General features: G+C 35.9%; 5 protein-coding genes across 10 annotated transcripts; 3 read left to right on the top strand and 2 right to left on the bottom strand.

The window, feature by feature from the left end:
- Positions 1-510: 510 nt before the first annotated feature.
- LOC103937756 (glucan endo-1,3-beta-glucosidase-like) lies at positions 511-2,564 on the bottom strand. The gene is made up of 3 exons (XM_009347707.3): positions 1,492-2,564; positions 923-1,283; positions 511-811 (listed from the first exon to the last, which is right to left on the bottom strand). Exons 1-3 carry the CDS (start codon positions 2,536-2,538, stop codon positions 678-680), a joined length of 1,542 nt encoding a protein of 513 aa, XP_009345982.2. The 5' UTR covers positions 2,539-2,564; the 3' UTR covers positions 511-677.
- A 4,686-nt stretch (positions 2,565-7,250) lies between these two features.
- Positions 7,251-10,753, bottom strand: LOC103937757 (methyl-CpG-binding domain-containing protein 5). Its single transcript, XM_048564339.1, has 3 exons — positions 10,109-10,753; positions 7,992-8,108; positions 7,251-7,895 (listed from the first exon to the last, which is right to left on the bottom strand). Exons 1-3 carry the CDS (start codon positions 10,475-10,477, stop codon positions 7,677-7,679), a joined length of 705 nt encoding a protein of 234 aa, XP_048420296.1. The 5' UTR covers positions 10,478-10,753; the 3' UTR covers positions 7,251-7,676.
- A 42,400-nt stretch (positions 10,754-53,153) lies between these two features.
- LOC103944912 (triosephosphate isomerase, cytosolic) lies at positions 53,154-56,492 on the top strand. The gene is made up of 9 exons (XM_009355386.3): positions 53,154-53,366; positions 53,700-53,775; positions 53,928-54,051; positions 54,138-54,222; positions 54,329-54,461; positions 54,671-54,765; positions 55,512-55,590; positions 56,075-56,157; positions 56,252-56,492. The coding sequence occupies exons 1-9, from the start codon at positions 53,328-53,330 to the stop codon at positions 56,300-56,302; spliced, it is 765 nt and encodes a 254-aa protein (XP_009353661.1). The 5' UTR covers positions 53,154-53,327; the 3' UTR covers positions 56,303-56,492.
- An 8,650-nt stretch (positions 56,493-65,142) lies between these two features.
- Positions 65,143-68,022, top strand: LOC103944911 (probable serine/threonine-protein kinase PBL9). 6 transcript variants are annotated; one of them, XM_048564634.1, is made up of 7 exons: positions 65,143-65,605; positions 65,872-65,949; positions 66,182-66,498; positions 66,587-66,722; positions 66,817-66,959; positions 67,044-67,167; positions 67,368-68,022. In XM_048564634.1, exons 2-7 carry the CDS (start codon positions 65,919-65,921, stop codon positions 67,850-67,852), a joined length of 1,236 nt encoding a protein of 411 aa, XP_048420591.1. In that variant the 5' UTR covers positions 65,143-65,605; positions 65,872-65,918; the 3' UTR covers positions 67,853-68,022. The 6 variants fall into 6 exon arrangements, with proteins under 6 accessions (XP_048420591.1, XP_048420594.1, XP_048420592.1 ...); XM_048564637.1 differs by having other exon boundaries at positions 65,143-65,672; XM_009355384.3 differs by having other exon boundaries at positions 65,144-65,605; positions 65,872-65,970.
- Positions 68,023-68,645: 623 nt separating this feature from the next.
- On the top strand, positions 68,646-70,958 carry LOC125468613 (triosephosphate isomerase, cytosolic-like). The gene is made up of 5 exons (XM_048564643.1): positions 68,646-69,117; positions 69,328-69,422; positions 70,158-70,236; positions 70,722-70,804; positions 70,899-70,958. Exons 1-5 carry the CDS (start codon positions 69,003-69,005, stop codon positions 70,947-70,949), a joined length of 423 nt encoding a protein of 140 aa, XP_048420600.1. The 5' UTR covers positions 68,646-69,002; the 3' UTR covers positions 70,950-70,958.
- The last annotated feature ends 615 nt before the right edge of the window (positions 70,959-71,573 follow it).

Genomic DNA, 71,573 nt, shown 5'->3' with positions numbered 1-71,573 from the left:
GTCGGTGGGATCGGAGAGGAAGGTTAGGGGAAGGGGACGGGTGGGAAGGATTTCTGGGTTTTGGGATTTTAGGGATGCAGGTTGCAGGGAGATAGAAGAGAAAGGCGAGAGAGAGAGAGGAGAGGGAGAGTTGGGTGTGAGAGAACTCAGATAAGGGGATCTGGGTTTTTGGAGAGGGGGACATAGGTTGATGGGTTTTTTTTTTGTTTTTTTGTTTTTTTTTTTTAAATATTTAATTAATTTTTTAATAAAAATGGGTCCTGTTTCTGGCCATGTCAGCATTTAACAGAAAAATTGACAGATGTCTAATATTGGCACAAATTCATAAGATGAGGTATGACATTATCAATTTTAAAAGATGAGGTATGAAAGTGTTGTGACATCAATAGTTAAGGTCGTTTTTTGTACTTTACCCTAAATTCTATAATAACTTAATATACTATATTTGTACATGGGACATTACTCAAACAACAACAAAATTCAGAAAATTACTGAAATGCCCAAGCATCATAATCCATAATCTTTTCAATATATTAACTTCAAGTTTCATACATCTGAGCAGCTTAAAAAACTAGCCGTTGGAATTTGGAACCCAAAAAATGGCTACCCAATAATAATTAATAGCTTAATTAGCTAGATTTCCTAAATTAACAATCAAACATCATTAATTTTTTCTTTTAAACTAGCATTATACAAGAGGCTAATATCATAAATACCCCTGCCATTCTGTCACATTTCATTTTAATTGAAGCCCCCGCCACCGTCTTTTCCGACTTCTCCGCCTTGTACGGGTACGTGCACGCATCGTAACCTGCCAACCAATTTGCCCCTCAATTTTCTTTTTCTTACAAAAACACCCACAATATTTGCATAATTAAAAAAATTAAAAATTATTGGGGATAAAATTAAATGAAAAGCTTACTGGGATCGGTGGTGGTGACGACTCCGGTGTGCTTGAAGTCACAGTTGGAATCCTGCGGACCATTCGCCTGGTAATATGCGTTCATGATGTAAGCAGCGTGTGACTTCACCGTATTGGGCTGAAAACAGGGCCCACCTTCCTGTATGGGCTTGCAATCCACTCCACTGCTGCACACGAAATCTATGTTCTTTTGCAGCGCCGCATCCGAAGCGTCCGATCTCGGCACGCACCACGTCTTCCCCGCCGACGGCGACGGTGCTTGTGCTCCACCGGACGCGGGCCCCTCCGCCACTCCAGACTTTGGTCCGGCGGCCACCCCCGAGTTGGGACCAGCCGCCACGCTCGACTTGGGAGCCGCTGCCTAAATAACATAATTAATTTAACACAGTTATTATACGAAAACGACAACGACAGGCGGGCTTCTGTCGTAGGAGTTGTCGGAGCTCAGAAGCATAAACGCGGGAAATGGGCTGTGAGCTCGGACACGTGTCAAAACAACAAATAGCACATGAAGGAAGAGACAACTCTAGATTATTTACCCCCCAAAGTCACTGAAATTACGAAGTTACCCGTTGGTTGCGCAAAATGCCCACATCGTAAACCGGGTTGAAGTCGGGTTTGAACAACCCGTAATTCTGCTCCGACTTCGACGGCTTCAGATTCTCGTTGAACAACGCGAAGACGTAGGTCTCGAACGTCCGGTTCGGCATCAGCGGCGTGCCTTTGTCTGAGCTCACGTGCTTGATGAGGTTTCCGTTATACGATGCCGCATTGTCGACGGTCGCATCAGACTGGGTCGGGTCACCTACGGAGGGCCAACCCGTTTCGGCCACCACGATGTCCACGTCCTCGTAACCGACCTTCTTCATCGCCGTATAAACCGCGTCTATCTGGGCGTCGAACATGTTCGTGTAGTTCATCCCCGTGGCGTTGTCGAAAACGCCGCCGTTTGGCTTGAACAGCGCGTAGTTTAGAGTCTCGGGAACGGATCCGAAAAACGGGTACGGGTTGATTAGAAACGGGGACTTGGTCTGGCGATGGAAATCGAGCATCGGAGCGAAAACCACTCGGTCGTAACCCGTTCGGAATCGGCCTTCACTCGGTGGACCCGTGTTGGGGGCGAGAATTCCCAGAGAGTTAGGTGTCCCCACCTGAATGGAGGAGATGTTCGCGAGCTCGAGCGCCGAGTGAAGTGACTTCATAGCCGGCAGTAGGTGCGCGATGAGGTCCTTGTCCGACGTGGCGAGGATTTCGTTGCCCACGGCTATTCGGTTGATGGTCGTGCGCGGGTGGAACGGCAGGATGTTGTCGGCCACCCATGACTGCGCCGCGGAGAGCTTGGCAAGGGCGGGAACGTCGCCGTTTCCAACAGTGACGGTTACAGCGATGTTGGTGCCGGCGAAGACGCGGAGGATGTCGGGGTTGGCGTCGAAGATCTTGACGCGGTCGATGGTGGTCTTGGTCTTGAGAAACGTGGCGACTTTGGAGGGCGGCGGGAGGTTGTCCGCTATGGTGCCGTAGTTGACGCCGATGGAGTAAGCGGTGGTGAGGAGGATGACATGACAGGCGGAGAAGAGGAGGAGGTGGAGGAGGGAGAGCTTGAGTGGTGGCTCCATGTCTGAAAGGAAATGGAGATTTCTCAGCTAGCAGCAGACGTTTGTGGAAACTTGAAAGTTTATGACTAGATGAATGGGGAGGGTGTGGAGCCTGATGAAGGGGACGTTACGTGTTTGTCGAGTTTGCCGTCTTTGACGTGTTTGTTTTGTTCGGAACACGTTTGTTTTCATACAAGTAGTGAAAAGTTAGTATTTTTGAAGTTATTAATTTTTTAAATTTTATATTTCACTATTTTTATAGTGTCACGTAATATATAATTATTTATTTTAATCATATTAAAAAATTTCTTGAATGGACGTTTTGTGTACATTTTTGGTTTATTGGTAAAAAAGGAAACCGGATCCCCTCGAGCCTTCTAAGTAAAACATCCCAATTGTTGAAATTCAATTCAACAACTGTAAATAAAATATCCTTCTAAAAATTATAATAATGATTTGTTCAGAAGGTTCACCCTCCTAAGCTCAGATCCAGTACCGTAAAAAAGGGGGAGTTGATGAGTGGAGACCGGAGAGACGTGGCGTGGTGGGTTAATTGCTTCTGGTGTATTGGGTTATTTTGGCATTTTAGCAGTTAATATATATTAATTCTCAGTGACAGTGATAGTGCGACAGTGCCAAGTGAACTGTGTTACGGTAAGTTCCGTCTGTTTTCCACTTGGAGTTCACAAAAATTCTACTGCATTCTGACGTATCACACGAACGAAAATCATAATAGACAATTAAAAACGCAAATAGAAGTTAAATGATAAAGGATTTTAGTATGTAACGTTAGAAATTTTGTATATCATTTTAGCCTAAAAAAGATAATATTATGTTAAAATCTTAACAAAATAGGCCGAAACGATCATAATTGATTAATTAATTTATTAAGATTTGATTTCTCATCATTTTGGTTGATTCGTTGATGTCTTAAGGTAGAAAAAAAAACATCAATGGTTAAATATTTCTAAATAAATAACGTGTTGTAGTTTTTGCGTCTTTTGAAAATAGATCTATGTAATCGCACATGCTTATTACACTAAACAATGACTAAAATATTATTTTGTATATGCTCTTATCGGTAGCCTGCACATGACAGATAAGTGCTTAATTTCACATGGACATTACAAATTTTTATCAATTTAAAAGTACATCTTAGGAATTTGTCATTGAGTTACTATAAATGAGTTAAAATAGGCTTCATGTTACATAAAACTGCACAAGCATATTGCTAAGAAAAATCCACCATCATTGCACAAGAAGGTAGCTTTCATCTCATTATTTATTACAAATTTTTAACATACCATTAGGCCATCTCCAACCGAGGGTTGGTCAGAGGGCTCATTTTAGCCCTCTGGCCCTCCAAGATATTAATATTTTAATGAATAGTACAAGGGCATATTTGCCTCTGTCTCCAACCGAGCGCCAAAGGGTCCTAGGGTTCGTTTAGCCCTGTCACAAAAAACCGTCTCCAACCGAGCGCCAAAGGGTCATAAGGCCAAACATAATTTATTATTTAAATTTAAAAACTACAACAACTTAAATTCAAATCCAACAACAATTAAATTTAAAAACTACAATGGTAACTGGCCCAAAAAACCAAAAAAATTAGAACTTAAATTTAATGAATGGTTTAGGTATTTATAGGGAAAAAAAAATTAGAATTTTTAAGAATTAAAAGAAAAATTGGCCCAAAAAAAAAATTGAATACAACGGCTAGTCAAAAATTTTTTAAGCAATCCTGTCGAAATTTTTTTAAGCAATCATGTCGGTTATAATCGACAAGATTGCTTTATTTTCTGGCCAACCTCAGGCTAGCTGGCTGGTTGCATGCAACTAGCCCTCCAGCCCTTTGGCCTTTTCAAATTTCGTTGGGCCCTTCAGATTCCACGAGCCCTTTGACCTAACCCTCGGTTCGAGACGATTTTCGGGTTATTTTCGACCCTCTGACCCTCTGGACTATTCGGTTGGAGATGGCCTTACCCTTACTAAATTTTGAAGGTGGTATACAATCCCAATATTTTATTTCCCCACTTACATATAACCTCACCCACAATAAAAAGTTAAAAAAAAAATTGAAATGTTATTTTCCCACATGTTATTATTTCTAAAATAAACTATTAACTATTATACATACATACATATATATATCTAATTTCTTTTTAATTGTTCATAATAATAAATAACCTCCACTCACCGCCAAAGCCTCCCTTCACGATTTTTTTTCCCTGTTTAGAATTCCAAAAATTCGATCACTTCCAACCAATTGCACCTCTCGTTCCCTCTCTCCAAACCCTCAACACAAGCCCTTTCCCTTGCCCTTCCAAATCCTACAACCAAGGCTCATACTGCATTCCGAAAACTTTGTCCTCATGCCCCATTTCCAAATTTGCTACAACCCAAGCGCACGCCTCCAAGGCCAATTCCTTCTTTTGGTCTCCCATTTGATTTTTCAATTTTTTTAAATATCTATTATACACAATTCGACATGGAACGCATATGATAGAGAAGATGCTCCAACATTAGGAAACTTTGTCATGATTAGAAGGTGATGGTGGTGAAGCATGAGTAGGCATAGAAGGAGGACGTGAAGAAGAGGAATTCATGATAGTTAAACAAAGTATTTGAGCTTTCACATAAACTTTCACATGCAGCTGTAGTTCTTTATTCTTCTCAATAAGAAGGTATTTATAGAAACGAGATATAAACGAACTCAAAAACAGGAAATACATAATTGAACAAGCAAACTTATTTTTGACAATAAACCTAGATATTATTTCTCCTAAAGTTAATTAGGAAATAAGACACGATCTCAAGTACTTTCTTTTTTTCTCATTCTCCAAATCTACAAGAGAAAGAGAGGTGGCAAAGAACTGAAGAGCTTTGTTAGCCATAGTTATTTAATAAGAAGAATAAATACAGTGCTTTAATTCCATTCGGAGGGAGGTTAACTTCTATTTTCCTTAGGCAACAAGTTCGACTGCTATCTGCCGTCTAGAGAAAAATCAAAGGAAAAATTCTTTGCCGCTCCTGTCTTTGGCTTTGGGGTCAACAGCAATCTTCTTGAAAATTATTTTTCATTTCATCTCTCTCACTTTCCGTTTACTTTATTTGAAGTTGAATTGTCACCGTGAGCGTTGTAGTCACCGTGATAGTCGTTATCTTTTGACCCACACACATAGTTAACACAAGGTTTTGGATCTAATTATCACCTTCGATATAAGATTGAAGTGGAAGTCATGAAAGATGTCGAATTGCATTGCGATTGAGTTTAGTAAGTACGACACTTTGGGTTTAGCCAGTGCAGTGATATGACATGCAGATGTCCGAATGATGCGGAGTGACAACATGATTTTATCCTTTTATTTTGTTTGTTTAATAATTTCCAGGAATTGTCCTGGATTTTGGTTCGATTTCTCTATGCAGGAGAGTTTACTAGTTTGATTTCTCTCTTTAGGAGAGTGCATGATTTTAATTTTCGTTTTGGTGTGTTGCCTCTTTTGGATCTATGTGGGAAGGGTGGAGCTATTTGATTTGCTAGAACTACTTCATTTGGTGTTCTGGGATCGTGGCTTTGATTAAGTGATGTGATTGATCCATGGGCATCGTACACCCCTATCTCAATTTATGGTTTGAGGTTTTGTTCTCACATGATCTCCTATAACATGATGTTTAACAGTTTTATTGATTTGTGTAATCGTGCAGATTCCAATAAGCTCGGTCGAGTGATTGAAGTCGCCTCATTACTTTGCGATTAGTGATGCTTTATTGGCATATTTTTAGATCTAGTTTGCAAGGACCCTTTTGGGGCCAAATTCATGATATGTATTTGTAATGCCCTTTTATCAATGAATGAAATATCGTAATTTTCTTCATGAAAAAAATAAAAAATAAAAAATTCAACTACTATATTAGTTCTCATTTAGAAATTTTTTTTACAATGTGGCTGAAACACTGAGCAATATGCATCTAGAGATTTACAAGAGGAAATATAGTTTCACTGTGACTGTAAAAGGTAATAAAATATTAGGGAGTTTTAACAAAAAGCCCACGTTACTGTTTACTTTAACGAAAAATCACATTTTTACACTAAAAAGTCAATCCTGGTACTATTCACTTTACGCTTTATTTTGTCCTTATCATTAAAACTCAAAGTTTTCAAACCATTTTCATTAGTTTTCTAAAATATTAACTTCAAATTAGGAAACAGCTCACGCCAACACTCTTCCAAGTTGGTGCATTGTACTGGACTGATGTGAGAGGCAGAGATTCCAAATTGATATACAATTCAAAAAAAACAAAAAAAACAAAAAAACAAAAAAACAAACATAGAGATTCCTTGGGCAACAAGTTTCAAAACTGGCCAGGGTTTTCCTGTCTATAATGTGATATTTAGGAAACAAAAATTTAAAATAGGTAGTGATCTCTTATTTTTCTTTTTAACCATTGAATTGAATAAATTAATAAAAAAAATAGAGACAAAAATAGAATGCTTGAATCACTCGGCTTTAATAAAATAAATGTGTTGAAAAAACAAAATATTCCAAAAATAAATAAATAAAATGCTGTATGAACAATTGACAATCCAAAACTTAACAATAACCATTGGATTAGACCAACAGTTAATGTTATTCAGATTGTTGGAAAATCGTTCTTTTGTTTTTATATTTCCCCTCTTCTAAAACATAAAACTCACATATCCCTACTAAATAAACCGTCTTAACAGAAGGAAACAGATGAAACTAGACATGACTTAGATATACGTTTAGGAGACAACTGTTATATGTACTCCAAAATACGATTACACTAACATACACTCGAACACGAGCACAACAAGCTTACTGTTAGTTTTGGAGTGCCAATAGCATCTCTTCGAAACAAAAAACTACAACAAAGGAAAATATAAGACGGTTTTTGAATATCCCTGTACCCAAAAAATCCAAATGCCAAAAAACAATGTCGATGAGCTCTGCTGTCCTGCGATATGAATTCTTTCGATCCAAAAGATACCAGAAAAAGATCAAAAGGGAAGGAATACGGGGAAAGAGGATCTAATTTTGGTCAGTGTAGGTTTGTTGGCAAAAAGAGTGACCGTTTTCTGCAGTGCAACCTATGTGATACAGCAGGAGGGTTCAAAATGTTTCCGATGAGGGTGGACACTATTTTTTGGATGGAACTAATGCGAATGCAGCAGCCCATTCTTTTGAGGTAGATTCAGGGACCTTTTTGTTATCAATAAAGGGTGTCCAGGACTCTCCGGAAGAGGCTGTAAGAACCCATTCCACCTTCTCGGGCACATTGTCATAATCAAAGTTCAACGCAGAAGTTTTCGGTTTTGTGCTAGACTTCTTTTTTTGGCTTCCAGAACCCTCAACAGACTGCCAAAAATAAGGTAGCCGGAAACTGGAAATTAGGGTTAAGAAAAATAAAACGGAGAAAGGTTACCGCTTTCAGCAAAATCAATTCTGACTCACTGTTTTGTCAAGGCTAGCATTCTCTGTTTTTGCCTTTTTAGTCGTTCCCGTTTCCAGAAAGCGAAGAACTTCTATCTTTGACCGAAACCGGCGACCTGAGACTGGATCAATGTAATACTGCAACAGATGATTTAAATCTTGCTCAGACTTGATTTCTGGAAAGCAATCTCTGATATTTTTATATTTCTCTAACATTTAATTTGTCTAAAATGGAACTACCAAAGGAATAAAAGAACAACAAGCAACAACAAAGCAATGTTTTAAAAGGCGAAGGCGAAGCCAAGGTGTTTGGATAGCCTCGCCTAGGCAATAGCCCCAAGTAAACAAATATTTTATTATTATTATTATTATTATTATTTCTTCTCTAACTGACATCATAAAGTCTAAATAAACTAATAGAAACTAAGTTAGAAACAGAAAATTAGCATGAATTTCATAAAAACCCTGCCCAAAACGACGTCGTTTTGGGTTTGGGCTATTTTTTTTTTAATTCAAACGCCCAGGTCGCCTAGGTGCCCGAGGCTAACGCGCATGAAGCGATAGCCTATGCACATGAGGCGATAGCCTAGGCATTTAGGCTAGTCTATAGCCCATTCCCATTGGCTAGAGGCGTTTTCTTTACAGCCAAACCGCCTAGGCGAGTCTTAAAACTAGTTTTTTAAAACACTGCAACAAAGACAAGCATCTTATGCCATCTGCAAGTAAGTGCAAGTTCTTATGCCATTGCAAAAAAAAAAAAAAAAAAAAAATCCTAAAAGAGTTAATAAGTGGTGTAAAACTTTTTCTGTTACACTAGCGTCATATTATCTTCCTTCCTTTTACTATATATTTGTTTCTGGAAGGAACTGTAAGCCACTTCTTAGATATACAAATCTCAGAAGGGTAAAAAATGATGTGGCTTTTCTGGGTAGTGGTTACTGGATAAACTTATCAATGACTAAATGGCAACAGAACACGTTGGGTAAAAAACACTATTCGATTGATAATGTCAGCCAATTAATGACTAAGACCTGATCCTTATGATACACAAAAAAGATTCATACCAATCTATATAGAAAGAGTAATTAACTAGTAAAACAATGTATTCAATAGAATGTACGAGCCCTTCTATACAGCACTGTATCATTTTTTTTTTCATTCACTACATTACCATACAAAGCCACGGGGACTGATTGAAACAAGGCCTTGTGAACAGACTGGCAATCGCATTGTGAAAGTTGTAAATGTGCCACAAATGCTAAACACAGCTTGAACCAATAGGTCCTCGTGACTATCCAGAACGCACATTCTTGACGGTGCAAAGTGCAAACATCACATAATAACAGAGAACAAAATTTCTTTTGCAATAACCCCTAATGTCATTTATGCAACCCAGAAATCGAGTATCCAGAAAGCACATTCTTGGCAATGTAAAGTGCAAAATGTAACATAATCATACCAAACTTAGGATAATACAACCTCTGACTTTAGAGAATGACACCAATACGAAAATTTTCTTCCCTAACACCAATTAAAGATGCGAAATACACGTGTATACGCTTAAGTGCATTTGACAAACAGACATATTTTCCTCCCCAACGCCAATTAAAGAAGCAAAATACACGTGTGTACGTTGAAGCAGATTTGACAAACAGACACTTTTTAATTATAACTGTATAACATCCGGGGTAGCAAGATAGGATGAAATCAAAGCTAATTAGTTAGCTAATACAAAACTTAAATACCAACTCCTATAAAAACACAATATCTCAACCATAAATACCAAACATTTCACCCAAAACTGAAGCCCTTTTACTTATTTATTTTCTTAGGTTCAATACTCGTCAAAGGCGAATTTGAAACACAGTATTGCTAGCCCATTGTAAGGCTATCGTTTGTTCAAAAAATAAAAATAAAAACACCAAGTATTAAATTCTTGATTTTTAATGGGTTTAAACACAGAATTTAATTTCCATTCAAAATAATAAACAGAGAATCTAATCCAAAATCTTTCTCCATTTTCTTTTCACAGAGTCATCAAACCAACACATAATTAACTTAAAATATTAGAAATCAAAATTTCCAAATTTTGAGCTCATTGAATAGATAACAGACATTTTTTAAACCAAGAAACTTACCCTATCTGTACTTCCGGCTGTTGCACCAGAGCTCCGAACTTTCTCCTGCACGGACCAGCCCTGTGGCAACCAGCTCTCCATAGAATCCGTAAACGCTTTTCGCTTGACCCGCCCAGCCCCTCCCTCCGTGCTATCCGGGCCCGTCCCGGGATCCGAACGGTTCGACTGCTGAGGCGCCTTGTGGGGCTTTTTGGTTTGGTTTGGGGTTCGGCCATTGGAGGTGGTGGTGGTGGTAGCGTCAATGAAGGAGCCCGATCGGAGGAGAGGATCAGGGGGTAAATCGGAGTGTAGGGTTCCGGCGCGGTGGTCAGAAAAGTTCGGGCGTCGATCCCGGTGCAGATTTCGACCCGACGCTTCGGGGAATGACATTTGGGAGGTCTGTCTGTGTGCTGGGCTGAGAACTGAATAGAACCGGTTTCGCTGATTGTATTTGTTTCACGAGACAGGGGTATGTGATGTTGGGCTGGGCCGGGTCAAGTGTGCGTTGAGGCTTTTCGTGAAGACAGCTACCATGGAGCCGAACCATATGGGGTTGATTTGTGTTTCTAGTTCGACACCGAACTTGAGCGTAGCCTGCAACCAGTCTTCACCTGGTCTCCTGGTATGGTCGTACCAATTTTTCTGTTGCTTCAGTTTTTCATCTGTCAGAGAGAGCGGGCAACAAGATGGAATGAACATGGGGTGAAAGGGAAAGATTAACAAATAAAAAATATTTGGCCGCACGACCTATATCAAAGGCCAAAACCAATTGGTCCGTTGGATGCAGACTGAAAGATCCGAAGAAAATTCGAGTCCATAAAAATTGATCAAAAGTGGTAACGTCTAGAGTGGATATTGTCGAACGAAAAACCTACCTAAAATTTACCATAAAGCCTAAAAGAGAGTACAAAATAGTTTTGTGCGACGCCAGTCTTCGTCGCACAAAGTCAACGACATTTATATAGGATATTGCACAGTATGCTGGTAGAGATTTTGCAAAATCAACTCTTGTGACATTTATATTTACCTGTTCATATAATTTTTCTTTATTAAAGTGGTGTTTTACTAGTATTATACAGGATATTACTTCTTTTTTTGGGCGCATTTAGGGGCCAAGCCAAAAAAGGGAGAAGCAATACTATGGGCATTTGGGAAGCCTTTAAAATGCATTTTTCAAAAGCCCTTTCAGTAAGTATGTTTCTATTATAAGCACATAGCATGTCTTTTATAAAGCGCTGGAAGTGTTATTTTCGAATTTATAAGCACTTTTAACTTTTTTTTGTCAAAGATAGTTAGAAGTGTATTAGTTTAAAAGCCCTTTTTCAAACAAACTTCTTAGCTAAGACAAACCGGGCCATGAAACCAAAAGCACGTGATCAGTCGGTTAAGCTTCTATGTTGTCACATATTTCCGTTGTTCAGATTATGATCTACATATTATTATTTATCATACTGATAGTGGTATTGTCCATTATTTCTCTTCCGTGCAGTAGTGTAGTGTAAGTATGCTAAGTTTTAATTGCATTCTTTTGCAATATTCATTAGTATAAATATTTTAAATTGAAGATCGAATTAGTTCATTGTATTCATATAGGGTCAAGAAGTGTAGATGTAAAAAAATCATCAAAATCGGACTTAAAATAACCATTAAATCATGATTTTTCGTTTATAACCGTCGAAAAGGTTTATCCCGTTACTTGATCTCTGAATGTTTGTTTTATACGATTTTTGGCATATACGATCTTGACATATATACAAACAAGTTTGATGGTTGGATTGTTGAAATTAGTTTCGTAGAATGCGTATCTCATCAAAACGATAGATTCACTAACACTTAGAACTTATTTATACTTTCATTAAGTATAACATAAAGATTTGGTGGTTTCCACTAGTGTAAATATTAAATTGAAGATCGAATTAGTTCATTGCATTCATATAGGGTCAAGGAGTGTAGCTGTAAAAAAATCATCAAAATCGGAGTTAAAATAACCATTAAATCGTGCTTTTTCGTTTATAACTGTCGAAAAGGTTTGTCCCGTTACTTGATCTCTGAATGCTTTTTTTTTTTTTTTGCGATTTTTGGCGTCTGCAATTTCGACGTATATACAAATAAGTTTGATGGTTGGATCGTTGAAATTAGCTTCGTGAAATACGTATCCCATCAAAATGATAGATTCACTAACACTTCAAATTTATTTATACTTTCATTAAGTATAACAGAAAGATTTTGTGGTATCCACTAATGTAAATATTTTAAATTGAAGATTGAATTCATTCATTGTATTCATATACGGTCAAGGAGTGTAGCTACAAAAAAAATCATCAAAATCGGAGTTAAAACTATAGTTAAATCGTGATTTTTCATTTATAACCGTCAAAAAAATTTGTCCCAATATTTGATCTTTGAATGTTTATTTTTTGCGATTTTTGGCATATGCGATCTCGACGTATATACAAACAAGTTTGACAATTGAATCATTGAAATTAGCTTCGTAGAATGCGTATCCCATCAAGTTCAATTGTACATATATTTATTTTGTACGTATAACACTTAAGAAATTTAATTACTTTTTCTTGGTTTATTAATTATTGTTTAGAATTTAATTACAATATTGATTAAAATTTTGAAAAGGAGGGAAATTTGTAGGAATTCTATACATTAGAATTTGAAGGAATTTTAGAAATTATTGTGTTTTTTTCTACATATGTCATCGTGATTGATCACCAATAATCGCCATCTTGTCTCGTCAAAGTGACCCGACGCCAGAGATACCATTGGCACCCATAAGGCCACTTTCGAGTAGGTGGGTCAGCCTCCCTACATTTACGTAAATATTCGGTTCAAAATTAATTACCCTTAAAAGTTTTAAATCATGATCAATAATCTTTATATATGAAGAAGAAAAAACCAAATATTTGTAGGTAATGTCGAAAGTAGCTCTTGCTGGAAGAAACCGACATCAGATGAAAGTCAATGTCCAAAGTGACAAGTAATGGTCAAAAGACTGGAAAAAAATCTGTACCATAATAGGTTTACCAAAAGCCTCCAAAACCAGATTCGGAGTACCGCCCCTTGTTTTTTTTTAAATCGCCCATTATTAATTAATAATATCGTATATAAATGACTTGAAGACAATCACGTATGTACGTAGAACTAGGAAAAATCATCCTTCGAATCACTAATTAGGTCTTTGATTTTGTTGAAGAGAATGACAACGTCATCCATCACATCTGGACGCCAAAATTTGAACAGAGGTATAATGAACTATAACCCTAACATTTAATCATCTTTTAATCATTATTTTGATTACTTAATTTCGAGCTAGGTTTTGTTTTAACTTCGTCCATGTTGAAATCATGATGAATCGTTGCGAGCTTGCTTTCTTTGCATCTTTTCTAAATCGAAGAGATATCCAAATCTAATCTTAATATTTTTTTTGTTTGTTTTAAAATTTTATGATATATATATATATATATATATTTGTTTCCTAAAGCCTAACAATTTCTCTTTTCTACGAATATGAATTACTATTATTATTATTACGAACAATCTTAGACATTATAAATGTGCTTATCATAATTTTAAAAATAAAATTTACAAAGAGAGAAAATATAAAATGGTTGCTAAAATTTTTTAATGACAACTTTCAAATAATTTTTTGTCACTGAATAGGTTGTTCATATCTTTAACTACTCTTTCTGGATAACTATTTATTCACTAAAAGCTTATTTTATTTGAGAGAAAAACGTAGAAGAGAAAATAAGGCAACTTACATGGTTATCTGGTTGTGAGGTTTTGAAAGAAAAAAAAAAGGAAATTTTATTGTTTTTAATTTATTTTATTACCCATAACTTTTATTTTTGTTATCTTTTTAGTTTTGTTGGTGAGGCTAATTTAGCTCTTTCACCCTTTTTTTTTAATTGACAAAGAGGGTGCTAATAGGTAGTTTAGATTAATCAAAGAGTTAATAATGAGACTGGAAAAGAAAGTATAAAACGAAGGTAATTTCATTTTTCGTAAAGAAATAAGAAAAAACAATAATATTAATGGAGAATACTTTCCTAAATTTATGTTTAACTTTTAGAACAGAAACAGTTTTCTATGTTGTTTTTATTCTTTTTTTTTTTTTTTCAATATTTATATATGAATAAGTAACTGCTACATTACACACAGTGTCTGTAGCCTGGTAAGAATGAGTACCGTACACTGACATTTATTTGTGCCAACAAAGCATAATGGTCTACGTAGAAGGTACAATACTCATGAAAGCGAACCATTTTACATCACATGAATCACACCTAGCAATCTTAATTAAAATTTTAGCACTTTCTCTCACGTATAATGACAAAATTAATGTTCATAGTCATTGTAAGAGCACTTTAATGATCCTTATTGACTCTGATGTGTTTTCAATTTTTGCATAACAGTTTTAATTGACATATCACCCAACGATGCCTTTGACCTGAATACATTGCCAGCTGAATCATCCAAATCGCATGTTGAGATCGTCTATGACGACAAAAATAATCAAATACTGAACATGATGCAACCGTCCATGGTGGAAGATACACGACCAAATTGGTTGCCTTCCACGTGGGTTTACTACACAGTAACCCGCAGCAACCCAGATAGAAAGACATTTGGTCGTGTTGACAAGGTATAAAACAAGTACTAATACACTTTTATTGTATTGATCAAGCTATTTGACACATAAAAATGACTCACTCTCTAATACAAATAGAGCTTATCTATGCAACAGTAGGTCCTCCTTTATTTTAAAGTGTATTATTAAATATATATGTTTTGTGAGCACAAACAGTGACAGTTATTCATAACTCTCTAATACAAGTGAGACCCGTATACAATTGTAGACGTCTACAATAATAAAGAGAGCATGTCAATTTTATCAATTCACATAGGAAATTGTTGAATATGTGTAATTGCTTTTTCGTAAAAACTAATTTATGCCTTAACATTTTTGTGCAGTATTATATAAGCCCGGAAGAAAAAATGTATCGTTCCGAAAAGTCTGTCAAAGAATACCTTGGAATGCCGTATAATTCTAGAAAGTCTGTGAAGAGGCACGTTAAGGGCAAGAACATCGATCAGTTACAACAAAAAGGAACAATGGTACCTTTAAGTACCTTGAAATTTGTTTGTGACAAACTTATGTGCTTGCATATGATGTTCTCATAATTAAGCCCTTTAAAATTGTGGGATGGACTACCATGAGTTAGGCATCGGCAACTATGGCTATGAAGGAACAAAAAATGTAATATTTCTTTTTAATTTTCTTGAATAATAACATTTCTTTTTAATTTTCTGAATATGATTTTTTTTTTCTTTTCTTAAAAGCCTCATACCAATGTTCTTTTTTCCTTTATTTCGATAACTCAATGAAGTATTTAGAAATACATGGGAATGTTTTTCTTCGTACATTGTATACAACCTTAGAATAATACATCAACATACATAATGGTCCATACTCCATACATATTATAAACATAGCAATTGTTTTGTTTTGGTAATTATATGGAATAATTGTAAATTCAAGAAACAAATCTGATATAGAAGGATTCTTTATCCATAAATATGAAAGAAACTGAAGCAAAAAATAAATTATACGAGATTTTGCTTCTTTGCATTTATCATAATAATAAAAAAAATTAACATAACAGGATTGGTATAAAAAGATATATAAAATATTTGGTAAGAATCGAATAAAGGAAAATACAGAAAAGGAAATTTCTCAAATGTGGTATACTAGGGATTTTGCAGTTAAATGTTTACAATATTTGTGGGTTTTTTTTCTCTCTAATGGCCTTCGGTACACCTGTCTATAACAGCATCAATTTGTAATATGTAATAAAAAAAAATAGATATTTGTAATCATTTAAGCAAATTGGTTGTTGTGCGACTTGATACTACGGTTTAAAGTATGTGCAATGACCTTTGTGCTTTAAAAAGCTCAAGAGACTACATCTTAACTAACTTGTTATTCTACAAGTTACAGAGCTATTTAAAATATGTGAGTGTTGTTACTTTGAACATTATGCCTTAGAATATACATCAATGCACGTAATGGTCCATACTTTACCTCATACATTTGATAAACATAGCAATTTTTATGTTTTGGTAATTATATACACAATTGTAAATTTAAGAAACCAATCTGATATATAAGGAACATTTCTGCACGGACATAAAGATATTGAAGCAAAAAATAAAGCATAAGAGATTTTTCTTCTTTGCTTTTACCATATTTGAAATTCACTAACATAATAATAAGATTATAAAATACTATAAAACTTGATATGCTAGGAAATGAAAAATGGAAAATTCACAAAAGGAAATTGCACAAAAATGCAATACTAGGGATTTTGCAATTCTAGTCTTACCATGTTTGTGGTTTTCTTTGCATAGTTATAAAATTATGAATACAAATCTGATATAGAGGAAATTTTCTGCATAAATATGAAAGAAATTGAAGCAAAAAAACTAAAGTATATAAGATTTTGCTTATTTGCATTTACGATATTCAAAATTTTCTAAGATCAGTAGGATAAATAAAAAAAAAAAAAAAAAAAAACATGTATGTAATCTAATATGGTAGGAAATGAAAAAATCAGGAAATAAACAAAGTCAAGCTTGCAAAAATGGAATGCTGCGGATTTTGAAATTCTACCTTTACCATAGTATCAAATTTCAAACCCATCCTTTAAAGAATCCTCAACCTCATCTATATAAACACCCAAATACTCATGAGTTGCTATGTACACAAACATGTTGTTTTTACTGATAAAGTTTTGGCTTTCGTAAAGAAAGAGTATGGTGAAGGCACGAAAGGCTTCTGAAAGCCCCGATGAAGAATAAGATGATTCTACAACTGAAATGCATAACTTATTGTTCAAACTAATCATCGAATCGTTGATTTACCAGAGGTATAATTAGTAACAACCCAACCTTTGTATCTTAATTAGAACCATGTCTTGTTTGGTCATTATACACATTCACAACCTCTTTACATAAACATTTACCAAATGCTTATGGCGTTGATTTTATACTCACAACACTTTTGCAAATCTAGTTTACCTAACCTCTAAATTATTCTAACATTGTAGTCAAGAATAAAGTTTTTATTTATTTTTTTAATTTTCAATCATAATTCGGTCTGTACACAGTACACTGGTACAAAAGGGAAATTAATTTGGTGAATCTATCATCAATCCTACTTTCAAACGAAGGTAATTTTTTTTTTCTGTCGAAATTTTATGAGTATTTTTCAGAACTAAAATATTTCTTATGTTGTTTTTATTCTTTTTTAATTTTGTCGTTCCAATATTTATTTTTGAATAAATAACTGCCACATTACAAACGTTGTATGTAGCCTCATAAGAATTAGTAATGCACACTTCATTTATTTGTGCCAACAAACATAAGGAGAGGTTTTTCAGCGAGTGGTTCACCACTTGTCGCTATACAAGTAGTGACATACTTGTTTTAAAAAATTAACAATAGTGTGTGGTGTTTTGGTCACAATGAATTTTTTTTGTTTTTTTTTTTTTAAAACAAAAAGATAATCTATACAGATTGGAAGGTACATAACTCAAGAAAGCTAACCATTTTACATCACGAAGCACATCTAGCAATCTTAATTGAAATTTTATCACTTCATCTCACGTCTAATGACAAAATTAATGTTCATAATCATTGCAAGAGCATGTTAATGATCCTTATTGACTCTAATGTGTTTTCAAATTTTGCATCACATTTTCATTGACATATCACCCAATGATCGTTTTGACCTAAATAGATCGCCACATGAATTATACAATGGAAAAAATAACCAAACACTAGACATGATGCAACCATCGGTGGTGGAACAAGAACAACCACCATTTGTGGTGAATCTAGATCAACCACCAGAAATGGCAGACCAAGATCAACCACCAGCACGGCCAGATGGGTTGCCTTCTACCTTTGGTTCACTACACCGTAACCCACAACAAACCCTAGGCAAACACTTTTTGTCACGTTGACAAGGTATGAAACAAGTAGTAATACAATGTTAGAGGGTCACACTAATATAGATTGGGCCTATATATACAATAGTAAGTATTCCTTTAGTTTAAAGTGTATCAGCAAGTATATAAATTTTGTGAGCACAAGCAGTGATATAGTTGTTTGTAATCTCTTTAATACAAATAAGTTACATATAAAAATTGTAGGTTTTTCCAATCAATATTACAAAGTGAGTCAATTTTGTGCCAACAATTACTTTTTCGATTATACATTTTATTGGATGTTATATTGTTCACATATGCAATTATTGAATATATAACTACTTTTTTGTAAAAACTAACTCATTTCTTCATGTTTTTGTGTAGTATTATAAAAGCCCGGAAGGAACAACCTATCGGTCCGAAAAGTCTGTCAAAGACTAGCTCGGAACACCGCATTCATCCAGAAAGTCTGTCAAGCAGTCCGTTAAGGGCAAGCATAATGGTCGGTTACAACAAAAATGAACGAGTGTACCTTAAGTAACTTTCAAATTTTTTTATTTTTATTTTAAACAAATGATATTATCTACATTAAGGAAAAGAAGGTGGGCTAAGCCTCACAACATGTGCCAAAGTCAAACGGTTGTTCCTCCTTCCCTGCCCCCTCCTTTTCTACATATGTGGTGGCAGGTTACCAAATGGCCTAGCAAAATAATATAGTTCAAATTTGCCTTTGACGAAAATTAAACCTAAAATATCTCACTTACAAGTGAACATGAATACTATTAAACCTTAGTACTAACTGCCCCTTTCAAATTTTATTATATGTTAAACATGATTGAAATTAGTAATAATAAAAGTTCATTATTTCAGCATAGTGGTGGGTGTACAACAAAATGTGAGTTACAAAAAAGACCAAGGAAGCCCAAATTCACTAGCGTCTCAGCACCGATCGAGCACAGAGGAAATTAAATATATATGTTGCGACAACCTTATGTGCTTGTGTATTATTTTCTCATAATTAAGCCCTTAAAATTGTGGGATGGATTACCATGAGTTAGGCATCGGCAACTATGGTTATGAATTAACAAAGAATATAACATTTCTTTTTAATTTTCCGAATATGATATATGTTTTTTTTTCTTTCTAAAAAGCCTCGTCCAATATTCATTTTTCCTTCATTACAATAACCCAATATAACTTTGTCACTTAATAATATGAACTAGTGGTATTTCTCTTTACTTATAAGTGAGAGGTTTTAGGTTTGATTCTCACCAAAAGCGAAATTGAACCACATTATTATGGATGCCCAATGTTAGGCTTGACCCACCTCCCCGTTTCCCTTAGTATAAATAATGTTATTTGTTCAAAAATAAAAAAAATAAAAAAACTCAATATAGCCTTAGAATATACATCAATTCACATAATGGTCCATACTCCATACACTTGATAAAAATAGCAATTTTTTCTGTTTTGCTAATTATATGGAATAATATAAATTTAAGAAACAAATCTGATGTATAAGGATTTTTTTATGCAAAAATATGAAAGAAATTGAAGCAAAATAAAGTGTATGTGATTTGCTTCTTTGCATTTACCATGTTAAAAACAAAATTAACATAACAGGATTAATATAAAAAGATATACATAATATATGGTAAGAAATGAAAAGAAAAACACACAAGAGGAAATTGATTAAATATGGTACTCTAGGGATTTGTCACAATATTTTTACGATATTTGCCCTTTTTCTTTTTGGATAAAAAGTTATTTTTTGTTACAAACAAAAAACATACAAACAAACCAAAAGCCCAAACCTAACATATAAACAAGCAAAAATGGGCCAAAACAAACAAACCATAAAAGGGGCCAACCAATAGTTGAGGCCCAAAAAACAAAACAACAGAAATAAAAAAAATCAACTGCCACAACCGCCACCACAGTGTTTCTCGATCCGTCCAATACCAAGATGAAGCCTGTGGAAACACCAGAGCTCTATAAGAGTAATATAATAGATGAGGAGAAATAGCAGGTAAAAAACACTCAATTTTTAGTAAATGGTGTCTTGTAAGAAGAACTCCGCATTCACTACTGTCCATTCTCTGAGTGTTGATTTCTTCTCTGAGGCTAAAATTGTGTTTAGTAAATGAAAAGAAAAAGTGCTTTTTGTCAAAATCAAATATCAGGGTGTGTTTGGTAAATGAAAATATCAAAGTGTGTGAAGCGCATTTATGTGTTCAAAAATTAAAATTCAAATAAAGTAAAAGTATCTGTTGATTGTTGATAGTAAAGAAAAAAAGAAAAATATCAAAGTGCGCGGAGTACGTTTTTGTTTTCAAAATTTCAAATAAAGTAAAAATATACAGATAAATAATTCTTGTCTTTAAAATAGATCCAACCAGCTCTTTAGGACTGGTTTGGTATTACTGAAATTATTTTAAAAGCAGCTTTTTAAAAAAACTGAGGCTAATATTGTGTTTGGTAAATGAAAAGAAAAAGTGCTTTTTGTCAAAATAAAAATATCAAAGTGTGTTTGGTGACTGAAAATATCAAAGTGTGCGAAGCTCGTTTGTGTTTTCAAAATTTAAAATTCAGATAAAGTAAAAGTATACGTTGATTGGTGGTAGTAAAGAAAAGAAGAAAATATCAAAGTGCACGGAGTGCGTTTTTGTTTTCAAAATTTAAAATTTAAATGAAGTAAAAGTATACGGACAAAATTTTTCTTGTCTTTAAAATAGATCCAACCAGCTATTTAACACTAGTTTGGTATTACCAAAATTATTTTAAAAACAGCTTTTTAAAAAAGCTGAGGCTAAAATTGTGTTTGGAGATGTATTGATGGAAGTGTGTTGACCTGATTCTGGACACCAAGTCGAAGAATCTTTGATCTTGTGTTTCGAAACGGTAGGGAAATTGAAGCAGACAGTGGAGATAAGGTTGGCCATCCTCGTGCAGTTCAGAGTACACTCGTATGTATGAGGGTGGTCGCGTTGTGAATAGGGATTTAAGTTGGGAAAGTGCTTCTTCCTTCGAAAGAGAACACTGGTGGTATGTGAGGAATATATTTTTGTTTGCAAGACGAAAAACTTTGTTTCGTGGCATGTTTGCGAGACTAAAATTCTCTAAGACCATCTCCAATTGTTGGGCTAAAAGCTAAATATTTTAGCCCGAAAATTTAGCTTTTAGTTCAGAAATAGCTTTTTTGCTCCAACAGTTCTAGCTTAAAATTTTAGCCTGACATTATTGAAGAATGAACTTAGGCTATTTTTTTTGTTAAATTAAATTTAAAAAAATATGTAGATTATCGTAAATTAATTTTATGAACATTTTAATCTAAAAAAATTTAAATTCCGATAAATATTGGAAGTCCACTCCGATTTCTGGGCTAAATTTTGGAGGGAATTTGGCCTTGGTTTAGCATTTAACATTTAGCCCAAATTTTCCACTTGGGTTGGATTGGGTTTGGGAGGTAATTTGGCTTTTAACCCACTATTGGAGTTGGTCTAACTTCTGGAGTGGGAGGAGTGGAGTTATATAGGTGAGCGAACGGGTCTTGTGTTGATTGGTGGTAGTAAAGAAAAGAAGAAAAATATCAAAGTGCGCAGAGCGCGTTTCTGTTTTCAAAATTTAAAATTTGAATAAAATAAAGTAAAAGTTACGGATAAATTATTCTTGTCTTTAAAATAGATCTAACCAGCTATGTAGAACTGGTTTGGCATTGCTGAAATTATTTTAAAAGCAGCTTTTAAAAAAAAATTTGAGGGCTAAAATTGTGTTTGGTAAATGAAAAAATAAAGTGCTTTTTGTCAAAATTATGGATCCAAAATAGCAGAAACAGCTATACCCCTACTTCTGAAAACAACACTTTTTTTTTCGCAGCACAACAAACCCAAACTAGTGCTTAATACTACCGTCTAGTGATATTCCTCTTCACTGGTAAGTGAGAGGTTTTAGGTTCGATTCTCGCCAAAGGAGAATTTGAACCACATTATTGCTAGCCCATTATGAGGCTAAGATTAACCCCTTCCCCTTAGTATAGATAATATCGATTGATCAAAATAAAATAAAAAAAGATCCAACCATGGTTGGTTTTTGTATGGCTAGCTCTATCAGTGAGTTGTTTGTTTGTTTAAAAATGATGAAGTCAAGAGTCCAAGTGAAGAAGATCAATATCCAAGTGAAGAATAAATCAATGGCCCAATTATTTGACACTTGTCAATAGATAAGATAGGTTGTTATGTACGTTGTTATAATGTTGTTAAAAGTATTAGCTTTGTAATAGGGGAAATGTTGAAAAATAGTAAATTTTAGAGGCATAGATTGATCTTTAGCCAAACTTTCAAACTTCTGATAATTCTAACAAAAACCTCAAGTAAAATGTCATAATTACCCTAAGTAACACTAATCCTCATGGTTTCAGAAGAAAATGCGAGGAGAGATGGTTGTTTTGACTGATCACATTTCAAAAGAAATGAATGAGTTGAATCTCATTCAATGCCAGAGGTTAGCTCACGTTTCTGGTGAAAAAAATGCAACTTTTTTAGTTTTGCGAAATATTTTCCGTGAATATTTTCCTTGAGTATTAAGGAAAACTTTATAAGTATGTGTTGTCGAGGGGACATGGCAGAAAGTGAGTGGAGAAATATGTGATATTCTGAGGGTGTGTTAGTTCCCGTGCCTTTATTTATAGTAATAAGAAGAAGGAGAATCCTTGTCCTCCAAGGAAATACAACCCTAGTATGGAGAGAATAACTAGTAATCAAATCTATATAGGATTGTGTAATCACACTTTAATATAATATCTACAATAATAAGGCATTTGGAAGTGGTTTTATGATTTATTGAGCAACAAATGTATATTTAGTAAAATATTTAAGCTGAAAACTGCAAAAATAAATAAATAAATAAATAAAAATAATTGAAAAATATAGTAGTGGCCCAAAACATTGTCAAATGGGGTTCTACCTTGAAGAATCTCAACGAAAAGTCTTACCCTAATTTTCAAAATTTCACGGTGAGGCGAAGGTGAAAATAAATAGATTGAACAATGATTTAAGTACAACTAGACGATGATCGGTAGCGTGGTACCAATCTTTCCCTATTCCAATTTATTTACCTTATTTGAGTAACCACTATTAAATTCAAATATTTTATATTTAGGTTTTAAATTGTTGATTACAATTGTTTAAATATCAAATATAATAGATTTGGCATAGAAAAATATATTTTGAAGAACATGAATATGATTGTTTGTTGTTATAGTAAGAGAAATAAAAGAAAAATTAACCAAAAAAATAAAAATAAAAATTTAAGAAAAGGGTTCGGTATGATGATAGCGACTGATATGAGTTAACATCGCTAGCTCGCTAGCAACGGTTCTTCTGCATAATCAGTAATGAAATACCGATCGTATCATTTTCTATTTTTTCTCTTCCTGCTTTACTTTATTTAGATTCAATTACCTTTAGATTTATATTTATATACTTGTTTTCGAGTATTTTTTCCTCATTGTGTGTGCCTTATTTTTCATACATCCAACCAGCCTTGTTTGCATGCTAGAAGTTCGCCCCGTTTTTGTGCTTAGAAATTACCTTGTTTTTCGTGCGTCGAGGCTGGCCTCGGGTTGCGCAATGAATCTTGCCCTGATTTCCACACCTTGTTTTTCATGTGCAGATCCCACCCCGTTTTTTGTGCAGGGAGCTTACCTCGTTTTGCTTGTCGAAAGCTTGCCCCATCTTCTGTTTGTAAACTCGCTTTGTTTTGCATGCACAGAGCCGCCTTGTTTTTCGTATGCATTAAGGAAAACTTTTTAAGGCATTTGGAAGCGGTTTTACGATTTACTAAGCAATAAGGGGGCGTTTGTTTGCCCTCACTAAGTCGGACTGGATTGAACTGGACTAGTTGTTAGTCCAATACCATGTTTGTTTCATGATGGGACTAACATTAATAAGACTAAAGGGGACTCGCATGGACAAAACCCTTCACTAAGAGGTCTTAGCGAGACCCCCCAATAACCATGGGACTAGCTAAGACTATCCTCTCTTTCTCGTCCTCGTCATGCTCAACGACCACTTTCGACAGACTCCTCGTCATCTCCGGTCATCTAGATCAATCATTAACTTTCCGACTCTCTTTCAGATCCATTTCACAACCAACTTTCATATACAATATACCAAATTGAAGCTCGGAGTGACAAGATTACGATTCTACCTGAATCGAGGCCAAAAGGTGGTCGAATATGGTTGGAAAATGGCCTGGAAGCCTCGGCCTGTTTGGGCTTCTTCGAATCCATGACAGATTCGATCATGCAAAGCTAAGATCTCGGTCCAGGGATGGTGAGGAATTTTTTGGCGGTGCTAACTTCATCCAATTCAACGAGGGTTGGCCGGAAAACACATCGGAAAACCTACAACTCGTCGGAAAAAATGGAGCCGTGAGGTTCCATTCAAATAGCGCATAGCTAGAGAGGGAGTGAGGACAGAGAAATAGAGACTAGAATCGATAAGGAGTTTGACCGGGAATGAGAGAGAGATAGGAATCGAGAGGTCTGGGAGGAAAAAAAAAGGGAGAAGGTGGGACGAAGAATTGAGAGAAAAGGGAGATAGTGGGACGAAAATGGTAGGAAAAGATGGAGAAAAAGATAAGATCATAATAAAATATTAATAATTTATATATTAAATAATATAATATTAGAATTTGTTATTATCTAGTTTCTTAGTCCAGCACTGCATCAAACGCTTCACTAAATTAGTCCAGCTTAGTCCTTAAAACTAGTCCAGTCCGAGATAGTCTGGCGCAATAAACGCCCCCTAAATGTATATTTAGTAGTGTATTTAAGCTGAAAACTAAAAAAAAAATAAGTGAAAAATATAGTAGTGAGGCCCACAACATTGTTAAAATATGGTTCCACCCTCAAGACTATCAACGGAAAGTCTCACTTTAATTTTTAAAACTTCACGGTGACGCGAATGTGAAAATAAATAAATTGAACGATGATTTATGTACGAATTTGCAAAACCGATTGAAACCTTGAATGTTAACCCACGTTTTTTGAGAAAAATGAAATTTTTTTGTTTTCTCGAATATTTTCCATGAGCATTAAGGAGAACATTTGGAAGCGATTTTATGGTTTATTGAGCAATAAATATTTATAGTCGAATATTTAAGCCGAAAACTAAATAAAATAAGTCAAAAAATATAGTAGTAAGGCCTAAAACAATGTCAAAATGGGGTTCCACACTCAAGAATATCAATGGAAAGTCTTACATTAATTTTCAAAACTTCACGGTGAGGCGAAGGAGAAAATAATATATTGATCAATGGTTTAAGTACGAATTTTTAAAACTGACTAAAAACCGTGAGTTACCCACGTTTTTTGTGAAAAATGCAAATTTTTGATTTTCGTGAAATATTTCCCATGAACATTAAGGAAAACTTTGTAAGGCATTTGGAAGCAGTTTTATGATTTATTGAGCAACAAATGTATATTTAGTAGAATATTTAAGCCGAAACTAAAAAAAACAAGTGAAAAATATAGTAGTGAGGTCCAAAACATTGTCAAATAGGGCTCTACCCTTAAGAATCTCACCGGAAAGTCTTACCTTAATTTTCGAAACTTCATGGTGCGGCGAAAGTGAAAATAAATAGATTGAACGATGATTTAAGTATGACTGGGTGAGAATTGGTAGCGTGGTACCAATCTTTCCCTATTCCAATTTATTTACTTTATTTGAGTAACCACTATTAAATTCAAATATCTTTAAATTTAGGTTTTAAATCGTTGACTACAACTTTTTAAGCTTGAATTATAATAAATTTTGCACGTAAAAATATATTTTGAAAAACATGAATATGATAGTTTATTATTATGATAAGAGAAACAAAAGAAAAATGAACAAGAATTTAAAAAAACAAAACAAAAAAAATTTGAAAAGGGGGATCAATATGATGCAACGACTTGTATGAGGTGAAGTTGCTACCTTGTTAGGGACGGTGTTCGTGGACTAGTGAATTACCGATCATATCATTTTCATTTTTTTTTCTTTTTCTATTGAATTTTTTTCTGCCTACCTTATTTTATTTAGATTAAAATACCTTTAGATTTATATTTATATCCTTGTTTTCGAATGATTTTGCCTCGTTTTACATGCCTTATTTTGCATGCGCGGAGCCAACCTTATTTTTTGTGCCAGAAGCCCGCCTTGTTTTCTGTGTGCGAAAATCGTGTCATTTTTCATGCATTGGGGTCGGCCTCGGGTTGCACGACAGATCCCGCCTCATTTTCATGTGCAGAGCCCACCCTTTTTTTTTTTGTGTGGCAAGCCTGCATTGTTTGCATGCCAGAAGCCCGACCCGTCTTCTGTTTACGAAGCTGCTTCGTTTTACGTGCACGGAGCTCGTCTCGTTTTTCATGAACTCGGTTTCGCCTCATTCTCTCGAACACCCCTTTTTTTGTTAAAATTGAAAATATATTATTTTCATAAATATTTCTGTGAGCATTAAGAAAAACTTTATAAGGCATTTGGATGAAATTAGTATCCACAACAAAGAAGCCAAAAATGACATTGTCATTGTATAAAAATAAGAAAAAAGCACACAGTGATAGATAATATCAAAAGTAGCTATTGGTGGAGGAAACCGACATCAGACAAGAGTTAAATCCCAAAGTGTTAAGTAACGGCCAAAAAAAGTCATGCTGGAAAAAAATCTGTACCATAATAGATTTACCAAAAACCTCGAAAACCAGATTTGAAGTGGCGCCCCTTGTTTTCTTAAATCACCCATGTTTAATTATCTTTCGTATAAATATCATAAAGACCATCATACATTATATAGAACTGGGGAAAATCAATTTTTTTTTTTTTTTTGTAGATTACTGTAGGCTATGCAGTATCTTAAATCACCAATATCAGGTCTTCATTTTTGTCGACGAAGAGAATGGCGACAACATTGAAAACAGCTGGAAGAAAAAGTTTGAATAGAGGTATAATGAACTATAACCCAAATATTAAAAAGAGATTTCTTTTTAATTTCCTCCACAACGAAATCATGATGAATCAAATCGAGCTTGCCCAAACCTTAATTTAATGTGTTTGTTTGTTCGAAAATTTGAAGATATTTTCTTTTGTTTCTTAAAGTCGAGCAATTTCTCTTTTCTATGAATCCGAACTATTATTGTTACTAACAATTGTACACTTTGATAAAAAATATTAATAAATGTACCCATGATATCTATGTGCTTATTAAAAATTTTAAAATAAAACTTCAAAGAGAAAATAAAATTTACAAAAATAATTTTTTTTTGTGAAAATCTTCAAACAATTTTTTGTCACTGAAGGGCTATTAATATCTTTAGTGACAATTTCCTGGATAACTATTTCGTCATTAAATATTTATTTTATTTGGAAGGAAGACGTAGAAGGGAAAATAGGAAACTTATATGGTTTCCTGGTTGTGAGACTTTGAAAAAAAAAATTGTGTTTAATTTACTATATTGCCCATAGCTTTTGTTTTGTTTATTTTATTTAGTTATGTTTTTGTGGTTAATTTGGTCTTTTTACCTTCCTTTGGTTGACACAAAGAATTTTATTAATAGGTACTTTCGATTAATCAAAAAAATTAATAATCAAACTAAAAAAGAAAGTATAAAATTAAGTTAATCTCACTTTTCATAAACGAATAAGGAACAGAAACAACAATATAGTGAAGAATACTTTCCTAAATTTATGTTTATTTAGTAGAATTAAAACAAATTTTTATATCGTTTTTATTCTTTTCTTATTTTATTGTTCCCATCATTTATTTATTTATGAATAAGTAACTGCCATAGTACATACAGTGTACGTAGCTTCATCAGAGTTAGTAACGCACACTGACATTAAATTGTGCCAACAAACATAACGTCTACGCGGAAGGTACAAAAGTCAAGAAAGCTAACTGATTTACGCCCAAGTTTGGTATTGAGGTGATTCTGAAAAAAAATGGCTATAAAAAAAAACTCGGTAAACATTCAGCTTTAGTTTTTTTTCATAATTTTTGGTGAAAAAAAACCAAAAACACAAAGCTGCAAAACCCAGCTTTGAAAAATCAGTTTTTTTTCGCATCTGTTTTACATAAAAGTTTAAAATATCAAACTGCGCAGAGCGTGTTTCTGTTTTCAAAATTTAAAATTTGAATAAAATAAAGTAAAAGTTACCGATAAATTATTCTTGTCTTTAAAATAGATCTAACCAGCTATGTAGAACTGGTTTGGCATTGCTGAAATTATTTTAAAAGTAGCTTTTAAAAAAAAATTGAGGTCTAAAATTGTGTTTGGTAAATGAAAAAATAAAGTGCTTTTTGTCAAAATTATGGCTCCAAAATAGCAAAAACAACTATACCCCTACTTCTGAAAACAACACTTTTTTTTTCGCAGCACAACAAACCCAAACTAGTGCTTAGTACTACCGTGTAGTGATATTCCTCTTCACTAGTAAGTGAGAGGTTTTAGGTTCGATTCTCGCCAAAGGAGAATTTGAACCACATTATTGCTAGCCCATTATGAGGCTAAGATTAACCCCTTCCCCTTAGTATAGATAATATCGATTGATCAAAATAAAATAAAAAAAGATCCTACCAAGGTTGGTTTTTGTATGGCTAGCTCTATCAGTGAGTTGTTTGTTTGTTTAAACATGATGAAGTCAAGAGTCCAAGCGAAGAAGATCAATATCCAAGTGAAGAATAAATCAATGGCCCAATTATTTGACACTTGTCAATAGATAAGATAGGTTGTTATAATGTTGTTAAAAGGATTAGCTTTGTAATTGGGGAAATGTTGAAAAATAGTAAATTTTAGAGGCATAGATTGATCTTTAGCCAAACTTTCAAACTTCTGATAATTCTAACAAAAACCTCAAGTAAAATGTCTTAATTACCCTTAGTAACACTAATCCTCATGGTTTCAGAAGAAAATGCGAGGAGAGATGGTTGTTTTGACTGATCACATTTCAAAAGAAATGAATGAGTTGAATCTCATTCAATGCCAGAGGTTAGCTCACGTTTATGGTGAAAAAAATGCAACTTTTTTAGTTTTGCGAAATGTTTTCCGTGAATATTTTCCGTGAGTATTAAGGAAAACTTTATAAGTATGTGTTGTCGAAGGGGCATGGCAGAAAGTGAGTGGAGAAATATGTGATATTCTGAGGGTGTGTTAGTCCCCCTACATAGTGCATTTATTTATAGTAATAAGAAGAAGGAGAATCCTTGTCCTCCAAGGAAATACAACCCTAGTATGGAAAGAATAACTAGTAATCAAATCTATATAGGATTGTGTAATCACACGTTAATATAATATCTACGATAATAAGGCATTTGGAAGTGGTTTTACGATTTATTGAGCAACAAATGTATATTTAGTAAAATATTTAAGCTGAAAACTGCAAAAATAAATAAATAAATAAATAAAAATAATTGAAAAATATAGTAGTGGCCCAAAACATTGTCAAATGGGGTTCTACCTTGAAGAATCTCAACGAAAAGTCTTACCCTAATTTTCAAAATTTCACGGTGAGGCGAAGGTGAAAATAAATAGATTGAACAATGATTTAAGTACAACTGGACGATGATCGGTAGCGTGGTACCGATCTTTCCCTATTCCAATTTATTTACCTTATTTGAGTAACCACTATTAAATTCAAATATTTTATATTAGGTTTTAAATTGTTGATTACAATTGTTTAAATATCAAATATAATAGATTTGGCATAGAAAAATATATTTTGAAGAACATGAATATGATAGTTTGTTGTTATAGTAAGAGAAATAAAAGAAAAATTAACCAAAAAAATAAAAATAAAAATTTAAGAAGAGGGTTCGGTATAATGATAGCGACTTCTATGAGTTAACGTCGCTAGATAGATAGCAACGGTTCTTCTGCATAATCAGTAATGAAATACCGATCGTATCATTTTCTATTTTTTCTCTTCCTGCTTTACTTTATTTAGATTCAATTACCTTTAGATTTATATTTATATCCTTGTTTTCGAGTATTTTTGCCTCGTTGTGTGTGCCTTATTTTTCATACATCCAACCAGCCTTGTTTGCATGCTAGAAGTCCGCCCTGTTTTTGTGCTTAGAAATTACCTTGTTTTTCTTGGGTCGAGGCTGGCCTCGGGTTGCGCAACGAATCTTGCCCTGTTTTCCACGCCTTGTTTTTCATGTGCAGATCCCACCCCGTTTTTTGTGCAGGGAGCTTGCCTCGTTTTGCTTGTCAAAAGCTTGCCCCATCTTCTGTTTGCAAACCCGCTTTGTTTTGCATGCACATAGCCGCCTCGTTTTTCGTATGCATTAAGGAAAACTTTTTAAGGCATTTGGAAGCAGTTTTACGGTTTACTAAGCAATAAGGGGGCGTTTGTTTGCCCTCACTAAGTCGGACTGGATTGGACTGGATTAGCTGTTAGTCCAATACCGTGTTTGTTCCATACTGGGACTAACATTAATAAGACTAAAGGGGACTCGCATGGACAAAACCCTTCACTAAGAGGTCTTAGCAAGACCGCCCAATAATCATGGGACTAGCTAAGACTATCCTCTCTTTCTCGTCCTCGTCATGCTCAACGACCACTCCCGACAGACTCCTCGTCATTTCCGGTCATCTAGATCAATCATTAACTTTCCGACTCTCTTTCAGATCCATTTCACAACCAACTTTCATATACAATATACCAATTTGAAGCTCGGAGTGACAAGATTACAATTCTACCTGAATCGAGGCCAAAAGGTGGTAGAATATGGTTGGAAAATGGCCTGGAAGCGTCGGCCTGTTTGGGCTTCTTCGAATCCATGATAGATTCGATCATGCAAAGCTAAGATCTCGGTCTAGGGATGGTGAGGAATTTTTTGGCGGTGCTAACTTCATCCAATTCAACGAGGGTTGGCCGGACAACACATCAGGAAACCTGCAACTCGTTGGAAAAAATGGAGTCGTGAGGTTCCGTTCAAATAGCGCATAGCTAGAGAGGGAGTGAGTACAGAGAAATAGAGACTGGAATCGATAAGGAGTTTGACCGGGAATGAGAGAGAGATAGGAATCGAGAGGTCTGGGAGGAAAAAAAGAGGGAGAATGTGGGACGAAGAATTGAGAGAAAAGGAAGATAGTGGGACGAAAATTGTAGGAAAAGATGGAGAAAAAGATAAGATCATAATAAAATATTAATAATTTATATATTAAATAATATAATATTAGATTTTGTTATTATCCAGCTTCTTAGTCCAACACTGCATCAAACGCTTCACTAAGTTAGTCCAGCTTAGTCCTTAAAACTAGTCCAGTCCGAGATAGTCCAGTGCAACAAACGCCCCCTAAATGTATATTTAGTAGTGTATTTAAGCTGAAAACTAAAAAAAAAATAAGTGAAAAATATAGTAGTGAGGCCCACAACATTGTTAAAATATGGTTCCACCCTCAAGACTATCAACGGAAAGTCTCACTTTAATTTTTAAAACTTCACGGTGACGCGAATGTGAAAATAAATAGATTGAACGATGATTTATGTACGAATTTGCAAAACCGATTGAAACCTTGAATGTTAACCCACGTTTTTTGAGAAAAATGCAATTTTTTTGTTTTCTCGAATATTTTCCATGAGCATTAAGGAGAACATTTGGAAGCGATTTTATGGTTTATTAAGCAATAAATATTTATAGTAGAATATTTAAGCCGAAAACTAAATAAAATAAGTCAAAAAATATAGTAGTAAGGCCTAAAACAATGTCAAAATGGGGTTCCACACTCAAGAATATCAATGGAAAGTCTTACTGTGACAGCCCGTCCCAGAAATATTACAACGTACGTGTGAAAAGACAAAATTGCCCCTAGTTCGATTTCTTTACGTTTATTGGTTGTTTTTTAGTTGGTTGGCATGTTGTAGGCCACACACACTTTCCCACACACCACAACCTTTCCTCCCTATTCCTGCACACTGTCCCGAGTCCCCATTCCCTTCCCATTTCCTTTGAAACGTACAGACACATCCACAAACCCATCGAACCTTCACAGATCGTGGAATCCAAGCACATATTCAGACTCGTGAGGCTTGTAGGAGTCCAACTATACCTTTTTCAAGTAAGAACACCTTCGTTTTCACGTCGAACTCATGATGCCCGATTTTGGTACTGTTCATGCACACGTAATTTCTCACGTTTTAGGGAATTTCAAGCTTGTAGGAAGCTTGGTGAGGTCCTTAGGAGGCTCGGGGTGGTTCGTTTGAAGGTTTTGGACGTCGGGATCACGAGTTTCGAGGTTGGCCGGAGTTGGGGTGATTTTCCAGGTGAGATTTCGTGGTTTTTAGCACTTGAAAGTGGTATGATTGTGTTCCTCTCATTGTAAGCTTCATTTTGGTACCAATTTTGTGAAATTTGGTTGAAAAACGAAGAAGATAGGACGATTTGAAAAATTCCCAGTTTTCCGGCGCCGAAGGCTCGCCGGAGAAGACGACGGAATATTCCGTCAAGTTTGACGGAATATTCCTGACGCCGTTGACGAAAACCGTTAGGGATAACGGAATATTCCCTTACGGCATCAGTTGGTGCCGTCAGCGTGCCAGGCACGTGCCTGCGCGTGGCCGGCGCGTGCGATGGTGAAAAATTATTTTTAAAATATGGGGATGTTCTTGAGGTTGAGTAGATCATGTTGGTATATTTATACACCCCATTTGAGCATTGTATGAGAAGTTATTTCTAAAGTTTGGTTATGTGCTTTAAAATTAACGTTTTTATAGTTGTTTCGCATATAGGTGAGACGTATCCTAAGGACGAGCGTGGTCACTCGAGGCAGGGGGTTACGACCCTTCCACTTACCAGTGAGTGGGCTTTTGGTTTTCCGTATATACCTATATACTTATATTTTCCCAGAAATTGATTTGAATTGTCATTTGCCATATGCCATGCATTAGATTATCGTTATTTATGCATCGTTAGTTGTATTATTAGTTGTATATATATACATATGCATATTGGGTGTTGCGGACGCACAGGTAAGTGCCAAGTAAGTGTTATTCATGTTTACATTCAGTAGCGATTCGAGATGCTTAGAGAGCTCATAACCTGCACCCCCGGTGTTAGTGCTCCCGCCCAGAGTAGGGCACAGTCCTTCACGTGTTGTTCACCTCCCGCATCACACGCTCAGCTTGGATCCAAGTTAGGTGCACAGTCCTGTCGTACAGACCACATTTGGTGGTTCTGACTCGTAGGTGACCCGCGATTATTCGCACAGCCTTCACGTGATCGTAGCACTAGAGCGTTTATATATATTACACCCAGGCCTGTCGTTGATAGGAGCATATTCATGCGACTTAAATGGCTTGTTCTCGTGTATTTACGTTATGTTTCTTTAGTTATTTTAGTACTTTAAGCTATTTTCGTGTGTTTGTAGGTCCAAAGGGCTAAAGGAGCAAAAAGATGCATTTTGGAGACTTTTGGAGCACTTTTGGGCTAAGGATGGATAGCTTATGCTTGGAGCCAAAGTGTTGGACGAAATTGAAGACCTAATTGAAGACCAAAGTGTTGGAACCTTGTTCCCTTTAGTTCTAGGACATTTAAACCTTTCCTATAACCATTGCACATGCACTCCCTTTAATCACATGCATAAATCAGCCACATGCATCTCCCATCATCATTCCACTTTAACCCACATGCATTTCCACCCACATGCTCTCCCATTTCAGATTATTCCTTCATCATTGCACCCTCACATGTCCCTTTAATCATTCAAACATGCACTCCCTTTAATCACATGCATAAATCAGCCACATGCATCTCCCATCATCATTCCACTTTAACCCACATGCATTTCCACCCACATGCTCTCCCATTTCAGATTATTCCTTCATCATTGCACCCTCACATGTCCCTTTAATCATTCAAACATGCAGCCACATTCCCCCCCATTTCGCCTATAAATAAGCATTCATTCCCACTCATTCTCATCTCATTCCATTCATACACAATTCATTCACCATTCACGCCAGAAATTCATCCCCTCTCTATAACACATCCATACTTCACCATTCTTCATATTTTCTGCCCAAAAAGAAGCCTTGAGGTCCCCTACATCCATCCCTATCCTAAACACATCATTCTACACCATCCATAACTCCCCATCCCTCCAAACCTATCCTTAGACCTTGTGCTACAACGAAGAGGAGGAGAAGAGTGCCTAAACGTTCATACAATTCAAGTTTGAGTTGTTGGAATGTTTAGGTGTTTCTTTTCCTCGATTCCAATGTTTAATTTCAATTCTCTTTGTTTTGTACGTATGAGGAACTAAACCCCCCCTTGGCTAGGGGGGGATTCGAAATATATGTTTATGCTTGCATTTTGATTTGATTACTTCTAATTGCGTTTCATAAGTTGTGGATTCAATTTGTTTAACTGTTTGATTGATAACTTATTTATGTATGTTTATTGAGAGTACACGCTTAATTTTCATGCATGAATTTGACGCTAGAATATAAGTGAGTTTCATGTAATAGTTATGAACTTATATTCACAAGTAGTGGAGGTTGCTTATAAACAATCGCGTTAAACATATTCTTGGCATAAGTTTCATGCAATCATAGTAACGAATGCCTCGTCAACACTTATAGTTTTCATGTTGCTTAATGATTCTTGCTTGTATCTCTATTATGCAATTCATGTAGGGAACTTGTGAGGAATGCTTTGGGTTGTCGTATGCAATCATCCAATTCATTAACTTAAGGAAAACTTGACGGTTAATTTAAGCGGACCTAATTAACCCGGGGCGTTGAGAATTCATGGTTTATTGAAATGCAATTGGAAATCTTTTTATTATGCAAGTGTAACATGTGTGGAGATGAACCCCTTAGCTAGTCATCCCATCCATTCAAATCCATCACATTCATATTTACATTCTGTTTTTAATTAGAATCTGTGCAATTAGTGTAATTTCGTCCAAAACTCAATCCCCCCTTACTTTAATGTCCAAATTAGTTAGAAATCAATTTAGTTTGTGTTTTTAAGAGTCTTGAGTCAAGTTACAACTTAATTTCGTCCAAATTTGGGTTTAAGGTCAGAAACTGCCTAGTTAGTGTTTTTAGGCAGTTTTGAGTCTTTTGAACTTGTTTTGAGTCCTTTGAGTCTTTGTATTGTTCAAATTAGTTAGAAAGTGTTTTGGTTTGTGTTTATAAGTGTTTTGATTCAATTTGTTACCCAAATTCGTCCAAAGTACTCAAAGTGCTCAAAACTGCCCAGAAAGTGTTTTTAAGGCAGTTTTGAGTGTTTTGGGTGCTGTTTGAGTCTTTTGGTTTGTTTTGGTGTTTTAAAGTTTAGTTTTGCATTCTTTGAGTCTAGTATAGTGTTTTATATTGTTTTTTTACTTTTTTGAGTCAAATCCAAGTGATTAACAATCCCTCCTAATCCCCGGTCCAGAACGATCCCTACTTACGTACTTACTACAATTGATAAAAAGAGGGTTTAATTTGTGTGCGTATAATTCTCGCATCAAATTTTGGCGCCGTTGCCGGGGATTAGCAACTTTGCTAATCTCTTGGATTGTTTTATTATCGTTTGTGTGTATATATTTTTAGTTTTATTTTGTTGAATTTAGAAGCAAGACATGGCACTTGATAGTGCTTCTCTTTTGTCACAGCTTATGGAAGAGTACCAAACGCAAAGAGTTGGTACATTTGATCATAATCAATCAAGGAACGACGTGTTTTCCAATACTTACAATTCGGATTGGAGTGATCATTCAAACTCTATGTGGTGGGAACCTCAACATATTCAACAAGAAGGACATTGGCAACCATATGAGGAGTTCTATACAACACCTATGCAGCCACCACAACCTGCCCAAACAAATTCAAGTGAGTCTTTGTATAATGATACGGTTAGTAAGTTACTCACCAATTTGTCTCAGGGGCAAGAAGATCTAAACAAAGCAAGGCAAAATCAAGACAAAAGGTTGGACTACTTGGAAAAGCAAATTGGGCAGATCGCGGAGTTCGTAGGACAATTTCAAGACCAAGGCAAACTCCTTATTTCAACCCTTGCAAATCCGAAGGAAGGATTTGAAACTGCCTTGAGAAGTAGCAAGGAGGTTGGAACGGACCCTCAACCATCAAAATCAAATCACAAGGAAGAGGAATACACCCAACCCACGGCAAGAGTGGAAACACCTTTGCCGGAGGCACCTATTGCTCCTACGCCATCTAATTCAAGTAAGGTTGTTCCAAATTTAATTAGTTCTAACCCCATTCCACCTAATATCCCTATTCCTTGCAGGTTCATGAATTCCAAGGAAGAAGAAAGGGAAAAAGACACCTTGGAAGCCCTTCCAAAGGTGAAAAGTAGGGAATATCATGAATTCATCAAAGAGGACGTTCTTGAGATAAACAACCCCAAAGAAGTTGAATTTTATGACACAAGACAAGGACCAATCCTCACATCAAATCTAACCAAGTGCAAAGTCCCTGAAACGTTCAAGGAAGGGGTGTTTATTCTTGAGTTCTTATTGGATCACATAAGTAAGCCACCTCCTCCAATTTCAATTTTCTTTTATACTAACATGTTGTTAATGATTCAGGCATCCAATCTTGAATTTAAACCATTACCGGATCATTTCAAGTATCACCTTCCATTCAAAGATCAATTCCATGCCGTTTGATTCAAATAGAAAAAAAAAAAAAAAAAAAAAAAAAAAAAAAAAAAAAAAGAAAGAAAAATAAAAGAATGTAGCCTTCACAAAGGTAGTTTACGTGAAGACCCACTACGTGGCGAAACTCTCGGAGCGGGAGGCGTCGGAGCAGAAGGCATCGGAGCGGAAGGCATCGGAGCGGGAGGCATCGGAGCTAGAGCATTCCAGGCCTCAATACTGGGTGGAACGCTAGATGATCCAGGAAAAAGGTGCCTCTGGAAGAAAGACGCAAGCCTTTGACGGTCACTTTGAACGCGACCTTGAGATTCTTGTAGCTCATCAAGCTTCCTCTTCATGCCCGACGAATAGTTATTTGCAAGCACATGCAAACTTCTATTCTCGTACTTAAGCTGTTTGATCTCCTGCTTAAGATTTTCCACCTCTGCCATCAATGATTCCACTTGACGGGACCGAGCAAGCAGGCGTTGGCCCATGTTGGACACAGAGCTCGCACACTGAACACTAAGTGAGAGGGATTCTTGAACGGCCAACTCATCGGACCGTCCTGAAAGCAGCTGACTATCTTTGGGAGTGAGGAGGTTCCTAGCTACTATTGTAGCTGTTGTGGCATCCTGCATCACGGAGTCTTCACCTGTAAGAGGACCGTTAGAAGATAAGAAAGAAGGGCGCCATACGTTACCTTGACGCGGCGCGCCCGTATCACTGCTGAGACTCAATTCCAAGTTAAGGTTCGATGGGTTTGCCATTTTTCAAAGGTGTTTAAGAGAAGGGGTGGATGGAGTTAAATTTCAAAGGGCCGGAGACAATTTTCAAAAATGGGCAGTCTTCAGAGTGTGTATGTTTGAGGTGATCGGTAGCTCTATAAAAAGCCAAGGCGACGCGTCCACCAATTCAAAAAGCCGGAATTTCCTGCGCAAAGTTCGGCGACGATCTCTCAGCTTTTCAGAAAACGCGTTCACTTTATCAAAAGATCTCTGACAAAGTGAAAACACGTGGAGGCCATCATCGTAACTACACATCTTTAGCCGACAAACGCAAAGTTCGACGACGCTTTCTCTACTTTTCAGAAAACGGATGCAGCTTTGTCAAAAGAGCCGCATCCGCACTACTACGTGTCGTTCAGAAAGCGAAGGGGCGTCGCTCAGAAATCGAAGGGGCGCCTGCTCAGAAATCGAAGAGGCGTCGTTCAGAAATCGAAGAGGCGTCACTATTTCAAAAAGCCGGATTTGCGGGATCAAAACGTTTGTCGACAAGGGTAAAAGAACAATACCACCACTTGCTATTGGGAAATCCCTATATATGTCGACCGTCATCTTTTATGGCAAGGCAAACCTGAAGAAAATGCCCAACTCTTCCTCACCTCTGAGGGCGCACTCCCAGCAAAGCCTTTCGAAATACTCCATTCTTTCTTCTTCCCCAAAGATGATACCAGATGCCTGGAGTACAGATGACCCAGGAGGAAACGGTAGATGGAAGCATGTGCTGATTCATTCACCGCTTCTTCAAAAGCAAAGGTATCTCATATCATCAAGGTCAAAAGCAAAAGTATCTCATATCATGCTCTTTCCCTGTCCTTTTCTTTGTCCTTGTTCTTACTCGCATGGCAAAGTGAAAGAAGCAATCAGCCGGCACTTGGAGTCAGTCTTCCGATCTGGAACCAACTGCCTGGAATCCCTTCCCTGATTGCTTACCTAGCGTTGCTCTCGAGTAGTCATCTTCAACGGTTGATACACTTCCAGAGAAGGGACCACTTCTGCAAAGGGGAGCAAGTAAGGCAAGTGAAAATGATACATTGAAGCATGTGGAGACAAGCTACAACTGCGTATGCTGAGCTATCCTCTAACCCTCTTCAATACGAATTAGAGAGATTGAACAAAGAAACAGAAAAAAAGGAGGAAGCTCAGACCTTCGGGGGAGACCAAAAGAATCCTGCTGCTCAGTTCAAGAGTAGCACAAAGGAAAATCAACGTGTGGAGGAGACCAAAAAGAATCCTCCAGCCCAGTTCAAGAGTAAGCCTGTGGAATCACCAAGATCAATCCATGCATTCAACAAAGGAAGACCGAGAAAGCACTCCAATTCCAGATTTGCGTCCCTAAACTCTTCTCTTTGTTAGTTACATTCTGCCATGTTTAGTATGTTTAGTTGCTGTTTGTGTGTTTACTTATGTTTTATGTAAATCTATGCTTAAAACATTGAGGACAATGTGTGATTTAAGTGTGGGGGGGTAACTAAGTATATTTGATGCAAATTCGTGGGGTTTTATCACCCATAACTTCAAATGTTGTTCCTTGCTGTTTTAAGGTGTTTTTAAGATGTTTTAGAGTGTTTTAATATGTTTTGTTTTTATAACTCCGAAAATCACATAAAAATTTGAAAAACATGTTTTGAAAAGCCTAAAAAGAGTGTTTTGAGTCGTTTTTGTGTGTTTGTGTCTTAGGGTACCTTCCAACACAACGATAAGGATTTGGTTTGTAATTGCATGACTGTTAAAAAGAGTTATGAACATAGAGAAAAGTTTGATTTACTCTTGGTATATGCTTGGTTATGGTTATAGTGTATGACTTCACATGCAATCATAAAAGAAAAAAATTGTTTTTGTAACATGCTTGAAGGAAGGAACTCAAACAAACGCTACAACCTTGTGAGACTTGAGCCTAAATGTTCTTTGGAGAGTTATTTTCTGTGATTCTTTGTTTTCTAAAGTTGTTGCATGATCTCATTATTCCTTGCTTGGTTGCTACTTAGAATGCAATTGTATCATGATAGAACTAAATGCTAGAACTTATATCCATTTCATTCAAAGCATGTTATTGATTTGCATAACACACATTCAAGATGAAGTTGTGTAGTGACCACCACCTTAGCCAAAAAGCCGTGTGCCCTGTGTCATTATGTTTTGTAGGTTTTTAACCCCATTGAGCCTTGTTAGCCGTCATTATTTGTTAACTCATGTTTTCCTCACCTAGCCTAGATTAGGACTATCCACACCCTTGTTCTTGAAGCATAGCAAAGCATGATTCAAATTGAAGTCCTTTTGATTTATGTTGGCAGAAAACAAGTGTGGGGGAAGTGTTTTTCATGAGGAATTGTGTGCTATAGGCACGAAAAAAAAAAAAAAAAAAAAAAATATTCGTGGAAAAAGAAAAAAAAAATGAATGAAGAAAAAGTTGAAAAGTTGAGAAAAAGAGTTCCAAAGTATTGTTTGTTGAAGTAAGGGTCCAAAACAATGAATTCGGCCCTAAGGAGTTGTCTAAATCTTTCCCTTGTGTTTTAAAGTTAATTTCTGCAATCTAAGTGAATTCTAAGTCTCAATTTCATTGCTTTGCTTACTATTGCTTGAAGAACGTTTGTTTTCCCTATCCTTTCCTTGTTAACCAACACCCCAAGCCCCATTACAACCCTTAACTTCTATCTTGAGTGTTATGTGTTTCAATTTGTGGAGTTTGAATTTGGTATGAGCATATGGTGTCACTGGTTCTCGCATCTAAGTAGTAGCATTCCATTCATGAGATCATATCTAAACATGCTTATTAACTCCGGAAATTGCTCTCTTCGTGATATATATATGTGAGTGTTCGTTTTCATTAATCTTCACACATATGACTAGATTAGGGTGTGTAGTTAGAAAATCTGAGTGAAAATCGAGTGCATATCTTGTAAGGAATTGAGCAAATTCTCTAAGGCATGTTACTACATTCAAAACATGGTTTTAAATGCTTAATTGTGAAATAGTATGTGGTGACTATGATTAAGAATGTACTTAAGTGTGAAGATGACTAAAATCTGTGAGAATGATGATTTTTAACATGTCATGTGCATTGGAAATCCCTAAGACGGTTGTTGGAAGGTTTAGGTTGTGTTTTACGTGTTTAGTGTCGTTTTGTTTATTTGTTTTTGTTTTGTTTTGCTCGAGGACTAGCAAAAGATAAGTGTGGGGGTATTTGATAGGAGCATATTCATGCGACTTAAATGGCTTGTTCTCGTGCATTTACGTTATGTTTCTTTAGTTATTTTAGTACTTTAAGCTATTTTCGTGTGTTTGTAGGTCCAAAGGGCTAAAGGAGCAAAAAGATGCATTTTGGAGACTTTTGGAGCACTTTTGGGCTAAGGATGGATAGCTTATGCTTGGAGCCAAAGTGTTGGACGAAATTGAAGACCTAATTGAAGACCAAAGTGTTGGAACCTTGTTCCCTTTAGTTCTAGGACATTTAAACCTTTCCTATAACCATTGCACATGCACTCCCTTTAATCACATGCATAAATCAGCCACATGCATCTCCCATCATCATTCCACTTTAACCCACATGCATTTCCACCCACATGCTCTCCCATTTCAGATTATTCCTTCATCATTGCACCCTCACATGTCCCTTTAATCATTCAAACATGCAGCCACATTCCCCCCCATTTCGCCTATAAATAAGCATTCATTCCCACTCATTCTCATCTCATTCCATTCATACACAATTCATTCACCATTCACGCCAGAAATTCATCCCCTCTCTATAACACATCCATACTTCACCATTCTTCATATTTTCTGCCCAAAAAGAAGCCTTGAGGTCCCCTACATTCATCCCTATCCTAAACACATCATTCTACACCATCCATAACTCCCCATCCCTCCAAACCTATCCTTAGACCTTGTGCTACAACGAAGAGGAGGAGAAGAGTGCCTAAACGTTCATACAATTCAAGTTTGAGTTGTTGGAATGTTTAGGTGTTTCTTTTCCTCGATTCCAATGTTTAATTTCAATTCTCTTTGTTTTGTACGTATGAGGAACTAAACCCCCCCCTTGGCTAGGGGGGGATTCGAAATATATGTTTATGCTTGCATTTTGATTTGATTACTTCTAATTGCGTTTCATAAGTTGTGGATTCAATTTGTTTAACTGTTTGATTGATAACTTATTTATGTATGTTTATTGAGAGTACACGCTTAATTTTCATGCATGAATTTGACGCTAGAATATAAGTGAGTTTCATGTAATAGTTATGAACTTATATTCACAAGTAGTGGAGGTTGCTTATAAACAATCGCGTTAAACATATTCTTGGCATAAGTTTCATGCAATCATAGTAACGAATGCCTCGTCAACACTTATAGTTTTCATGTTGCTTAATGATTCTTGCTTGTATCTCTATTATGCAATTCATGTAGGGAACTTGTGAGGAATGCTTTGGGTTGTCGTATGCAATCATCCAATTCATTAACTTAAGGAAAACTTGACGGTTAATTTAAGCGGACCTAATTAACCCGGGGCGTTGAGAATTCATGGTTTATTGAAATGCAATTGGAAATCTTTTTATTATGCAAGTGTAACATGTGTGGAGATGAACCCCTTAGCTAGTCATCCCATCCATTCAAATCCATCACATTCATATTTACATTCTGTTTTTAATTAGAATCTGTGCAATTAGTGTAATTTCGTCCAAAACTCAATCCCCCCTTACTTTAATGTCCAAATTAGTTAGAAATCAATTTAGTTTGTGTTTTTAAGAGTCTTGAGTCAAGTTACAACTTAATTTCGTCCAAATTTGGGTTTAAGGTCAGAAACTGCCTAGTTAGTGTTTTTAGGCAGTTTTGAGTCTTTTGAACTTGTTTTGAGTCCTTTGAGTCTTTGTATTGTTCAAATTAGTTAGAAAGTGTTTTGGTTTGTGTTTATAAGTGTTTTGATTCAATTTGTTACCCAAATTCGTCCAAAGTACTCAAAGTGCTCAAAACTGCCCAGAAAGTGTTTTTAAGGCAGTTTTGAGTGTTTTGGGTGCTGTTTGAGTCTTTTGGTTTGTTTTGGTGTTTTAAAGTTTAGTTTTGCATTCTTTGAGTCTAGTATAGTGTTTTATATTGTTTTTTTACGTTTTTGAGTCAAATCCAAGTGATTAACAATCCCTCCTAATCCCTGGTCCAGAACGATCCCTACTTACGTACTTACTACAATTGATAAAAAGAGGGTTTAATTTGTGTGCGTATAATTCTCGCATCAGTCGTACAGACCACTTTAGGTGGTTCCGACTCGTGGGCAGGTTTAGTTAGTTACTGAGATTTGAGCTCTAGATTCAGCCGTACAGGTCACGTTAGGTGACTCCGGCTGCCAGACTATATGATATTGGTATGATTTTCACCTGAGCACTTGCATTTCATTGTGAGATTTGGCATGGCATATCCTAAAACATGATTGGTATATATATATATATATATATATATATATATATATGTACATATGTTTATTTTCTGGGAAGTATACAGGTTTTACGGCGAAGGGTTAGAACTTATTTGTTAAATGGTTTTCGAAAAGCTTTGTTTTTGCCCACTCACGCTTTTGTTTTGCGCCCCTCTAGGTTCTAGTTGTCTAGCAGGTTTGGTGGTTTCCCAGAGGGCTTTCCCGGCATTTCTGACAGACGATCACCAGCGTAGGGCCACCTTCGGGTGTACTGTTGTTGCGCCGTTTTTTTTTTTTTATTTGGACTGCGTTAAGCTTTATGCTCTGAACTTGTGTCTCACTTACGCTAGCACTTGTTTCTATTACCTTATGGATGCTAGTTTTTATTTATTCGTACTTTTTACATTACTATTTTATTAGCTTCCGCACTGTGCACATGGTTACGTCACTTCCACGTGACGGCCAGCATGCCCTAATCTTGATCGGGGTGTGTCACTTACATTAATTTTCAAAACTTCACAGTGAGGTGAAGGAGAAAATAATATATTGATCAATGGTTTAAGTACGAATTTTTAAAACCGACTAAAAACCGTGAGTTACCCACGTTTTTTGTGAAAAATGCAAATTTTTTATTTTCGTGAAATATTTCCCGTGAGCATTAAGGAAAACTTTGTAAGGCATTTGGAAGCAGTTTTATGATTTATTGAGCAACAAATGTATATTTAGTAGAATATTTAAGCCGAAACTAAAAAAACAAGTGAAAAATATAGTAGTGAGGTCCAAAACATTGTCAAATAGGGCTCTACCCTTAAGAATCTCACCGGAAAGTCTTACCTTAATTTTCGAAACTTCATGGTGCGGCGAAGGTGAAAATAAATAGATTGAACGACGATTTAAGTATGACTGCGTGAGAATTGGTAGCGTGGTACCAATCTTTCCCTATTCCAATTTATTTACTTTATTTGAGTAACCACTATTAAATTCAAATATCTTTAAATTTAGATTTTAAATCGTTGACTACAACTTTTTAAGCTTGAATTATAATAAATTTTGCATGTAAAAATATATTTTGAAAAACATGAATATGATAGTTTATTGTTATGATAAGAGAAACAAAAGAAAAATGAACAAGAATTTAAAAAAACAAAACAAAACAAAAATTTGAAAAGGGGGATCAATATGATGCAACGACTTGTATGAGGTGAAGTTGCTACCTTGTTAGGGACGGTGTTCGTGGACTAGTGAATTACCGATCATATCATTTTTATTTTTTATTTTTTTTCTTTTTCTATTGAATTTTTTTTCTGCCTACCTTATTTTATTTAGATTAAAATATATTTAGATTTATATTTATATCCTTGTTTTCAAATGATTTTGCCTCGTTTTACATGCCTTATTTTGCATGCGCGGAGTCAACCTTATTTTTTGTGCCAGAAGCCCGCCTTGTTTTTTGTGTGCGAAAATCGTGTCATTTTTCATGCATTGGGGTCGGCCTCGGGTTGCACGACAAATCCCGCCTCATTTTCATGTGCAGAGCCCACCCTTTTTTTTTTATGTGGCAAGCCTGCATTGTTTGCATGCCAGAAGTCCGACCCGTCTTCTGTTTACGAAGCTGCTTCGTTTTACGTGCACGAAGCTCGTCTCGTTTTCCATAAACTCGGTTTCGCCTCATTCACTCGAACACCCATTTTTTTGTTAAAATTGAAAATATATTATTTTCATAAATATTTCTATGAGCATTAAGACAAACTTTATAAGGCATTTGGATGAAATTAGTATCCACGACAAAGAAGCCAAAAATGACATTGTCATTGTATAAAAATAAGAAAAAAGTACACAGTGATAGATAATATCAAAAGTAGCTATTGGTGGAGGAAACCGACATCAGACGAGTCAAATCCCAAAGTGTTAAGTAACGGCCAAAAAAAGTCATGCTGGAAAAAAAATCTGTACCATAATAGATTTACCAAAAACCTCGAAAACCAGATTTGAAGTGGCGCCCCTTGTTTTCCTAAATCACCCATGTTTAATTATCTTTCGTATATAAATATCATGAAGACCATCATACATTATATAGAACTGGGGAAAATCCTTTTTTTTTTCTTTTTTTTTTTGTAGATTACTGTAGGCTATGCAGTATCTTAAATCACCAATATCAGGTCTTCATTTTTGTCGACCAAGAGAATGGCGACAACATTGAATACAGCTGGAAGAAAAAGTTTGAATAGAGGTATAATGAACTATAACCCAAATATTAAAAAGAGATTTCTTTTTAATTTCCTCCACAACGAAATCATGATGAATCAAATCGAGCTTGCCCAAACTTTAATTTAATGTGTTTGTTTGTTCGAAAATTTGAAGATATTTTCTTTTGTTTCTTAAAGTCGAGCAATTTCTCTTTTCTATGAATCCGAACTATTATTATTACTAACAATTGTACACTTTGATAAAAAAATAATAATAAATGTACCCATGATGTGACATCCCACATCGCCCAGGGGTGATCCTTAAATGTATATTCCCATCCCTACCTAGCACAAGGCCTTTTGGGAGCTCACTGGCTTCGGGTTCCGTAGGAACTCCGAAGTTAAGTGAGTAGCGCGCGAGAGCACTCCCAGGATGGGTGACCCATCGGGAAGTTCTCGTGTGAGTTCCCAAAAACAAAACCGTGAGGGCGTGGTCGGGGCCCAAAGCGGACAATATCGTGCTACGGTGGTGGAGCGGGCCCGGGAAGTGGTCCGTCCCGGGCCGGGATGTGACAATTTGGTATCAGAGCCTAACCCTGGTCGCGTATGTGCCGACGAGGACGTCGGGCCCCTAAGGGGGGTGGATTGTGACATCCCACATCGCCCAGGGGTGATCCTTAAATGTATATTCCCATCCCTACCTAGCACGAGGCCTTTTGGGAGCTCACTGGCTTCGGGTTCCGTAGGAACTCCGAAGTTAAGTGAGTAGCGCGCGAGAGCACTCCTAGGATGGGTGACCCATCGGGAAGTTCTCGTGTGAGTTCCCAAAAACAAAACCGTGAGGGCGTGGTCGGGGCCCAAAGCGGACAAAATCGTGCTACGGTGGTGGAGCGGGCCCGGGAAGTGGTCCGTCCCGGGCCGGGATGTGACACATGATATCTATGTGCTTATTAAAAATTTTAAAATAAAACTTCAAGGAGAAAATAAAATTTACAAAAATAATTTTTTTTTGTGAAAATCTTCAAACAATTTTTTGTCACTGAAGGGCTATTAATATCTTTAGCGACAATTTCCTGGATAACTATTTCGTCATTAAATATTTATTTTATTTGGAAGGAAGACGTAGAAGAGAAAATAGGAAACTTATATGGTTTCCTGGTTGTGAGACTTTGAAAAAAAAATTGTGTTTAATTTACTATATTGCCCATAGCTTTTGTTTTGTTTATTTTATTTAGTTTTGTTTTTGTGGTTAATTTGGTCTTTCTACCTTCCTTTGGTTGACACAAAGAATTTTATTAATAGGTACTTTAGATTAATCAAAAGAATTAATAATCAAACTAAAAAAGAAAGTATAAAATTAAGGTAATCTCACTTTTCATAAAGAAATAAGGAACAGAAACAACAATATAGTGAAGAATACTTTCCTAAATTTATTTTTATTTTGTAGAATTAAAACAAATTTTTATATCGTTTTTATTCTTTTCTTATTTTATTGTTCCCACCATTTATTTATTTATGAATAAGTAACTGCCACAGTACATACTGTGCATGTAGCTTCATCATAGTTGGTAACGCACACTGACGTTAAATTGTGCCAACAAACATAACATGTACATGGAAGGTACAAAACTCAAGAAAGCTAACCGTTTTACATCACATGAATCACATCTAGCAAACTTAATTGAAATTTTGGTTTAAATAAAAAATTGAAATTTTATTACTTTATCTCACGTCTAAAGACAAAATTAATGTTCATAATCGTTGTAAGAGCACGTTAATGGTTTTTATTGACTTTGATACGTTTTCAAATTTTACTACACAGTTTTCGTTGGCATATCACTGAACGATCACTTTAACCTGAATAGAGATGGGGAAAATAATAATCAAACACCCGAAATGATGCAATCATATGTGGTGGAACAAGAACAACCACCAATTGTGGCGAATCAAGGTCGACGACTAGAAATGGCAAACAAACATCAACCACTAGCGCAACCAAATTGGTTGCCGTCTACCTGGGTTTACTACTCCGTAACCCACGACAACCCAGAGACAAAGACTTTTGGTCGCATTGACAAGGTATGAAACAAGTGCTATATATACAATAGTAGATTTTTTTTTTTTAAAGTGCACAAATAGGAATATAGTTATTCATACACTCTCTCATACAAATAAGGCACACATATAATTGTAAGTTTCTCCTATCAATATTAGTGAGTGCGTCAATTTTGTGCGTACAGTTACTTTTTCATTGTATATTTTATCAGATGTTATATTGTCAATCATATGTGCAATTGTTGAATGTGTATAACTGCTTTTTCGTAAAAACTAACTCATGCCTTCACATTTTTGTGCATTTTTATAGAAGCCCGGAAGGAACAACGTATCGATCCGAAAAGTCTGTGAAAGACTACCTCGGAATACTGCATTTCTCCAAAAATTCTGTCTAGAAGTACGTTAAGGGCAAGCATATACAACAAAAATGAACAATTGTACCTTTGAAATTTTATTATATGTAAAACTGTGTTTGAAATTAGTAAAAAAAAAATTTCATTATTTAAGCATATTGGTGGGTTTATGAATATATGGGAATGTTTTTCTTTGTACATTGTATGCAGCCTTAAAATATAAATCAACATACATACTGGTCCGTACTCCATACACTACCTCATATATTTGATCAACATAGCAATTTTTTTTGTTTTGATAATTATATGGATAATTATAAATTTAAGAAATAAGTTTGATATAGAACGATTTTTTTCTATCCATAAATGTGAAAGAAATTGAAGCAAAAAATAAGGTATATGAGAATTTGCTTCTCTGCATTTATCATATTCAAAACAAAATATCCATAAATATGGGAAAAATTGAAGCAAAAAATAAAGTATATGAGATTTTGCTTCTTTGGAGTTGTCATATTAAAAAAAATGTCCCTAAATATGGAAGAAATTGAAGCAAAAAATAAAGTATATGAGATTTTGCTTCTTTGCATTATCATATTCAAAACAAAATTAACATAACAGGATTAATATAAAAAGATAAACATAATATATGGTAAGAAATGAAAAAAAGGAAAATACACTAAAGGAAATTGCTCAAATATTGTATACTAGGGATTTGTCACTTAAATGTTTACCATATTTGTATAATAGCATCAATTTCAAAAAACACTTAAGCAACTTCTAGTAATAAAGAGGACAGCAATAAGTAGGCAATGGAGTATCATAAATAAGTTGAAGTTTGACAACGACGCGTCACCTCTTATCCTTTTTATTAAAGAAAACTCATGAACAATTTTCGAAATTAAAATAAGAAAAGATCAAAATGAATTAAAGAATCAAATAAATTGAAGAAGATCAATTGACAAAAATTAATAGCAGTGTATAAAATATCAAAATGAGTGTGAATAACACTTTCCTTTTACTTTTGTGCCAACAAACGTGACGGTCTACCTGAAATCACATATATCAAATCTTAATTTTATCACTTTCTCTCCTGTCTAATGACAAAATGCAACAGACAAGACGCAACCATCTGTGGTGGAACAAGATTGTCCACCAATCCTGCCAAATCAAGATCAACTACCAGCAATGGCATACAAAGATCAGCCGCCGGCCATGGAGGATCAAGATACACGATCAGATTTGTTGCCTTCAACGCGGGTTTACTACACCGTAACTCGTAACAACCCCGAGACTGACTTTTGGTCACGTTGGCACGGTATGAAACAAGTACTAATACACTTTCAATAAAGCTAACCATTTTACATCACAATCACATCTAGCAATCTTAATTGAAATTTTATCACTTTCTCTCACGTCTAATGACAAAAATAATTTTATAGTCATTGTAAGAGCAAGTTAACGATCCTTATTGACTCTAATGTGTTTTCAATTTTTGCTTAACAGTTTTCGTTGACATATCACTCGACGATGGCTTTGACCTGAATACATTGCCAGATGAATCATCCAAATCGCATGCTGAGATCGTCTATGATGACAAAAATAATCAAATACTTGACATGATGCAACCATCTGTGGTGAAAGATACACGATCAAATTGGTTGTCGTCCACATAGGTTTACTACATCGTAAACCGCAGCAGCCCAGAGACCAAGACATTAATTTGGTCATGTTGACAAGGTATGAAACAAGTACTAATACACATTTATTGTATTTGGGTCACACAATTTGGACACATCAAACTGACTCACTCTCTAATACAAATATGGCATACACACACATACACACAACGGTAAGTTCTCCTTTATTTTAAAGTTTTTCAGCAAGTATACATGTTTTGTGAGCGCAAATAGTGACATAGTTGTTCATACACTCTCCAATACAAGTGAGATCCCGATACAATCGTAAGCCTTCCCAATATTAAAGAGAGCGTGTCGATTTTGTCAATTTACATATGCAATTGTTGAATATGTGTAACTGCTTTCCATAAAAACTAACTCACGCGTTAACATTTTTGTGCAGTGTTATAAAAGCCTGGAAGGAACAATGTATCGATCCGAAAAGCAGTTACAACAAGAATGAACAAAAATGTTATATGTTACACATGTTTGAATTTATTAATAATAAAATTTTATTATTTAAAGCATACCGGTGGGTGTATAACAATGTTGGATGGATTACCATGAGTTAGGCATCGACAACTATGGCTATAAAATTATGAATGAACAAAAATGTAACATTTCTTAATATGATATATTTTTTCTACAGCCTCGTGCAAATTTTCTTTTTTCCTTTATTTCAATAACTCAATATAGTATTTATGAATATATGGGAATGTTTTTTCTTTATACATTGTATCCAGCCTTAGAATAATACGAAATTTAAAAAACAAATCTGATATAGAAGGATTTTTTTTTATGCATAAATATGAAAGAAATTGAAGCAAAAAATTAAAGTATATTTGATTTTGCTTCTTTGCATTTATCATATTCAAAACAAAATGAACATAACAAGATTAATATAAAAAGGTATACAAAATATATGGTAAGAAATGAAAAATATATATATACAAAAAGAAATTGATCAAATATGGTATACTAGGGATTTGTCACTTAAGGGTGCGTTTGTTGCGCTGGACTATCTCGGACTAGATTAGCCTCAGGGACTAAGCTGGACATGCTTGGCTTGGACTAAGCAGGATAAGAATAGTCAAGTGTTTGGTACAGTGTCGGATTAAATTATGGACTAAAATATTTCTAGGACCCAAATTAATTTTCTTATCATTTTTAATTCACATTTTAATCCACACTTGTTGTTTTAAAAAAGGAAAATCTAAAAATTAAAAAAATAAAAATAAATAAAGAACTTCACATCTAGTACAAACACCACTTTCTTTATCCTCTCTCTCCTGCAAAATTGGCGAAATCCAGATGAGAATTTGACTATTTGTTCTGAAATAGTTGATCATCGTCCTCAATCTTTATCTTGGCAGTGCTTTGTTCAGCAGAGTTGTTAAGCTACCATGAGGGCAAAGCATCAACAAAAGCTTTGGACTTTTTTATCAGAACTTCCATCAACTACACATGAACTTTGTGTGCTTCTTTTATTCTCACCATCCACACATAAACAACAAGTATTTGAAAGTACTAAAGCACCTTACAACAATATTCAGTGATTTTCAATTAAATTCAACTTCATAGTGCATGATACAGGCACTACTTTAATCAAAACAGATTGCGATCCAACCAATCTTCATAATATCAAGATATTGAAAATAAAAAAGAAAATTTTGAAACCAACATCAAAATTTCGAACCACAGTTTTCAACACCCAATTCCCCAGCAAACTAAATGAGTTTACTCTTTGGTTGGCGTTTAACTCAAAGTTTTGGTTTTTGGTCAAGATCAGTGATCAGTGCTTCATTGGTTCTTCTGAAAATTTACATCGATCTTTTCAATATTTATGGGATTCATCTGTTATCATAATTTAGTTAAAGTAAGATTCATCCCTGAACAATAATTCTTCTAAAGAAAGAATACCCATAAATTAAAATTTAAATAAAAAGCAATAAAACCATTGAAATTGACAAATTGGAAAACAAAGTATCCAGTACACACCAAACAAAGAATTGATAAACTAAGGGGGGTGTAGTCAAACTTGGATTTGAAAGGATTTTAAAAGACTTTAAAATCCTAATGTAGTCAATTAAAAGATTTTAAAGGATTTTAGAATCCATTCAAATCTAGGTGTAGTCAATTAAAGGATTTTAGAATCCTTTAAAATCTAGGTGTAGTCAATTAAAAGATTTTAAAGGATTTTAAAATCCATCTAAATCTAAGCGTATTAAAAAAATTAAAATTTTGGAGGATTTCAAATAAGTTGTGGATTTTGTGGGATTTGAGAGCCAAAAGTATATATAACCAATACTAAAAAGAATCCAACCTCACCCCTTAGGATTTCAAATCCTTCCACCACAATCCATTCAAATTCTTTAAAAATCCATATGAATTTTGTAGGAGTCTTTAATCCTCTTTAATCCTATCAAATCAATCACTTTTAAAATCCTTTAAAATCTTAGTTTGACTACACCAATGGAATTTGGGGTCGGCCAATCGCAACAGAAGAAGCAGATAAAGAAGATAGCCCATAATCAAACCCTAAAAATGGAGAGATCAGCCAATCGATCCAAGAAAACAGAGAGATAAGAGAAGAAACTGACCTAAGAACTCGCATGAGGAAGAGCCGTCAATCAATGAAAGATACCCAATTTTGGCGAAGCGAAGCAGAGCAGACAGGCTGCGATGCTCTTAGCAGTCCACTTCAATTTGGGGGGTCTCGCTAAGACCTCCTAGCGAAGGAGTTTGTCCATACGAGTCCCTTTAGTCTCATTAAACATAATCTCAGCACCTACCAAACACAGGATTAGATTCATAGGTAGTCCAGTCTAGTCTAAGAAAGGTTAGTGAGGCCAAACAAACACATAAATGTTAATAGCATCAATTTCAAAAAACACTTTAGCAACTTTTAGTAATAACAAGAACAAAAATGTGTAGACGGTGGAGTATCATTAATAAGTTGAAGTTTGACGACACCGACAATTATTTTGTCATAAAACTGGTAACATTAACTTTTTTATGAAATTGCCACCACCTCTTATCCTTCTTATTAAAGAAAATTCGGGAGTGTTTTCGAAATTAAAATAAAGGTTTGTGAGTCCTTTTTCATTGATTTTCTAAAATTATTACCAAGATAGTGTCATTTTAGTTGACCATACAAGCTTATACAAAATACATTACAACGTGTCCATCTCTATAACTATATATTGATAAGGATGAAACCAAAATGGCAAGTAACATCTCGATTGAACTTGGTGGGGAACCACCGCTAGATAGACTTGACCAACAAACCTATAGCTGAAAATTAGACTACGTGACCAACAAACCAAATATAAACTACAAATTATATTTTATTAATTAAAAATAAAGAAATACTATAAATTGCCAAGAAAACTATAAAATTTGAACAGACTACATCTTACGTTGAGGTATGAATTTACAATATTTAAAACATGAGGTATGAGATGAGTGACAGAATTTGCAAAAAGGCATAAAGATTAGGACAGAAGCAATTATGGAAAAAAAATGTAGATGCAAGGTAAGAAACTAGCAACTTCATAATTGGTGAAATATCATTTCAATTTTTTAAAAATAATAGTGGATTGGGAAATAACATATTAGATATTTTAAAAATAATATTAGATGACCACTTAGTACTATGGTTTAATGGTATTCCTCTTTATTTGTAAGTGATAGGTCTTAGGTTTGATTCTCGCCATATACAAATTTGAACAACATTATTGCTAGATCATAATGAGACTTAGAACACCTTCCTTTTTTAGTGTAGATAATATTATTTGTTAAAAAAATTAATAATAATAAGTGAAGAAAAAACAGTTTAATTTTTTTAATTTTTAATAGTGGGTAAAATTAATATTGGCGGAAAATAGGATACTGGGAGGGTCCATGAACCAGCTTTTAAGTAAAACGGCTGAGAATTTCAAAAAGTAAAGTTTTTAGTTTTTAATTACGCAAAATAAAATTAAAATCGAGAAGGCTTTAGCTAAAATAAGCCTCTTCTATATACACGGTCGCACTACAAAATACAAAGGTAAAGCCAGAGTCCAGAGGACTCCAGACACAGGTTTTTAACTCGTAATACAAGGAAGCTTGATCTTCAATTGGGGTTGTTAAGAATCACAGTTAAAGAAAAGAAAAGATGGGCAGAAAATTCTTCGTGGGTGGCAACTGGAAATGCGTATGTCTCTTTTTATTGTGATTCCTAATTTCCTACTGTGCTTTTCGTTCTTGAATAGTGCCTTCCAATTTTAGACGTTGGTTTATTTTGGTGGGTTTTGAATGATGTCTCGTTTTGTATAGATTTTTCGTAGTTTTGAAGATTTCGAATTTGTGTGAATTTTCAGATAAAAAAGTGTTTTGGGTTGGAATCTGTGATAAGTATCACAAACATTGTGGTTTCTGGGGTTTTTTTTTTCCATTTTTTTTTATTAAAATAGAAAACAAAATACACCAAAGCTTGAAGTGTTTTTTTCTCTGAATTGTGATGTTATCAATGGCTTATTTGTTGCAGAATGGGACAACTGCAGAGGTGAAGAAGATTGTTACTACATTGAATGAAGCTGAAGTCCCTTCAGAAGATATTGTGGGTAAGTTTTAGACTTTAGTTTAGCTGGTTGTTTTCGACTTTTTGATTAACAACAGGTAGCCTTTTTTTTACGAAATACAATGTAAAGAAAGCTCATTTGTCGGGAAAGTATTTCGATGTTTGATGTAGCTGTGGTTTTTTCTGTTATTGCAGAGGTTGTTGTGAGCCCTCCGTTTGTGTTTCTTTCTTTAGTGAAAAGTTTATTGCGGTCTGATTTCCATGTCGCGGCACAGAACTGTTGGGTTCGGAAAGGTGGTGCTTTTACCGGAGAGGTTAGGTATGTTTGTGTGCTATTTATCAAACCCTGTCTAATTTTACGGAACAAGTAATTTTCGAAAAATGATTGGTTGCTTGTTTGCTCAGTGCGGAGATGCTTGTGAATTTGGGCATTCCATGGGTAATTATTGGTCACTCTGAAAGAAGACTTATTCTAAATGAGTCCAGTGAGGTAACAACTGATGCAATACGACCTTTGCATCTTCTCTTTCGAGCTTGTGGTAGATTACAGCTTTAAACAATCCTTTATGCACTTGTGGTTCTCTTTTTACACCCAGTTTGTAGGGGACAAGGTTGCTTATGCACTTTCTCAAGGTTTAAAAGTTATTGCTTGTGTTGGGGAGACACTTGAGCAGAGAGAATCAGGATCTACAGTGGCTGTTGTTTCCGCGCAAACAAAAGCAATTGCAGGTGACCAAGAAAGATTTCCCATGTTCATTGTTTTGTATCTTATATTTTTTGGGGTGTCCGGAGACATTCCTGTAGTACTGATTGGTTCCAGGATCTCTGATTTATGCTTCTGTCTGGGTTCTAAGTTTGCAAGGTTTACATCTTCTGACTTTTTCTTTCCTTCATCCACTTGATATCTGACAGCTGATTAGCTCTTTCTTCTCTTCCAGATAAAGTATCAAGCTGGGAGAACATTGTTTTGGCTTATGAGCCAGTTTGGGCCATTGGAACTGGGAAGGTTGCAAGCCCTGCTCAGGCTCAGGAAGTAAGTTTAACATTGTTTTATCTTGTATGTTTTGTTGTTTCAGTGAATGTTATCCTTGTTCTTGCAAGTATGCTGTACCTCGGATGTGACTCCTGTTTATATTTTATATTTTATTGTAAGGGTATATGCATAGAGCAATCTTTCTTTTGAGAATGTTAGCGCTTTGAGAAAAAATCTCATGCTGTATGCATTACAATGCTAATACGTTGCATTGTTATGTTGCAAGAACTGTTATTGTCACATTTGGATTTCCAGTGCCCTCTTCAGTCCTAACTCTGTTACATTCGTAAATAATACATCCGACTATCTTGTGTAACATCACTACATCAGTATCGATGACCTTTATGTAGGACATCAGTCTATATTATGTTAGCTTGTTGAGTACATTTATGCCACATGTCCTAGTTGTTTGAAGTCAGATTTGGAACTTTGAGAGGAGACTCCTTGCACAGTTGCTTGTTCTGTCATACTGATTTACACGATAGTACAACTCCATTGGTTTATTTCGTTTTTTTTCCTGGGAAACAAATGAACAATTTCCAATATGATTTTTCACTTGTGTACAATTTTGTTTACAATCCCATTCTTCGATCCTCAGCTGAATGTAAAATTTATGTTTTGTGTGTTTGGCGTTCTATATTTTGTTAAATTTTAGCATAAACAGTCTTGTTTCTCAAAAGCAGTTGTTAGTTCCCTTGTTACACAAGTCTTGTATATCAAGTTTGCTGAAGAGATTTTTATACCAGGTCCATTTTGAATTGAGGAAATGGCTTCATGACAATGTTGGTGCTGAAGTCGCCGCATCAGCCAGAATCATTTATGGAGGTATTCTTCTTCTATTAGTATGAATACTATGTGTGTCCTATGTCTTTTATCTGGAGAGAAGTGTAAAATTACTGACTAATCACAATAAAATCAAGTTGTGCATTAGTGTTGAAATGAATAATCTTATTATCATGTGCGGCGGGTGGTTGACTATTGCAGTGGTTTGATTCTGTTAGTCATATGTGAATACAGAAAACAGAATACTGAAGATCAAACCAGAATCTGAAATATTTTGATCTCCAAGAATTCAAACTGTTTTCTCCAAGATAAACCGGAATCAATTTTTGTTGTTTGTATTGCTTGAACTTCTGGGCTGAGAATCAATAGAGGTGCACCCTTCACTCTGTTAGTCATATGTGAAGATAATTATCCCTGCGTGGCACAAAATGAACATAATAAAACCAATTATCGAGATGAGGGACTGATTCGATATAATTCCTACTGGTTGTGCAAAATTTTGTTAATCGCATGCAATCACCTTCAGGTTCTGTAAATGGAGCAAACTGCAAGGAGTTGGCAACACAGCCAGATGTGGATGGATTTTTGGTTGGCGGAGCTTCCCTCAAGGTGATAACTTTTCTCTGCGCCGCGTCTCAATTATATGTTTGGTTTCTCTTCAAGTTTGGTTTCTGATTCTTTCACGCGCATTTTCTTTGGTTAGCCGGAGTTCATTGACATTATCAAATCAGCTACAGTGAAGAAGAATGATTGAGGTCAAGAGTAAAAAAATAGCCTTTTGAGTTATAAACTTATAGTTGTATCAGTAGCGAATAAGGAAAACCTTGTGGTTGTGTTGCCGAGCACATTCTCAATGTAATAAGTAACAATTCCTTTCTGACGCATGTAATTTGCTTCAGTTGAAGTATGATTGTGAATTTGTAGAAAAAAATGTTTTTCTCCTACAGAAGGCCTGATTGTTAGAGAAATTTTTCGGGTTGTCCCTCAGGACCGACCACGTTGTCGTCCACTCGCGCACACAAGCACCCGGCTCCGACCTCATTGTGTCTTGTCACGGTATACGACGGGCGGACACAAGAATCTCTCCTGCCATAGAATACTGCCTTCTCTAGTGTGGAAACCTAAAAAGGAGACCTGATTATGTGTACCTGGTTTTGCAGGTTTCATTTGGGATTCTTTTCGCTTTTCATTTTTTCTCTTGGACTGATAAGTAAGTGATGATTTGGTTCTTGGATTGAACTCTAAAGCGATTTATATTTGATGTAAAATCTCAGATTTGGTTAGAATGCGTACATGTATTTGAACCAAACCGTGCACGCTCATAAACTTGCTAATCGAAAAAGAATATTTTTCTGGTCGAAAAAAATATGATAATTTGTTTGCAATAGTTTATTTATTTCAAGTGCGCTTAATGTCAAACGCATTGACCTAATGAGCCTGAGTGCACGATGTAGGTTGACTTTTGTCATTGCAATCATTCATTTGTAGATAAGAGCGGCCTGTAGTAACCGTTTTGTACGGTCCCTAAACATTCATTTGAAGCATGACTATCGGAGGTCTTGTGCCGGGGGTTGTTTCGTCACTTGGCATTTGACTTCTCCTGAGTTACTAAATATCGTCGAGTGAACTTCGCCTTCCACTCGTATACTCCTATGCTCGTATGATTGACACGTAAAAGCAATGCAATTCGTCAATAAATACTACGAGTTGTGCAAGTATCAGTTTTACGTTTGTACAAATAAGTGATAGTGAAATTGCATCATGCACTCACGCACGACTGGTGTTGGAAATCTCCAAATATTATATGTACTCTTTTATTCAGGAAGTGTCAATAACTTGTTTATCTTATTTGTGGCTTAAATACAATGAGGTTTTAATTGCTTTTTTTGGCAATTTACGTTTGCAGTGAAGTGGAAGGAGCACTTTAAGGTGGATATGTGATTTTCCTTTACATGTGTGATTAATACCAATACTAAATAACGACCGACACTCGTTAATCTTAAGTCAAAGTCTTAACACCAACCCATATCTGCTTAGACCAACAAAAACTACTAAAAGCACATGCAGTTTTGAGTGCTTGTTCCACTTGTATAGTTTAGTAGATCCGGTAACATTTATTTGTTTGTTGGCTTAAGCTAAGATTAATCTCTTTTGCTTATTTATTCAAACAGCTAAACCAACAAAAGAAAAATAGGGCAGTCCTGTTTCTTAATATTTAATGTTCAAAAGTATTAATGTACCGAATACACCATAATAGCGTTTATGTTCAGTACAATATCACATTAATTTTACTATACATATAATTATGTATTTTACTATACATATAATTCTTAATATCTAAGTGCTTGTCCCACACGATGGTGAAAAGGAAATTTTGATTCACGCATGTAGATAAGAATATTGGACGTTGAATATGTTCAAAAAGGTTCAAACTCAGTAAGTAGATCCACACAAAAAGAAAAGAAAATCTACCTGAGTAGTTTGTGTTAATTTTGATTTGTTGTCTGCTTGGTGTTCACTTAGGAACATATGACAATGTTATTAGGTACTTAAATTATTTTTTAAGTAAAATAAGTCCTTAAATTAATTAAAAATTGCTAACTTCCATCTCTACTATTATATTCAAAGCTATTTTATCTATTTTTTCATCAACTTAAATCATTTGACACATTTTAAAGTGTAATACCGTCTCTTTCTCGCCTATAAGCCCTTAACGTTTCACATAGGTTACAAATCTAACATCTAATTTACCCTCCAAACAGTGGCGAAGCCATGATTTTCCAAGAGGAGGGGCGAAATTCAAAAGAGTGCAACGTTCAATCGAAGCAGTTGCTTTCATATTGGAGAGTGCAAAGTTTTGAGTTAATATTCATAGTAGAAAATAGTCGTCCCATCAAAACGGTTGTAAGCAATAATATCAAAGCCAATGTAAGAAGCTTAAGTTGGCTAGGATTAGATCTTCTTAAAATATTAGGCGCTAGTCAAAAAACGAACTGGCACCTAGTAGCTAGGTGCCTAGGCGAGATCTAGGCAGGAGTTTAGATGGATTTAAATTATTGCAAAATAAGCATTAAATAATATTTACATTGTTTTTAAAAAGTAATACAATATTTATAAATAATATGAGAGTTTACGATAAATACGAATGGAAGTCTTAAAAGAGAAAATAAAAATACATACAAGAATAAAATAATAATAATAATAATAAATGAAAGAAATGGGTTAATAAACCATAAAAACAAAAAGAAGGTGGGGCCAGACGTAAATCAACTTTAAACCCAATACCAAATTTAAAACAATCTCAAATTTTTCTATCTTCGTAACCAAACGCAAACCAACCCCTTTAAACCCAATACCAAACAGAACTCTTCTTCTCCGATGTCTACTAATCTCCATGCCATGGCTATGGTTTCTTCTTCAGCCAATCTTATTTCCTCCATCTTCTTCCCCCCCTCCGGGGGGCCCCAACCTCTCTCCTTCGTCTTCGTCATTCCTCTGCAAATCCAACCAAATTATCGCCCTTCCTTTACAAATTTGACCAAGACAGCGGAGGTGCTCACGTAGCTTCGCCACTGCCTCCAAAGTTAACTTCATACACTACTTATTTCTGAAAAATTATCAATCTATCATCTAATATGTATCATATGCAAGTAACATGACTTAAATTAACAAAAAATTGAATATATTAGGTTCGATTATAATATTAGGGATGTAATTGGCTGATTTTTTTAATTCAATAACTGATTTTTCTGAAAAAATAGTTTAGAGACCTTATTCACTCAAGTGATCATTCAAAGACTAAATTGACAGTTCATCCATTTTTGTATGTATCATATAATTTCTCTTTGTGATATGAGCATTAAAATGAATTTTTTTACCTGTCACTTGGTTATTGTTTTGGTTTAGGGTTTAGGATTGTAAGCCTTAACTCGAGGTTTTCCATTCCTCAATCATGTGTATTATTATGCATCCACAGCCCTAATCCCATTATTTAGCCACCTTATATCCTCCTTGAATAAATACACTGTCATGTGCGTGGCGACTTAAAAGTAATGCAATGAGAATGTACGGAATCTGACTTTAGTTCCCCGTCAATCTCGTTTTCGAGTCTACGTATTTGGCATCACCTTTTGACTGGTTCCTCACAGTTCTGGCCTTACGTTATATAATGTCATTGCCTTTTATCCATCTCTCTTAAATTGGGGTTGTTCATTTTAACACATCCATTGGACTTTGCTTTCATAAATACATTAATAATGTTACGAGAAGAGGGAAGGTTTACGTAATATTTATTGAAGAAAAAAAAAGGTCACTTCAAATAAGTTATTATATATTCATCTCTAGAAAATGAAACTGTTATTAATACTCTAAAAATCTTATTATATACTTTTTATAAGTGTGTTTTTTTTCTTCTAATTATAGAAAGTTTGAAGAGACAAATAAGATTTTTAAAATGCTAAAAACAATTTCCTTATAAAAAAATCACCATAAAAGAGTGTTTACCTGTAATCTACCCTTCCAATTCATTTCTTATTTCAACTCTTGTTTTTCTTTCTCCTTCAACTCATTTTTGAAACAAAAAACCAATGCTGACTCGTCTTATCTATCCCCTTACTAATCAGTAAAAAATTAACAAATGAAAACGAGATTTTTTTTTTCATAAAAAGATTTTTTAAAACAAAGAAACCCTCACCAAATCAAGTAATTATTGTTTGAATGTCAAGAGAAAGCTAAAATGACTCGGTGAGTCTTTTTGATCTTTTTTCAAAAAAAAAAAAAAATCAAGTAATTATTTTGTTTGTTAATTATTTTATTTTTCGACAAGGATAATTATGGATACGTGAATTAATAATTTGTGGCCAACTTAAATTGCCTTCTCGCTACTCTTCTAATTTACTACGCAAGTTCTCGAAGTCGTCTTGACGGCACCGTTCCAGACAGCCAGCTCAGCTCCCACGGCTTACTCTCGGCTCGCTCCCTCCAGCCGACTTCTGGGCCACGTTCCACAGTTCCGCTGGTACGCCACTTGGCAGACATGCCCCTGCGTGGGACCCTGGCCAAGTGGGTCCCAATACAAGACTTTTCGTGCGTAATCCGAAAGTTGTGGTCGGACGATCACAGCTAAGGTTCATGATGATCACAAATGGGAAAAATGGGCATTTCGGACGACTGTAATTTTGTCAAAATAAGTGTGACGTCATGCGTAGAGGAGGAATACGTAAGGCATACCAATGGAAATACGTCACTTGTCAGCTTAAAGGTGAGCCACCGCACAAGGCAATAGTTGGGAAAATTTTGATTGTGTTGGAACGCAGTCGGTGAACTAAGGTATCGTTTAGCATGCAGACGGAACAGGACGGGATGGAACGGAATGGAACGGGACATGACGGAACGGAACGGAGCGGGAGCAAAGATGCCCTTGGATGGAAACAAGGAGGAAGAAGAAGGAGACGGAGAGATTATAATTTTGTGTTCCACGGATGTGGAACGAGTCGTTATAAGGGGGTGAGGTGGAATGAAAATTCACTCAAAACTCGTCCCGTGAAACAGCTCGTTCCACCCATTTTAGGCGCACCAAACGTGGGACGAAACGCCTTGTCCCACTCTGTTCTATCCCGTCCCACGTACCAAACGGTACCTAAGTGCTATAATATTTTTATTTCACATATTTAATTATTGTATTATGACATTTGATGTATTAAGTCATGTTTTTTGAAACATTGAAAGATCTTTCAATGTTATATTTTATCCACTTTTTCCGTGGAGATTGAAAAAGTAAATATTTTTGGAGAACCTAAAAATCAATGTATTTAGCAAGTAGCATTTTGTGAAATAGTGTTGAGCTCTTGCATGAGGGCGTGTGTTCAAATTCCGTCGGTAGCTAATTTAACATTTGAACTAACAAAATCTATCGTTTACCCAAAAAAAAAAAATCAATGTGTTTAGTTGGTTTTGGTATATGCCACTGCCTCACGGGATTTAGGGTTTCCAAAAGTCGGGAAGAGAAAGCATAGCTAGGGCTTTTCTCCCCTCAATTTTTGTAGGCCTTTATGCCAGCAACTAGGAATTTCTTGCTTTACAAAGATAGCAATATGAGCCACGAGTCATCCATGCCATTTTTCGTGTACATGCATGCAAGAGCACAACCAAAATTTTTTACTGAGGTAGGCTATAACTTTTCTTGCCCCGTTGCCCGTTTATGATGTGCAGTGGTAGATTGACGTTGTCTTGGAAGATGCTATATGTAGATGATATTTACTGGTGTTGGATATGTTGATTTAATAACGGTAAGATAATGGAAGTTCACTCAACTAATAATTCAGATTGATCATATAACGTAATATGTGCATGCATGAATTAGTTAGGCAAACTGCTTTAAACAATAGAGATGATCACAAACGACAATTTGTTAATGTGCATGGATCTCATATACATGGTATTCATCAATAAACCGTTTTTAATAGCTAACATGAACGACTGTATTCATTAATACGACACTTCCAAAAAGTTAAGTATTGAGTATATGAATAGTCAAACTGGTTAGGAGATCTATCAAATATGGATCAATAATGTTGGAAACTTTTGGAATGATTGAGGTAAAAGGAAGGGAAAAACACATGGAGTCACGTAACTATACGTGATCCTTTCAGCACTTTACAGCTAAGTGATTTTCTCTACGTTTTCTTGGTAAGTGAGGCAGATGGTTTTTCAACTTTTGATCGACACTGATCATGGTGTCTCACAAGAATCGCATTAATGGGTGGTGAGGCAACTTTCACGAGGGAACCTTCCTCCATTGGCAATACTCTGCTTGGCTCATATTTGGTGAAACGACATGAAGGGCCAGTAAAATCCAGAAAACTAGAAATTATAAAAAGATGTGGAGGGAGAGCTAGGGAGGGAGGGAGAGTATGAGAAGGTTCAAAGATGGTCCCAGGAACCAATCATTCTGTTTGAAAAACGAATGTTATGGGGCTCACGCCTAAAGTAAATTACTCTTTTGTAGGGCTAGCAAGGCCGCAAGAGTATACATCTTCCTTCATATTATATATATATATATATTTCTTTTTGGGCCAATTACAATGTGCATTCATATAGTTTAGGGCACGTAATTACAATGTCCTATAAACATTGGTAAAAACGATCCTTTAAGTGGTTATATCATTATTGGTTCTCGTCCATGAAACTATCAACTAATAAGTTTTTTAATATAATCGTTATATTGTGACATGATATTACTAAGCTGGTCATATTGTGATATGTATATCTCTATTTATTAGTATTATATCATATTATATAATACATAGATAAGTACTATTACATGACAATGCGACCATGACGTTTAAAAGTTTTCTTTGTCAAATTAACGTTACTCTTGAATGGAACACTCGGTGACCCTATTTTTTGCTTTGGATGGGGGAGTGGTACCCTCTGTTTCTGTGTCTTCTGGACACATCCATAGTTAATATGTGCCATGGCGCCAAAGATGGATGCACATTTTTATTTATCTCTCAGAAGGTTAAGGTTTCCTTTAAAAGGAAAGTTCTTATTTGTTGTTTATAAGGCATGTCGGTAGACATAGCAAATTCACTTGGGACTAGGAGATGGGGACAGTGATTAGGTTTCAGTTTTTTTGCCGACTTTTGAAAGACAATGACAAAACTATCACTAACACCAATCAAGAGGGTTCAAAACATAATTAACCCTTCTTAACCACATATAATTGCATATATACAATCTTAATCAAACAAACCGCAAACTATTTTCCCTTCATAATCATTTCTTTAAATGATAATTACTAACCGATTTTTATAAGCAAAACGTTATATACACGTGTAATATGCAAACAAACAAAAATGGGTCAAAAGAAATTGATGAACTTATTGATGGATGGATTGCAAGTGATGGTATGTTTGCCCACTTGAATTATATTAACATATTTTAATTCATGATGCAAGAATAGCACATGTTTTGCAGATAATATGAGGCTACTTTAACATATTTTCTTGTTGGGTGCTAGGTTTATACTACTATTAAATTTTGATAATATTTTGTTAATTATAAAGTGGTTTTCTTTTGTACGACAATATTTTAGCTTAAAAGAGAAGTGCTACCATGCCCACCAGTCTTTTCTTATCTGCCCCCTCCATATATTTTGCCACCAACCATTAAAGCTAAAAACAATGGAGTACTAATTCAACTCTCAACATAATAATATAATATCTAACTTAATATCGTTATTGTTTGACTAAAAACAAAAAAAACCCACTATAATTTCTAAAATGACCTTAATTTTTGAATTTTTTTTTTTTTTTTTTTGCTTTTCTGCACCGCCTAAAATAACCTAAAAGTAAAAACAACGACAAACCAGCCGAACCATCACCTCCCCCCAAAATCCCAGCCACCCATCCTCCCAAAATCCACCTGCACGACCTCCCCCGATACCACAAGTCCGCCCACCATTTCCCAGAACCCACCCCAGTCCCAAATTTTGCAGAACCATCACAAACTGTCTACCTCCACCCATGTAGGCCTCCTATGTACACATTTCTAGCTGTCGAATTCAAATCAATATGGCACACTATCACGAGAGAGGGGGGAGGGGGGGGGGTGTGTTGTGGATTAGATGAAATATTATTTAATCGTGGAAATGCCATGTCAGGTGCACCTATCAGAATTGGAACAGACCAATTACCAGACATAGGATACCAAATTTGTCATTCATATTAGCTAAAGTCTCACCTACAATGGAGAAAAATGCATTGAACTGTAATATTAATAACGAAAAAGTAATATTTTAAACAATTCTAACCTATGATAATTTTCTAGAGCTGCTAGATCCATCCTAATGTCCAATTTCTTCACTCACATTATAATCTCACTCACCATAAAAAGTTATAAAATTGAAATACTATTTCTCCATCCACTACTGTTCCCAAAAAATTGAAATGTTATTTCCTCAACAACGAAGTTTTTTTCGACAAATATCTACCAGCAAATGAATGACTCTCCAAATGTTTTGCTGTTTTGTGATTAAGCACCCTACTAACTACCATCAATATCCAATCATTATTAGTTGTTAGCTTCTTACCCTTTCATTAGAAAAGGCATCCACATTTTTTCATTCTGGAATTTCTTCTATCCTCGTTCTTTATGTCTTTTTTGTGAATTCTGCTTATATATTGTCCATTCCTTTCACAGCTTAATGTAAGTTTAGGGCTCCTGACTCCTATTACCTTTTCGCACCCAACATATTATTAATTATATCTTTTAAAGTCTTTATTAATTATTTTACGAATAGACAAACTTGCAATTAAATTTTTATTAAAACATGAGTGAAGAGATAAGAACGAGTGCACTACCCTAAGTTTTATATGCATCATTTTCTGCTTTTGCAGCACACCATTTTTTCTATTTTTCTCTCCCACGATACGGTATCCAATAACTCTCACGTGCATGTGCATAGAAGGTGGACAATTAACCAAAATTTTCTTTTGAAATGGACACTTAATCAAATTTGAAAAAGAAAAGGACACAAAAATTCAGTGCTAAATTAAATTAAGTTGTAGAGTGCCAAAGCTCCAAGGCTAAAGCCGAGCCATCTCACTCATTTCTCATGCTTGGAAGATTGGGATCTTTGAAAACCCAATCAAACGGCTAAAAGAAAGATTAAGCAGATATGAGCAGCCTTATCTGCACTGCATCGACTGAATAATACAGAGCAAGAGGAGGAGAGAGAGAGAGGCGAGAGAAAGAGAGAGCGAGAGAGCAAAACCAAAAAACAGAGCAGTAGAAAACGTTGAGCTGAAGAGCTAGCGGGACCAGCTCGCCATCAATGCATTGCTCCCCACCTTCCTTCACAGCCCAATCCTCGCTCCATCAAACCAAAAGCTTTAAGTCAACTTGCGCCTACTCAGAACAAAAAACCTCTTTCTTTTCTGCGTCTCTGCGCATTGGAAAGTAGAAACCAGCACACTAAAAAGCATAAACAGCCCACCTCCCTCTCTGTTCTCTATCTCTCTGATTCCATTCCAGTTTTCGAAAAAAAAATAAAGAGGTTGCTTTTTGGGTTCATGGTGTTGTAGTTCATGGGTTTTTGTTAATTTTTTATTTAGATTTAGAAAGTAAGTTTCTTTCTTGTTTCGGAGAGAAACAAATTGAATTTTCAGTTAAAACCAGTCAATTTTGAAAGCTTTGATACCAACTTTTTCTGTTATTTTCCTTTTTTTCGGGTTGAAAAGTTACTGCTTTCACTCTAGATCTGTCAGTTTTGAAGTTCATCTGAAGTGCTTTCAGCTGAAACAAAATTTGTGTGATCTGCAGGTGGAGAATTTGAAAAAAGCTGGTTGGTTTTTCTAGAGTTAGGTTTCATGGGGATCTGCCTGAGCGCCCGAATCAAAGTTGAGAGCTCTGTTAATACTGGTACTTGCTTTATTTTTTATTTTTATTACAATCGATATTATTACTCCATGGGGATGTTTGAACCCGGGAAACAGTGGATTGAAGAAGGCCTTATCCGCCAGGGCAATCCATCACTTGCGAGCTTGCTTGATTTCGGTTCAGTTGTGTGTTTTCTTATCGATGCCTTGGCGGGGGCTGTAAATTGATTTCCGCTTCACGTTTACTTGTGCAGGTTCAAAATTTGTTAGCAATGATGGGGACCTCAGCAGCACAAGCAGTAAGGTCTCATCATTTTCGGCACCTCCAACTCCTCGGAGTGAGGGCGAGATCTTGAAGTCTCCCAATCTGAAGAGCTTTAGTTACAATGACCTCAAATTGGCCACCAGGAATTTCCGTCCTGATAGTGTGTTGGGAGAAGGTGGATTCGGTTCAGTTTTCAAGGGGTGGATTGATGAAAATTCGTTCACTGCTGCAAAGCCCGGGAGTGGCATAGTTTTGGCTGTGAAACGGCTTAACCAAGAAAGTTTTCAGGGTCACCGAGAGTGGTTGGTGAGTTCTTTTCCCGACTGTATACTTCTCACAGAACGAAAACTTGCGCAGTTATGACTTACGGTTTGCTTCCATTTGGGTTTTATAGGCAGAGGTGAATTATCTGGGACAGCTCTATCATCCGAATCTCGTGAAACTAATCGGCTACTGCTTGGAGGATGAACACCGACTTCTGGTGTACGAGTTCATGCCTCGAGGCAGCTTGGAAAACCATTTGTTCAGGAGTAAGTTCGTTTAGCAACATGTCTGGATGCCTTTGAAACGAGATTGTTTTGAGAAATTAATGTGTTGACAAGTCTTGAACTGATATTGTACCAGGAGGCTCTTATTTCCAACCTCTTTCTTGGAACCTCCGCATGAAGGTTGCCCTTGGTGCTGCAAAGGGGCTTGCTTTTCTTCACAGTGCTGAAACAAAAGTGATATACCGAGATTTCAAGACGTCAAACATCCTGCTTGATTCGGTATGTGACTATCGAATGTGTTCATTGCAATATTTTTTATTTGTGATATCCTGGGAATGTCTTTGATTTGTGATGTAATTCCAGAACTACAATGCAAAACTTTCCGACTTTGGTTTGGCCAAGGACGGGCCAACGGGTGATAAAAGCCATGTCTCTACGAGGGTCATGGGTACCTACGGATACGCTGCTCCAGAATATCTAGCCACAGGTATTATACTTCGATTCCGCCCGTTGGCATCTCCGATCCGAGAGTTTTATGTTAATTTTAAGTGGTCAACTGACTTAGAATCTCTAGTTTTTTTTTGACAATTCAGCTTGGAATCTTGCCATGTGCTTTGGTTCATATTCCTGATTAGCGTATATCAAAATCGATGCCCGTGTAACGGCTCCACTTTTCACTAATTCCAGGTCATCTAACTGCCAAGAGCGACGTATATAGTTTCGGAGTCGTTTTATTGGAGATGTTATCCGGCCGGAGAGCAGTTGACAAGAATCGGCCATCCGGAGAGCACAATCTGGTGGAGTGGGCTAAACCCTTCTTGGCAAACAAGCGTAAGATCTTTCGCGTCATTGACAACCGTCTGGAAGGTCAGTATTCAATGGACGGAGCTCACAAGGCGGCAACCCTTGCAGCACGATGCATATCCACAGAATCCAAGCTCAGGCCAAACATGAACGAGGTTGTAACTGCACTCGAACAACTACAAGATTCTAATGCCACCGGAGGCACTCAGAGTAATGGTCAAAGGATGCGCAGACGAAGTGCAGACGATGCTAGCAAAACCAAGCGCGCAGCAGCACCAGCAGATGATGCCTTAAGGGCAGCTAACAAGGCAACGAATACTGTCGCCTATCCTCGGCCCTCTGCTTCCCCACTTTACGCTTCACAATAGAGTCGAAGTAAATGGAAAACGCTGCTGCAATATACGAATGTTTGTCCGAGATCGTACAGTTTATTCCGGCTAAATGTTAATTCAAATTTCACCCTTTTCTTGCCAAATTAGGTGAGCTTGTAACGATGTTGTATCTTCTTAATCACCAAATTGTAACTTTAGCTGTTCCATTTCCTGCATAGCTGCATTTTTTTTAACCTTCTCTTTATTTCCATATTTTTCTCAAAAGCATGAAAACTCAAGTAATCAACAATAATAAACAGTAAACAAGTATGCAAGCGGTGGATTGCTCAACTGGTTAGGAATTAGGATCTTTCTTTTCAACTCATTGCGTTCCAGGATGGCCCTTGATCTTGTTCCACAGGAATCTCAAATGAGGGAACCCAAGGAGAGCTGCCGACTCCAACTACCGTCCATGTACTACTAGACTTGACCAATTGGTGACGAACTCGCTTTGGGAGAAAAACATATTAGTAGTTTATATGTCATGGGAAGGTTACAATTCTGAAGATGTGGTACTCATCAGTAAGCGTAGGCATGGAGATGGGATTTCAAGGAAGATGGACGCATGGAGAACCCTAGAGCAAAAGCTCACGGACGACATCGAAAATGGACATGTGTAGCAATAGTACTGGTCATGTCATTTGGTGAGAAAATGAGGTCCTGCTTGGTCAGGGATGTTTCCTTGGGCTTAATTAGGCCCAGGGATATTCTATCGTTTTTGGGCTTGGGCCTCAAGGCCTCCTTTTAATGGTTCAAAGAAACTATATACGGGAGTGCAGTGAGCTTGCTGTAATTTGAATTCTTCTTTGAACGTAGAGACATCTATAATGAAAGATTTCACATTTGGATTACAAAACTCATTTGACATTGGACTGCCATCGTTCCCGCTCACCTCTACGACGGTGAGTCCTTGTTACACGGAAGAGAGAATGAACTTGTGCCACACATTTTGTGCATTAATGAAACGGACGCGTGCCTCAAATGTGCAGCGTCCTTCTACAAATTATATTTACAACCATCTACTGAAAAAGAAAAAGAATGGATTGGAATCCTGTACCTCCGTAAGATTTGAACAACAAGTATCTGTTGTTCTCAATGTCAAGGTCGAAATGCGCCTGTTGGTTCTTTTCTGCTACAGGCTGGCTGAATGCTTGATCACCAAGTTCTTATCAAACCCGGGGTCCAGTTTCTCCAATCCAACTTCCCAATAGATTTGTTTCTAAAGGTGGCTGTTGTTTCCGCGCAAACAAAAGCAATTGCAGGTGACCCAAGAAAGATTTCCCATGTTCATTGTTTTGTATCTTATGTTTTTTGGGGTGTCCGGAGACATTCCTGTAGTACAGATTGGTTCCAGGATCTCTGATTTATGCTTATGTCTGGGTTCTAAGTTTGCAAGGTTTACATCTTCTGACTTTTTCTTTCCTTCATCCACTTGATATCTGACAGCTGATTAGCTCTTTCTTCTCTTCCAGATAAAGTATCGAGCTGGGAGAACATTGTTTTGGCTTATGAGCCAGTTTGGGCCATTGGAACTGGGAAGGCTGCAAGCCCTGCTCAGGCTCAGGAAGTAAGTTTAACATTGTTTTATCTTGTATGTTTTGTTGTTTCGGTGAATGTTATCCTTGTTCTTGCAAGTATGCTGTAGCTCGGATGTGACTCCTGTTTATATTTTATATTTTATTGTAAAGGTATATGCATAGAGCAATCTTTCTTCTTAGAATGTTAGCGCTTTGAGAAAATGTATGCATTACAATGCTAATACGTTGCATTGTTATGTTGCAAGAACTGTTATTGTCACATTTGGATTTCCAGTGCCCTCTTCAGTCCTAACTCTGTTACATTCGTAAATAATACATCTGACTATTTTGTGTAACATCACTACATCAGTATCGATGACCTTTGTGTAGGACATCAGTTTATATTATGTTAGCTTGTTGAGTACATTTATGCCACATGTCCTAGTAGTTTGAAGTCAGATTCGGAACTTTGAGAGGAGAATCCTTGCACAGTTGCTTGTTCTGTCGTACTGATTTACACGATAGTACAACTCCATTGGTTTATTTAGTTCTTTTTTCCTGGGAAACAAATGAACAATTTCCAATATGATTTCACTTGTGTACAATTTTGTTTACAATCCTGTTCTTCGATCCTCAGCTGAATGTAAAATTTATGTTTTGTGTAATTGGCGTTCTATATTTTGTTAAGTTTTTGCATAAACAGTCTTGTTTCTCAAAAGCAGTTGTTAGTTCCCTTGTTACACTAGTCTTGTATATCAAGTTTGCTGAAGAGATTTTTATACCAGGTCCATTTTGAATTGAGGAAATGGCTTCATGACAATGTTGGTGCTGAAGTCGCCGCATCAGCCAGAATCATTTATGGAGGTATTCTTCTTCTATTAGTATGAATACTATGTGTGTCCTATGTCTTTTATCTGGAGAGAAGTGTAAAATTACTGACTAATCACAATAAAATCAAGTTGTGCATTAGTGTTGAAATGAATAATCTTATTATCATGTGCGGCGGGTGGTTGGCTATTGCAGTGGTTTGATGCTGTTAGTCATATGTGAATACAGAAAACAGAATACTGAAAGATCAAACCAGAATCTGAAATATTTTGATCTCCAAGAATTCAAACTGTTTTCTCCAAGATAAACCGGAATCAATTTTTGTTGTTTGTATTGCTTGAACTTTTGGGCTGAGAATCAATAGAGGTGCACTCTTCACTCTGTTAGGCATATGTGAAGATAATTATCCCTGCGTGGCACAAAATGAACATAATAAAACCAATTATCGAGATGAGGGACTGATTCGATATAATTCCTACTGGTTGTGCAAAATTTTGTTAATCACATGCAATCACCTTCAGGTTCTGTAAATGGAGCAAACTGCAAGGAGTTGGCAACACAGCCAGATGTGGATGGCTTTTTGGTTGGCGGAGCTTCCCTCAAGGTGATAACTTTTCTCTGCGCCGCGTCTCAATTATATGTTTGGTTTCTCTTCAAGTTTGGTTTCTGATTCTTTCACGCGCATTTTCTTTGGTTAGCCGGAGTTCATTGACATTATCAAATCAGCTACAGTGAAGAAGAATGATTGAGGTCAAGAGGAAAAAAATAGCCTTTGAGCTATAAACTTATAGTTGTATCAGTTGCGAATAAGGAAAACCTTGTGGTTGTGTTGCCGAGCACATTCTCTATGTAATAAGTAACAATTCCTTTGTAACGAATGTAATTTGCTTCAGTTGAAGTATGATTGTGAATTTGTAGATAAAATGTTTTTCTCCTACAGAAGGCCTGATTGTTAGAGTAATTTTTCGGGTTGTCCCTCAGGACCGACCACATTGTCGTCCACTCGCACACATAAGCACCCGGCTCCGACCTCATTGTGTCTTGTCGCGGTATACGACGGGCGGACACAAGAATCTCTCCCGCCATAGAATACTGCCTTCTCTAGTGTGGAAACCTAAAAAGGAGACTTGACTATGTGTACCTGGTTTTGCAGGTTTCATTTGGGATTCTTTTCGCTTTTCATTTTTTCTCTTGGACTGATAAGTAAGTGATGATTTGGTTCTTGGATTGAGCTCTAAAGCGATTTATATTTGATGTAAAATCTCAGATTTGGCTAGAATGCGTATATGTATTTGAACCAAACCGTGCACATCCTTAAACTAGCTAATCGAAAAAGAATATTTTTCTGATCGATAAAAGTATGATAATTTGTT

Source organism: the organism of the source record quoted next, unplaced genomic scaffold (genome assembly GCF_019419815.1).
Source record: "Pyrus x bretschneideri cultivar Hongxiangsu unplaced genomic scaffold, Pyrus_bretschneideri_v1 Contig39, whole genome shotgun sequence".
NCBI classification, from domain to species: domain Eukaryota; kingdom Viridiplantae; phylum Streptophyta; class Magnoliopsida; order Rosales; family Rosaceae; genus Pyrus; species Pyrus x bretschneideri.
The sequence above is the reverse complement of the archived record's forward strand: the minus strand, read 5'-3'. Positions and strand labels throughout refer to the sequence as shown.

Bases quoted from the DNA above. Each gene is read 5' to 3' on its own strand.
- LOC103937756 (XM_009347707.3), bottom strand. From the start codon at position 2,538: ATGGAGCCACCACTCAAGCTCTCCCTCCTCCACCTCCTCCTCTTCTCC. The intron at 1,284-1,491 runs GTAACTTCGTAA...TATGTTATTTAG, and splicing joins GCATTTTGCGCAACCAACGG to GCAGCGGCTCCCAAGTCGAG. The intron at 812-922 runs GTAAGCTTTTCA...ATTGGTTGGCAG, and splicing joins CGTCACCACCACCGATCCCA to GTTACGATGCGTGCACGTAC.
- LOC103937757 (XM_048564339.1), bottom strand. From the start codon at position 10,477: ATGTCATTCCCCGAAGCGTCGGGTCGAAATCTGCACCGGGATCGACGC. The intron at 8,109-10,108 runs GTAAGTTTCTTG...CATCTGTTGCAG, and splicing joins CAGCCGGAAGTACAGATAGG to TATTACATTGATCCAGTCTC. The intron at 7,896-7,991 runs GTGAGTCAGAAT...TATTTTTGGCAG, and splicing joins ATGCTAGCCTTGACAAAACA to TCTGTTGAGGGTTCTGGAAG.
- LOC103944912 (XM_009355386.3), top strand. From the start codon at position 53,328: ATGGGCAGAAAATTCTTCGTGGGTGGCAACTGGAAATGC. The intron at 53,367-53,699 runs GTATGTCTCTTT...TATTTGTTGCAG, and splicing joins TGGGTGGCAACTGGAAATGC to AATGGGACAACTGCAGAGGT. The intron at 53,776-53,927 runs GTAAGTTTTAGA...CTGTTATTGCAG, and splicing joins CCCTTCAGAAGATATTGTGG to AGGTTGTTGTGAGCCCTCCG.
- LOC103944911 (XM_009355384.3), top strand. From the start codon at position 65,919: ATGGGGATCTGCCTGAGCGCCCGAATCAAAGTTGAGAGCTCTGTTAAT. The intron at 65,971-66,181 runs GTACTTGCTTTA...TTACTTGTGCAG, and splicing joins TGAGAGCTCTGTTAATACTG to GTTCAAAATTTGTTAGCAAT. The intron at 67,168-67,367 runs GTATTATACTTC...CACTAATTCCAG, and splicing joins TCCAGAATATCTAGCCACAG to GTCATCTAACTGCCAAGAGC.
- LOC125468613 (XM_048564643.1), top strand. From the start codon at position 69,003: ATGCTTGATCACCAAGTTCTTATCAAACCCGGGGTCCAGTTTCTCCAA. The intron at 69,423-70,157 runs GTAAGTTTAACA...TTTTTATACCAG, and splicing joins GCCCTGCTCAGGCTCAGGAA to GTCCATTTTGAATTGAGGAA. The intron at 70,805-70,898 runs GTGATAACTTTT...TTCTTTGGTTAG, and splicing joins TTGGCGGAGCTTCCCTCAAG to CCGGAGTTCATTGACATTAT.